General features: G+C 37.8%; 4 protein-coding genes across 5 annotated transcripts in view; 3 read left to right on the forward strand and 1 right to left on the reverse strand.

Annotated features, from left to right (window-relative positions):
* Positions 1-18,533, forward strand: part of LOC106872208 (protein kintoun) — a 39,947-nt gene extending 21,414 nt beyond the window's left edge. Inside the window, exons 3-4 of the mRNA XM_014919116.3 lie at positions 15,030-15,188; positions 16,230-18,533. Coding sequence (XP_014774602.1) covers positions 15,030-15,188; positions 16,230-17,654 — 1,584 coding nt within the window. The 3' untranslated portion in view covers positions 17,655-18,533. The remainder of the gene's footprint in view (positions 1-15,029; positions 15,189-16,229) is intronic.
* A 5,005-nt stretch (positions 18,534-23,538) lies between these two features.
* On the reverse strand, positions 23,539-38,176 carry LOC106872210 (uncharacterized). Of its 2 annotated transcripts, none has more exons than XM_014919118.3 (3): positions 38,086-38,176; positions 34,088-34,862; positions 23,539-25,285 (listed from the first exon to the last, which is right to left on the reverse strand). In XM_014919118.3, exons 2-3 carry the CDS (start codon positions 34,799-34,801, stop codon positions 23,948-23,950), a joined length of 2,052 nt encoding a protein of 683 aa, XP_014774604.1. In that variant the 5' UTR covers positions 34,802-34,862; positions 38,086-38,176; the 3' UTR covers positions 23,539-23,947. The 2 variants fall into 2 exon arrangements, with proteins under 2 accessions (XP_014774604.1, XP_014774605.1); XM_014919119.3 differs by lacking the exon at positions 38,086-38,176 and adding an exon at positions 36,373-37,954.
* On the forward strand, positions 28,279-49,162 carry LOC106872212 (uncharacterized). Its single transcript, XM_014919121.3, has 9 exons — positions 28,279-28,510; positions 39,692-39,841; positions 41,176-41,278; positions 42,581-42,641; positions 43,418-43,533; positions 44,381-44,418; positions 45,164-45,317; positions 45,539-45,648; positions 47,291-49,162. Exons 1-9 carry the CDS (start codon positions 28,427-28,429, stop codon positions 47,549-47,551), a joined length of 1,077 nt encoding a protein of 358 aa, XP_014774607.1. The 5' UTR covers positions 28,279-28,426; the 3' UTR covers positions 47,552-49,162.
* A 7,507-nt stretch (positions 49,163-56,669) lies between these two features.
* Positions 56,670-57,500, forward strand: part of LOC106872213 (neutral alpha-glucosidase AB) — a 60,124-nt gene continuing 59,293 nt past the window's right edge. The window contains exon 1 of the mRNA XM_014919122.3: positions 56,670-56,815. Within this exon, the coding sequence (XP_014774608.1) occupies positions 56,787-56,815 (29 nt within the window). The 5' untranslated portion in view covers positions 56,670-56,786. The remainder of the gene's footprint in view (positions 56,816-57,500) is intronic.

The raw sequence follows: 57,500 nt of genomic DNA on the forward strand, positions 1-57,500 counted from the left end.
ATGTTTTACACAAACAATTTTATTCTGAAATTAAACACAATGCTTCAAAAAAAGTATCAAGCGGACTGCAAGATAAACGTCTGCAGGCTGCATGCGGCCCGCGGGCATCAGGTTGGCCAGCCCTGATCGAGACCCAGATCTATTGTGTTTCAGCTATGACCATGCTGTTATTTTCCGACACTGTGCATGGCTCTATAAGACTCGTTTTTTGTTTTTGTGTAACAAAAATACAAGGAGTGGCTTGAAAAGAAAACGTTTATGCGTGTTTGTAAAAACCAGTCTCTTATTTCTCAATGCCACCCATGGTCAGGTTATCTGAGGTGACGCAAGAAAGCTCTCATTTTATTTGAAATGTCAGCTTAATACATTTGAGTAGGTCACCGCAGTCTTGTCACCATGTTCTAACAAACCCTTTCTACTTTCTGCAGGAATTACTTGGAAAAACTGACTGACTGACTCATCGTAAAGCATTTCACCCTCTCCTACCCTACTGTCGAAATCCCTTAGAAATAGTCAGACATTAAGTTAATGTTAGAGTATTCCGTGAGGGAGCATCAACGTGCTGGTCACATTCCGTGTTGATTTCATCATACTATCTCTCTCATTGTGTTTTCATTGTCGGCCCCGATAAGTGTTTCTAGGACTACATTATCTCATGTGCCCTGCTTTTATTTATTTAAGACAGTAGGAGGTGTATGAGGAAGATTTGGCTCTTATCTCTAGCAAGTGGACCCTCTTAGACAAGATACTGGTGTTTATTTGAGAATTTTTAAATTTAAATTTTTGTTTTTGGTTACTTTAGTTATTTGTTGTTTAGTTCCAGGTCAATCTTGATGATCTTTGATCGAAAGCGTTCTAAACATGACCATCCTGTTTTGTTTGTCAGACATACTGTGTCTGGGACTACGTTTTTTTTTTAAAGAGAGTAGAGTATCTGGTTGCTATTTCTAGCAGGTCGAGCGACTACATTGGCTCGAGTTATTTTCAGATTTGTGACGATCTCATAAATCGTTTTAAAAAAAAAGTAACAACCAGATTTTTAAAAAAATGGATAAATAAATAAATAAATAGGGGGGGGGGGTTACTAGTGATTGGTTGAAAAAGATGGTTGTCTTTGCACCTTGAGCAGTCTGACATGCCGCCTGCGTGGCAATTTTCTTCTGCTGACTTTAAATCTAATTACAAGACCCATTTAGCAGCAGAAACAGTCTTGTAAGTAAAATAGAACTGGCAGTTACTAGAATAGCTGCTTGTCTGCAGCTTCCCTTTGGTACAGCTTACTCCAATGTATATACATACCCCCCCTCTCTCTCTCTCTCTCTCTTTCTCCCTCTCACACACATCACAGAATTTCAAGATGTATGGAATAGAGTAAATAGAAAATGGTAAATAATTTCTCGTGAGTCAAGCTAGCTGTCCGGTTTCAATTCTCGGGTATGACCATGTCGCTAGTGTACCATTGGAAGCGATGCTGGTTAATTTTGTTTGTTGTTGTCTAGTTCCAAATCGATCCCGATCGAGTAGACCTTTGATCAAAAGCATTCCATCCATGAGCATCCTGTCTTTTTATTTATTTTTTTTAGGCAATGGATTACATGACTCATTGTGTGTGTTCTTGTCTTCTTAAAGCAGTAGAGTGTAATATGGAAAAAAAAAAACTTTGTTGTCATTTCTTGCAAGTCGATCGACCATTGAGAGAACCTTTCGTTGTAGTAATTTCGTTTCATTTTCATTGCAGAGCAGTGTTTGTGATGGACCTATGGCTGGTGAACGTAACAGACATTGCTCTTGTCTATCAATTCACATAGCAGTATAGCTAGGTTGGTTAACTACACAGCTAGCTAGCTAGGTTGGCTAAGTAGATGACTAGGCAAGTTTACTGAGTAGGCTAGAAGGGCCATAAAACACTTCTTCAGAAAGTCCCATCCAACTCATGACGACATGAAAAGCTAACATATAAACTGGAGGGGAGGAGTGATGCTATAGATACCTATTGGTATTCACAAGATGGAACAACTAAACATTTTAAAAATTACAGATTTACGTATTCAATTGAAAATTATTGTAGATTTTACAAATATGTTTGCTTGTATATTTCCAGACCTGAGATCAGTGAAACTTGTATTTAAATAGAAGCTAAGTAGTTTTTTTGTTTTTTTTTTCAAGTGGTCCAAGTGTGTGGCCTGTCTTCAACCGTGTGCTGAATGCCCTTTTTTCATTTGTCTACTCACTCTTATATATATATATATATATATATATATATATATAGGGGCCTGAGGAGCTGGCATCGACCACGTTTGGATGGTGCTTTTTACATGCTACCGGCACGGGGCTCACAACTACAATTTCCATTTGATTTGATTTTGATATTGCTGATGTTGATTTACTTGACTCAATAGGTCTCCTCAAGCACATGTGTCTCTCTCTCTCTCTCTCTCTCTCTCTCTCTTTGTCTTCACTACATGTGATAGTTGCTAACAAGCATCACTGTCACATTAATCCATGTCCTTCCTCCATTAAAACATGTCCCAATTTGTCTACTCAACCCACAATCTTACTTAATCCATTGTCTCTTTCCACTTTTTGGCTTTCAGTCATTCCCTTCCACCCCAGCCAATCACCTCTCCCTCTCTATTTACTTTCAACTTCAGTCAGTCATTTTTATCTTTTGTTTTTCGCTCTCTGATATATTTTCAACGACTTTTTCATACATCGTCCTTACCATAGGATCTTTACTCACAACTACTACCTTCACCTTATCTCTATCTACATTTTTATCTCACTATTGCATCTATCACCACTATCATCTTTTTTAATTTTTTATTCCTTTATTGTTAACCGTATCTGTGTGGTAAGAAGCTTGCTTACCAACCACATTATTCCAAGTTCAGTCCCACTGCATGGCATCTTGGGCAGGTGTCTTCTGCTATAGCCTCGGGCCAACCAAAAGCCTTGTGAGTGGATTTGGTAGATGGAAACTGAAAGAAGCTCGTTGTATATATATGTGTGTGTGTTTGTCCCCTCACCATCGCTTGACAATTAATGTTGGTGTGTTTACGTCCTCATAAGCTAGCAGTTCGGTAAAAAGGACCAATAGAATAAGTACCAGGCTTAAAAAGAATAAGTCCTGGAGTCGATTAGTTCGACTAAAGGTAGTGCTCCAGCATGGCCATGGTCAGATGGCTGAAACAAAAAAAAAGATTGTTAGCATTGCCAGACAAAACATTTTGGAGCACTTCTTCTAGATTCATATTCTGCAAATACCACCAAGACTGACTTTATCGTTCTTCCTTTCTGGATATAATAAAATCTGTACCAGGTGAACACTGGGGTTAATTTAATCAACTAGCTCACATTCCCTTTGAATTTCAGGCCTTGTGCCTTTAACTGAAAGAATTATTATTATTATTATTATTATTATTATTATTATTGAGTGAGAGAGCAGTGCATGCCATCAAAGTGACATTGGGGTAAAATATATGGAGCCCATTATACCCATCAGGACTACCAGTCTGATAAGGGTACACCGGACACATGTATCACAACCATATATGCGCAACATGGTGATCCCATATCAAGATAAACAGCGCATGACCTCACAGGTGAGGCCCTGTTAGAATTTTCTTCGGGTTGAGTAGCCCATCCCATCTCAAAAGGTCTCTGAATAAAGTTTGTTATGGATGTTGAACAAAACACCCATGTTTCCAGAGGTGAATTATCCCAACCCCAAAGAATTCCTTTCAAAACATGGCTATGATGCTCCCCCACTACTTCTGCTTGTGACCATAGATGCACATATTGTCAGCCTCCAAGGGACATACTCAACTGGTTATGGTCAAGCAAATCTGTGGTATTGAGCAGAATATTTGCTGCAACCCATCTTTTTATACCAAGACAAAACAATGTACATGATAAAACTTCCAATCAGTTATGGTCAGAAGCCAAAAGAGCCACGGCCTGGTACTGCATCCATACACAATCCCATCCACCTCTTCCATTCAGAAAGACCCTGAATGATGTGCAGCTGTCGTTGACCATGTGTGGGGAATCAGGAGTTAGAAACGACCATAGCCACTTTGGGTTGGAATTATTAAGCTGGAATTTTGTCAGCAGCTGTCGTAGTAACCCTTTGCGTTTGCTTTAATTATTCCATGTTTTGTGCTGTAATCTCTGTTGAGAATGTCAAAACGCCAGCTGCCATCCCTGCAGGTAATAAAGAAATGAGAAAACACAGGAAGTGAAGTTTGTTGGAAAACCTCAACAGCAACATAAATGTGAAGTGTTTGACTGAAGAATTAGGCATTGGCCCACTCACTTGTGCAGTCTTAACAAACAGAAGGAGAAACTATTGAGATTCTGTGATTAACTGAAGCTAATGAAAAATAGAAAAACATGTTGCATAGAGTGAAAAAAAAAATCTTCATCTTGTGTTGATAGAATCAATCAGTCTATTTAGTGGAGGATGAGAATAAGATGCTTTGAATACAGAAGAAGCAATCATGACAGTGAATGCAATTAAAGAGAAAAACTGTTATGACAAAAACCTTTGTCATCTTTACTGACTTATGACTAACATCTCTTTATGATGCATTATTTACATTTGACAGATATTTGTCCTCATCTTGCTTGTTGTTAACACAATGTTTTGGCTGATATGCCCTCCAGCCTTCATCAGGTGTGTTGGAGAAATTTCGAACCTGGGTTCTCATTTCTAAGGTATTCTTTGGTGGTTTGGGTTGGGCAGTTTGATAGGGTCCAACAAGCCATAGGACTGCATCAAGCTGCAATGTTTTTCTTTGACACAGTTTCTATGACTGGATGCCCTTCCTAAAGCCAACCACTTTACAGAATGTATTGGGTGCTTTTTACATGACACCAGCTCAAGTGAGGTCACCCAGTAACTTGCAAGACCAGAAAAGGCCCTTTGCCTGATTGGGAGTGTATTTGAGAGAGAAAAGAAGTGACTTTATGCCGGGTGTTGAAGGGCTAAAATATGATAGGAGTGAGGGACAAGAACAAATAGCTACCCAGTATTATATAAGGGTGGGTGGTAGTAACTGAAAAGAAAATAAAGATGGTGATGATGAAGTTGCTGGAGCACACTTTCAAGGTATAAAAATGCGTGTGTAATGTACACACACACACACAAATATATATATATACATGCACATACATGTGTATTTATCTCACATTTTTGTGTGTATGTTCTACTGTTTGGTATCACAACATTTACAAAGCAATGTTCTTGTATTACACGTAAGTAATTTTAGCTTTTTACCATCTGCAATTCCTAGCTTATGGAATAAATAAAGATGATACAACATAAAGTTGAAACTGAAATCTATAGAACTAATAATCTGTTTGAAATTCCTGGTAGAATTTGTGTTAAAAGAACAAGAAATATACTCTGGAGTGGTGGCGGCGGTGGGGGGTGGGGGCGGTGCTACATTTGAGGTGTATTTTAAAAGTTTCTTTATTCTGTTGGTACATAACATTCTTCTCTTGAACTATAGTATTTGTATAACTTCCTCTATCATAAACCAAGTCAGTTGTCTTTTCAATATATTATTCTATTATTCCATTATTCTAATTTCAGCCTGAGGCTGTAGCTATGCTGGGGCACCAGTATAATGAATGTTTTGTTAATCACTCGGTTAGATTGTCTGGGAGGAGAATAAAGTTAAGCTTTGCAGTACTGAATGAAGGCCACCCTTTTTTTTTTTTCTATTTGAAGCAGGATTGTGCACCATGACATATGCAGACCCTGTGAGACTGGTAAGATTGGTGTGGTTGATGGCCAGCTTAAAATTGAAGTAGGTGAAATACGGATGGGATATCCAGTAGAGATACATTTTCTGCAGTTGATGCAGAGATCTGAGAAAGAAGACACAATAAATAAGAGGAAAGACGAGTGTTGAGTAATCTTGGTAATAAGCAACTGACAAAGCTGTTTTTTTTTTTTGTACAAGATAGCAGAGGTAGAATGAGGAAGTTGCATGTCTGTTCAAGAGGGAGTTGGTGAAAAAGTCCTTGCCAATTACCAAGATGCCTTTCTTTTGGATGTGGTTTATGGTTTTGTGCTATAGTGCAACCTCATATCTGGGAATTGTGTTCCATGGTGGGTCTTTTTAGCAATTGGTTATGAAAAAAATATATCACTGGAGTAAATTGGTCAGAAATATGTAAGGTTAGAGTTAGAATTTGTTAATTCATTGGAAGCATTTCACTGACTTTTGACTATATCTACATCATCATCATCATCATCATCATTTAATTTCTGTCATCCATGCTACAAGAGTTGGACAGTTTGTCAGAATTCATTAAGCTAGAGAGAACAGCATCAAACTCCAATGTCTGCTTTAACATGGTTTCTGCAACTGTTTGTTCTTTCTAATGCGAACTGCTTTACCATGTGTACTGGGTGCATTTTTCATAGCACCAGCACTAGTGAGGTCACCAAGTAACTTGCAACACCTTTAGCCTTTCAACACCTGGCATAAAGCCAAATGTGGAGAGGTTAAAGTATGATAAAGGGACAGGAACAGGTGTCTTGCTGTAGAAGAGATGTGTGGCTACCCCAGCATGGGATCAACAAATGATGGTGGAAATGATGTGTCAGAGCCTATGGTCAAGGTAGAAGGGTGATAAAAAGAGTATTGGGACAAAGAATCAAGGATGGCTGGGTGGGTAGGTTCACAAGAGGATGAAAGGAGTGTGAGTGGTGGTTAGAGATAGAGATGGAGGTGAAAGCAGTGAAATTGGGACATGGATGGCAGATGGCCAAGGATGAGTCTCGATTTGAGGGAGAAAAAAAGTAAAGTCCAAGAGAGGTGGAGGTGGCCAGTACATAAAAGGGGTGGGGTTGAGCAACAATATAATTCTTATCCATCAAAATTACACTTTCTATTATAGACACAAGGCCTGAAATTGGAGGGGGAGGGGGTAGTCGTTTGCTCAGAACATAAAGGCAGAAGAAATTTTCTTTGGTATCCTAATGATACTGCCAGGCAAAATATTTAGCGATATTTCTTTAAGACGTTCTGAATTCAGATTCTGCCGAGATTGACTTTGCTTTTCATCCTTTCGGGGTTGATAAACTAAGTACCAGACCAGTTCCCACCCCCTTATTTTCAGGCCTTGTGCCTATTGTAGAAAGGATTATTATTATTAGTAGTAGTAGTGGCGGTGTAAAAAGAAGTAGGAGCTGTTTTATTCACATTACTCTTTACTCTCTCTTCCACTCTTTTACTTTGTTTCAGTCATTTGACTGTGGCCATGCTGGAGTACCGCCTTTTATAGTCGAGCAAATCAACCCCAGGACTTATTCTTTGTAAGCCTAGTACTTATTCTATCGCTAAGTTACGGGGACGCAAACACACCAGCATCGGTTGCCGAGCAATGCTGGGGGGACAAACAGACACACACATACATACATATATATACATATACGACAGGCTTCTTCCAGTTTCCGTCTACCAAATCCACTCAGAAGGCTTTGGTCAGCCCGAGACTATAATAGAACACACTTGCCCAAGGTGCCATGCAGTGAGACTGAACCCAGGACCATTTGGTTGGTAAGCAAGCTACTTTCCACACAGCCGCTCCTGTGCCTATATTGTTTATCTTATCTTATGATTGATGGCGTTTAACCTTCCCATTATGTTTCCGAGGGTCTGGACTGTTTCCTGCGAGATTCCTTTCTCAACTGAAGATTATATAAAAGTTTTTTTAAATGCATTAAATCTTTCCAATTATATTATTTTACTGAATTTTTTCAGACATAAGAGGACCCTTGGCTCTGTTATACAAAGCTCTTTATAATATTTAACCCTTTCATTACCAACCCAGCTGAAACCTCTTCTGGTTCTGTAGTACAAATGTCTTGCTTCCAAAAGTTTTGAATTAAAATCTTCCACCAAACCTTAGTCACAATTTATGTTCCTAACACTAGCTTAATGATAACTAAGTTATTTTACTAAATTCTTTGTTATATTTAAAATTAATTGAAAGAAACACAGAGCATCTCAAAATAAGTACAGTAACAAAAGGGTTTGCCAGTTTTAACTTCATGCCAGAAACTTTTATTAAAATATTTTATGTGGTAAGAAGCTTGCTTCCCAACCATATGGTTCCGGGTTCAGTCCCACTGCGTAGCACCTTGAGCAAGTGTCTTCTACTTTAGCCTTTGGCCAACCAAAGCCTTGTGAGTAGATTTCCCCAAGACCCCTGAAGAAGGCTGGAGGGTATATCAGCCGAAATGTTGTGTTAACAACAAACAAGATGAGGACAAATATCCATGCATGTAAATAATGTTAAACCCTAATAAACTGGAACCCATCCATGCTGTTACATGTTATTCTGTCTGCCTCATTTTTTTTTGTAGTTTCAAACAGATTAAGTAGTTTGTGAATGACTGAATAATTTATACAGTTTTGATAGCAGCTCACTTGAAGGATATTCCACCAGTGTTTTTGAAGGATCACAGTGGATCTTTGCTCATTTCTCTCTGTTGTATTGCCAAATACTGACTCTCTTACCCACAATACCCAGTCATCTCTTGGTCACCTTTTCCATTCACTACCATCCAAACGTGGCTGATACCAGTGCTGCTTGACTGGCTCCCGTGCCGGTGGCACGTAAAAAGCACCCACTGCACACTTGGAGTGGTTGGCGTTAGGAAGGGCATCCAGCTGTAGAAACTCTGCCAGATCAGATTGGAGCCTGGTGTAGCCTCCTGGCTTCCCAGACCCCAGTTGAACCATCCAACTCTTGCCAGCATGGAAAACAGACCTTAAATGATGATGATGATAATATACTCTACCACTGATAAAATAGGACAAAAATGTTAGATCTGTCCATATTCAATCCCCCTCCCTCTACTACCCACTACACTCTGTAAAGTAATTGGCAAATGAACAGACAACATAAGGTTGAGAGAAGTCTTTAGATCTATGCCGTTGAGGACATGATAACCTTTTGAGTGTTGGTGCTACAGGAAACTGTATCCTGTCAAAGAAATCATATTAGCATAAAATGTAATGAGTAACACATGGTACTTCAACTTGTCTCATCAATGCCAGCATGAAGCAGGCATACAAATGTGTGTGTGTGTACGTACATACATACATGTATGTGTATATATATTAATGTTTGTTTTTATGCTTAGTCATAATTAAAACAATTTTGCATTCATCGGAAGGGTTAATCCATACTAGATTACAAATTTATTATTCTTTAACAACAATACTATTGAGAGACTTCAAAGTTTCGGCTAGCTAAGCCATCATAGGACTATCTGGTGATTGCTTCACTCGCCAAAACTCTGAAGTCACTGTCATCGTCATCATCATCATCATCACCATTGTCGTTTAATGTCCGCTTTCCATGCTGACATGAGTTTTTATGTGTCACCAGCATGAGGGCCAGTCAGGCGGCACTCTCAAAGACTACATTTGAATCATGCCTTTTACGTGCCACCGGCACATGTATATATATATATATATATATATATATATATATATATATTATCTTTTATTCTTTTATTTGTTTCAGTCATTTGACTGCGGCCATGCTGGAGCACCGCCTTTAGTCAAACAAATCAACCACAAAACTTATTCTTTGTAAGCCTAGTATTTATTCTATCGGTCTCTTTTGCCAAACTGCTAAGTTACAGGGACATAAACACACCAGCATCGGTTGTCAGGCAATGGTGAGGGACAAACAAACACACACACACACACACACACACATATGATGGGCTTCTTTCAGTTTCTGTCTACCAAATCCATTCACAAGGCTTTGATCAGCCCAAGACAATAGTAGAAGACACTTGCTCAAGTTACCACGCAGTGGGACTGAATCCGGAACCATATGGTTGAAAAGCAAGCTACTTACCACTCAGCCACTCCTACACCTATATATATATATGTATATGATGGTGATGGTGATGATATATATATATATTTTATTATATATATATTAAAAAAAATATATGTATATGTATATATATATATATATATATATATATATGTATATATATGTATGTATGTATAAAAATATGTATGTGTGTGTGTGTGTATAATATATATATATATATATATATATATATATATATATATATAAAGGAGATAGAAGAGGTAGCCAAGTGCTACAACTCTTTCAAAAGCATTACAAATGTCTTGTGTGGTATACTTTTTTCTTCAGGTACAGACAACTCTTTAGTTAAAAATTGTCTGCCATAATCAATCAGTCGTATGTACCTGATGAGAAATTATACTGGAGAGCTATGAAACAGTTGTAGTGCTTGAATACCTCTACTATCACTTTCATTTATTGATTATTATGTTATAAGCAATTGAGGCGCAATGGCCCAGTGGTTGGGGCAGCGGACTCGCGGTCATAGGATCACGGTTTTGATTCCCAGACCAGGCGTTGTGAGTGTTTATTGAGCGAAAACACCTAAAGCTCCACGAGGCTCCGACAGAGGGTGGTGGTGAACCCTGCTGTACTCTTTCACCACAACTTTCTCTCTTTCTTTCTGTTTCTGTTGTACCTGTATTTCAAAGGGCCAGCCTGGTCACACTGTGTCACGCTGACTATCCCCGAGAACTACGTTAAGGGTATATGTGTCTGTGGAGTGCTCAGCCACTTGCACACAAATTTCACAAGCAAGCTGTTCCATTGATCAGATCAACTGGAATCCTCGTCATCGTAACCAACGGAGTGCCACAATATAAGCAATCTTTGTTGATTTTGAAATGGAATTGTATAACAGCTGTCATCTTATTGGAATTTTCTGTCTAATCTCAATATGAGACAAACTGTATCTGATGCATTGATTAACAAATTTTATCGATTAATTATCGAGTCGTTTTTATTTTCTATTCAAGCCATCTTTATGCTAGAGAGTAAGCAATTGTGTTACTATAACCACTTGACTGATCCTACATTATCATTATTATTATTTAAAGCAGCGAGCTGGCAGATATGTTAGCACGCTGGGCAAAATGCTTAGCGGTATTTCATCTGTCTTTACGTTCTGAGTTCAAATTCCACCAAGGTTGACTTTGCCTTTCATCCTTTCAGGGTCAATGAATTAAGTACCAGTGAAACAGTGGGGTCAATGTAATCAGCTGGTCCCCTCCCCCAAATTTCAGGCCTTGTTCCCATAGCAGAAATAATAATAATTATTATTATTTTTCTACGCACATACAAATATCTGATGACGATAATCATTCAACAGGCTTCTGTGCAGTTTCTGTTTACCAAGTTTCATAGCCAAAAGCCAAAGTAGAAGAAAAGCGCTTGTGCAAGGTGCTGCACAGTGGAATCAAAACCAGAACCACATCTGCAAAGCTGACTTCTTAACTACAGAACCAGACCTGAACTCATAGATATGTTTCTATGTTATTTAGATTTACCTGATTGTGTGTAGAGACCACTGATGGTAAAGAGGGAGAAGAAGCAGGAGCCACAGCAGAATTCTGTCTTTCACTCCTTCATACTTGTTGTTCACACGACTAACTTCAAGAAGGGAAGGCTCTACATGGTTCCTTACTCAACCTGCTAAACAGAGCAGCCAAAACTCCTTCAATATAAATAACACCAAACCCTCTTTTAAAAAAAACCATGCATTAAACAATATAGTCCTATATCATTTATCTTTTACTTGTTTCGTTCATTAGACTGTGGCCATGCTAGGGCACCACCTTGAAGAATTATCAGATGAATAAATCGACCCCAGTACATTTTTCTAAAGCCTGGTGCTTATTCTGTCAGTCTCTATTCCCGAATCGCTAAGTTACGAGGACATAAACATGCTAACACCAGTTGTTAAATAGTGGTGATGGGGGATATGCATGCATAGATATACACAAGATGGGCTTCTTTTCAGTTTCCTCTACAAAATCCTCTCACAAGGCTTTGGTTAGCCTGAGGCTATAGTAGAGGATACTTGTCCAAGGTACCACACAGTGGGACTGAACCCAGAACCATGTGGTTGGGAACCAAACTTCTGTGCCTATATATTTACAAAATCACGGTACTGTCATATTTGCAATAGCTCTAATTTTGGTCTGCTTAACCAGGGTTGGCTTCGGGTTAAACAACACCATTGCTAATTTTGGTCTGCTTAACCAGGGTTGGCTTTGGGTTAAACAGCACCATTGCTAACTCTATCTCGAGTTGAATTTACTCCAGTATTAGTTACTTCAGTGGTGCAGCCCTGCACTTTTTTAGTAATTCATTAAGTGTCAGGTATCAATACAGCTATCCTGGTTTATTGGCTACATTAACCCTTTAGCATTTAAACTGACCATATCCAGCCCAAATACTCTATCTTATGTTCAAACTGGCCGGATCTGGCCTCTTACACTTACCCTACAATGTCATTCTAAAAATATGCTGTTACATCATTGAAATCTCAAAGCTATAAGATAATCCAGATTAATTCAAAACAATGTGAATAAACAAGCATTACATTTAGCAGAATAAGCTGAATGCTAAGGGTTAAACCGGATATATTTGGCCCAAATATTCTATCTGTTTTATGTTCAAACTGGCCAGGTCTGGTTTCTCACACTTACCCTACAATGTCATTCTAAAAATAAACTCCTCATTTGATAGAGCAATTTAAATGCTAAAGGGTTCATCCATTGAGAGAGCTAAACTTTTTCTGAGACTGTATGTTCATTGGTGCAGAGTGGCTTCTTTCATCTCTGCTGACATTTGATGCCATTTATTCTGTTGGAAAGGCTTCTTTCACTTAGATTTCAGTTTGGTTCCTCACAAGTCCCCTCCCCTCATCTCCACTTCCTCTGCTTTTGTATCCACTCGAAACCCACTTAACCGTTTTATTACCAGATTCCTGCTGAAATACACAGATTTTTGTGTCAATTAATTTTAAAATAATGAAAAAATTTAGAAAAATAACTTTGTCGTTAAATTAAGAGTGTGTAGAATATAAATGAACATGGAATTTTGATGGAAAGTTTTAATTTAAATCACTTTAAAGCAGGGAGTTTGATTAATAGCACTAGGGTCTGTCACAGGTGGCTTCACATCAAAAGACTTAAATGAAAGTGTGTGTGTGTGTGTGGTTCTGTATATGTAGAATACAGCATCAAGATTTTCAAGTTCAACATAACTGCCGTTACAAGCACTTCAGCTTCATGTCTTTATTTCAATATATCTGTAGATAATTCTGTGTAAATATCATCATCATCATCATCATCGTTTATCATCCGTTTTCCATGCTGGCATGGGTTGGACGGTTCAACTGTGGTCTGGGAAGCCAGGAGGCTGCATCAGGCCCCAATCTGATCTGGCAGTGTTTCTACGGCTGGATGCCCTTCCTAACACCAACCACTCAAAGAGTGTAGTGGGTGCTTTTCTATGTGCCACCAACACAGGGGCCAGAGGAGCTAAAATTTTTATATTAAGAGGAAGTGAATCCTCTCTCAGTTTTAAGTAAATATTCAAATTATTTCATCATATGAAGTCAGTACTAATTGAAATATTAATTACTATATATTCCGTTCGCATTGATTGTAATCTTTTATTGTAATGCTCAAGCTGGATCAACATGACATGACTACGGGACAAAAATGACCGTCCAACAGGCTTCCACATGTTTTCCATTGACACAGTTTCACTCACAAGGCTGAGGTTGATCTAACGGTATGGTAAAAGAGAAAGGGCCAAGATGCCAATCACTGATATGAACCTGAAATCCCGTCATTGCAAACGGAAATATTTAACCACTCGACCAGGCCTCTACACACATTCTTCCTTAAAAACACCATCACACACACACACACACACACACACACTCATGATTTGACAGGATGAGCTGGACAACTGCAGTGAGCTCCAATGCCTGCTTTGGTATGCTTTACATACAAATTAGTTACAATTTTAAGTATTTATTCATCGTCAACATCATCATCATAATCATTTTATTTGTTTATGTTTAGGGGAACATCTGTGCACTGTTAACGCTGTTGTTGCAACAAGACCTGTCATCTGTTTTGTAATTTATTTTACAGTGACTGCATTGTGAATTATATATTTATTTACTTATCTTAGTATTATACGTCTAGATGTTAAGAGCAGTGTTCCAGCTGAGATGACCTTAACTACAATGAAAGAACAAAACTAAAGGACGATTAAAGATCTCTCACTAAGTGGGTCTAAACGCATGCACACACACACACACTCACACACACACTTCTAAGTATATATATATATATATATATATATATATATATATATATATATATATATATATCTGTGCACAGCAGGCTGTGCAGCCATTTCTTGAATCATAACAATACTTTGCTAAAAATAGGTTAAAAGTTTTATCTTCTTATTCAGTTAATCAGAGATAGTGTGAAGTAGTGTAACCAATAGCTGTGTCTGTGTTGGCTGGTAACACAAGTGTACAGAACTTTTCGACCGAAATTGCTGAAGGAGGTTTTTTTCTTTCTTGTGGCTGCTCAAAATACTAACTTCTGATGCATATAGGTTAAGAACATTCCACTTAGACTTTAAGTAGTGTGTATGTTGTAACTGCTGAAAGACATAGCATTTGAGTTTCTGGAGAATATAATGTGGGAATCATGCTGTAGAACTGAATGTGTGTCATCATCATCATCATCATCATCATTTTATGTCCGTTTTCCATGCTGGCATGGGTTGGACAGTTTCACAGGAGTTGGCAAGCCAAAGGACGGTATAAAGTTCAAATAGCTGGGTCTCTACTGCTGGATGTCCTTCCCAATGCCAACCACTTTAAAGAGTGTAGTGGATGTTTTTTTTTCATCTCAGAAAACTCAGAATTGTATTGTGTAGGATTTGCTTGTGTGCGTGTGTTTGTGTTTGTGTTTTGTTTAATAAAACTAAATGAAAATTGATAATATCTAATTAGATAGTTATGCAAAGTCATGGATTTAGTTTTGTTCTCTCTCCTCTCCGTCTCTCAAATTGCTAAATCTTTTTTTTTTTTTTAATTTTTTTTTTTTTACTTCCAGTACCACAGTTTTGAAAGTAGCAGCCGATTACAATCATCTCTCGAAGAACTTGAGTGCGGTGGAGACAACAGTGCCTGCAACATGCCTCAGCTCCAGGAGATGGATTATCAACTGAATGTGTCCGAACTCAATGAGAAACACATCAAACTCGATATTCAGGTCATTAGAAACTATGACATTATTTGCTTTCCACACAATAAAATGTAGAATTAAGGGAGGACAAACATTTGTCATTTTTTGTTTTGTACACATTAACCAGTAATTTGTTGAGGCAGATTTTCTAAGGCCAGATGCCTTCTCTGTTGCCAACCCTCATCTGTTTCCAAGCAAGGTAATGTTTCCCCATAACCAGACATGTTTTTGCAGAAATGAATGTCACTGCTTGTCTGATAATGCTCCTCGTTTATAACAATCACACAGTGTCAAGAGTGGAGAGTCTAACACACACATGCATATACTTATACACACACACACTCATACATACATAATATATAACATCATCATCACCATTTAATGTCTGTTCTCCATGCTCACATGGGTTGGCAGATCTGGCAGGCCAGAGGGCTACACCAGGTTCCACTTGTCTCTTTTGGCAATGGTTTCTATGTCTGGATCCCCTTCCTAATGCCAACATGTACATATGTTGACATTTTGGTCAGCCTTTGGTAGAAGATACTTGCCCTTGGTGCCATGCAGTGGAACTGAACCTAAAACTGGTCCATTCCAAACAGAAATACCTTGTAGTATTTTGCCCAAGTTAGACAAAACACTGCCTCCCTAACACTAGCTTAATGGTAACTGAGTTATACACAACTTACATCCACCCTGTCTCCCAAATAACAAAATCCTCTCACCGTCTCCACCTCATCACATAGTGTTTCCACTGACTTCGCCAGCCCTCCAGCTCTTTTCTCACATCTTCCACAAACAAACTTTCTTGCCAGTCTTGGGGTCACCTTCTCCATTTTTGTACATCGACCATGAATAATAGCAAAGCCTCATGATAATAGCTGAGGGTAAATATATATATATGCCACAGAAACCAGGAAACTGGCTCTTACGTGTCCATAGGGCTCGGTTTTACTAGTAACGTTTTAGTTGTCCTTGTTCATTCTAATAATGCAATTTTATAGATAATAAAAGAAACTATTTGAGAGTATTTTGCTAATAGATATTCACTTGTCTCTTTCTCTGTTTCAGGTGGGTCGTACAGTTTCTGAGTCTGACACAACAGACACTGAGCCATCGACATATCCGAGTATAGAAGTTGTACATCATAAAAGGCTTCCACATTTACAAGGAATTCTGAAACAGCACTCGAAAACTATGTCTGAATCTAGTGACGAAAACGTTACATTGTCTGCGTCCCCCGATACTTCCTCGGTGGACAGTCCCTTTACGACTGTCAAGAAATCGGTTTCATTTAATGAACGTATCGATCAAGCTATGTTCAAAACTAATTCCACAGTCTCCAGTATGCGTAGTATGTTGAAAAGTAAACGAAAACGAAACCGACAACGTGAAGAACGCAGAAAGAATGGTCGGCGCCGACGACGACAAAGTAGTGCAGAGAGCAGTGAAGGAGAAGAGACTAAGAAGAAAGGTACAGGGGAACATGGCAGTAAATCTCAGTCCAAAACACATGAAGGCAAAAATAATAAAAAGAAATCTACTTCATTTGCCCAAACCAAGCAGGAAGGTGGCGCCAGCAGTAGTACTGTGGATGAAACAGATGAAACGAGTAATACCGAGGCCTCTGATCATGATACCGACTCTGGTTATGATCAGAATGGCCAACCTATGCCTGACCCTTCACAAACTGAGCCTTCCTCTCAGTCTGAGAACAATAACTACAACTTCCGCTCCCGTAAAAATCCAGCCTCCAAATCGAAACGAAACAGTTGCAAGAGATCGAAAAACTGTGCCTCCTTAGAGGTTATGGAAGCTAGCAGTAGCTGCAATAACAGCAAACTTACGGAAGCAGAGAAAAGTCGTTTAGACAATTTAATGACAGCAGCTGTAAGTAATACCCTTCTGCCAGAACTTGATGACTCTGAAATACCAGAATCTCCTGATGTTGACTCTAACGAAGTAGCCACAGCACAAGTTGACCAAACACTGACACAAATGGCTGCTCTTTCTATTACTGATGACACCAATTATAACACTTCAGAGCACCACACTTCAAACGGACAAAGCTCAGGCACAGCCTTGTCTTCTTCCAGTTACACTGAAGAGACAGAAGTTGGTGTGACAGTGCCAGCAACAGTTAGAAGTGAGGGTGAGGGAGATAAGTTCGATTTTGATCAGTCGATATCAAAAGGGAACTCTGACGGGGAGAAATGTAAAGATTTAAAAGTCAACGGTAAAGTTGTTGAAGTTGATGAAAATGTTGCAGATAAAAATTCTTCCAAAGAAAATGGCCATTGTATAGACACTTCCAATCTGAAGGACAATTCCGACAGCAAGAACAAACAGAGTTGTACAGTTAATTCTTCAGATATTTACAAAGTGGATTCAATGCTTAGTTGGGAAAGCACACCAATGTCTAGTTTGCAGAAAAATGAGCATCAAACTTACTGTCCGTTTCAGTTCAGTAATAACATCTTGTTTGAACTGGACTGAGCTCCCATTACATCAACTCTGCTTCATTTTCACATTTTATCTCTCAATAGGGTCACTTCATTGGGTCTTTTTCTACTATTTCTTTTTTCCTTTGTTTTTTATTTGTTTATGGTTCAGTATTAGAGAAGTACCACATTTAGCCCTTTGAAATAATAATAATAATAATAATGATAATCCGTCGTACTCTGTTGGAGACGAAAATGTTGCCTTTATCATCTATTTTCTTCTAAATTGACAAAGAATATTTTAATATTCACAACATTATTCTGATTCTTTGAAAAATATGTTGTTGTGAATAGTTTTTACTGCAGTTTTTCTGGATTTCTTCAAACAGCACACACTCACACACACACTCACACTGATACATACACCCCACCAACATCCTACCGATCATATATTCATTCTCATTCATTAAATTGACCATATCACTGAAACCTGGCTTTAAAGGGCATATACATACATTATATATATATATATATATATATAGACATATATACTTATATAGATATAGATATATATATATAGACATATATATATATATATATATATATATATATATATATATATTTAGACATGTATTTATTTATGTGTGTATATATATATACACGCACACACACACACATGTATGTTTGTATGTATGTTTGACAAAAAAAAATATCATTTTTTTGTTTGACATTTTCCTATTATTTCTTCTTTTCCATTATTCTGTGTGAGTAAAACCATTGTTTTCTTTGGGCCGGCAAGGAGATTAAAGAAATTATCATTTCTTAAAAAAAAAATACGTTTCAAGTGGAAAAAAAGTTTTTTTAAAAATTTTAAAAAAAAGATCTTTGAAAATTCTATAAAATAAAAAGAAAATTATAATTATACTCTGTGAAATCTATTTTGAATGTGTTCTTATATTTGGTAATATTTAATTATTCTTGAAATGTTTATGCCATATCTTTGTGAACAAGGTCGGTTACATGGACCGTTTTTCTATTCTGCATCAGTTTGAAGTTGTAGATTATTTCACTGGATTAGTCAGAAGAAAGGCCTACCACCACGCAAATAATTATCAGTTCCACGTAGAAAGCACTATCCGAACATGATCGATGCCAAGGCCACCTGACTGGCTCCTGTGCCAGTGGCACGTAAAAAGCACTATCCGAACATGATCGATGCCAAGGCCACCTGACTGGCTCGAGTCAATACCACATGTTTCTGTGTTAGAAGTGCTTTTTATATTATTTTGTTAAGGTTATTTCTACAGAAAATATCGCCAGCACTGTTTTTTTGTTACAATGTTTCATATCAAGATGTCAGATGTGAACAAACATTGTTTGTTCACATCTGATGTCTCAATACGAAACATTGTAGCAAAAAATCAGTGCTCTCTTTACTCTTTTACTTGTTTCAGTCATTTGACTGCGACCATGCTGGAGCACCACCTTTAGTCGAACAAATCGACCCCAGGACTTATTCTTTGTAAGCCTAGTACTTATTCTATCGGTCTCTTTTGCTGAACTGCTAAGTTACGGGAATGTAAACACACCAGCATCAGTTGTCAAGCAATGGTGGGGGGACAAACACACATACATATATATATATACCACGGGCTTCTTTCAGTTTCTGTCTACCAAATCCACTCACAAGGCTTTGGTCAGCCCGAGGCTATAGTAGAAGACACTTGCCCAAAGTGCCACGCAGTGGGACTGAACCCGGAACCATGTGGTTGGTAAGCAAGCTACTTACCACACAGCCACTCCTGCGATAATTTCTGTAGAAAAAACCTTAACGAAACCATTGGAATCTGTCAAAGCATTCAGCTCGTGTCAGTATGGAAAATGGACATTAAAAGATGGTGATGGCGAAGAGAAGGAGAGTCTTTTAGCAGAATGAGTATTCACTACAATCCAACATAACCAGGTGTCTGGCTTTAGTTTGTGGTTTATGTTGAGAAATTACGAATGGAACATTTAAGCCACATCTTTTTTTCCTGTTTATTCCTCTTCATTTTGCCTTAATTTGATATTTTATGATGTCTGATATGTTTTTACTACATCAAACATCCCTGCAGTTAATTCATAATTTCTGTCTTGTCAGTATAATTGTATCATCTCTCGATGATATGTATTTATTACCAACAGAGAGGCAGCAAATCTTCACAAACATAGTCGAGGAATGAAAGTCACTTACAGCTTGTAGTGAATGTGTTTGTGTATGTATGTGATCAGTTTAATATGAAATGAGCTGTATACATTCCAGCCATTACAAGCAGAACTAAAGGTTGCATTCAATGCCAAGGTGAATCAACATCGTTGGCAGATTCTAAACATTCCAAGACGGTAAGGTCTCTAGTTCTGACAGCAAAGGTAAACAAAGGAAGTCTAAGAATAGACTGTTCTCTTTTGAAACAACATTGAACCAGCTGCAGAGCTGAACTGGTTTGAACTAGTAACCTGTAAACAATGTCTTTTACTTATTTCAGTCATTAGAGTGTGGCCATGCTGGGGCACCATCTCGAAGAATTTTAGCTGGACAAATCAGCTCTAGTAACTTTGCAGTTCGGCAAAAAAGACCGTGGCCATGCTGGGGCACCATCTCGAAGAATTTTAACTGGACAAATCAGCTCTAGTAACTTTGCAGTTCGGCAAAAAAGACCGTGGCCATGCTGGGGCACCATCTCGAAGAACATTAGCTGGACAAATCAGCTCTAGTAACTTTGCAGTTCGGCAAAAAAGACCGTGGCCATGCTGGGGCACCATCTCGAAGAATTTTAGCTGGACAAATCAGCTCTAGTAATTTTGCAGTTCGGCAAAAAAGACCAATAGAATAAGCATCAGGCTTTAAATAATAAGTACTGGGATCAATTTGTTCAACTAAAATTCTTCAAGACAGTGCCCCAGCATGGCCAGAGTCTAATGAGTGAAACAAGTAAAAGATTTATATAACATTGATGTCATAAGAATTTTATAAACTTTTGAAAGAAGGTTAAATAATTCTGTTTTTGGAATAGTGGTTCTCGAAGCACACACATAAAGCTATAAATAACAGCATTTAAACATTCTTTTCTGCTCTAGGCACAAGGCCTGAATTTTGCGGGGAGAGGGGGCCAGTCAATTAGGTCAACCCCCAGTATGCAACTGGTACTTAATTTATCGACCCCTGAAAGGATGAAAGGCGAAGTCGACCTTGGCGGTACTTGAACTCAGAATGTAAAGACAAATGAAATATGTGCTAATGATTCTGCCAGCTCGCCACCTTAATAGCATTGAAAAAAGTCGAGGCTGTGTGGTAAGATGCTTACTTCCCAACTACATAGTTCTGGGTTCAATGCCACAGCATGGCACTTTTAACAAGTAACTTCTGTAGCCCTAGGTTGATCAAAGCTAGTAAGTGAATTTGGTAGACAGATATAAGCACAGGAGTGGCTGTGTGGTAAGTAGCTTGCTTACCAGCCACATGGCTCCAGGTTCAGTCCCGCTGTGTGGCACCTTGGGCAAGTGTCTCTACTATAGCCTTGGGCCGACTAAAGCCTTATGAGTGGATTTGGTAGACGGAAACTGAAAGAAGCCCATTATATATGTGGAATGCTCAGCCACTTGCACGTTAATTTCACGAGCAGGCTGTTCCGTTGATCTGGAACCCTCGACGTTGTAAGCGACGGAGTGCCAACAACATATATATATATATATATATATATATGTGCCTGTGTGTGTGCCTGTTTGTTCCCCCACCATCGCTTGACAACCAATGGTGTGTTTACATCCCCTTAACTTAGTGGTTTGGCAAAAGAGACCAATAGAATAAGTACTAGGCTTACAAAGAATAAGTTATGGGTGCACAACAGAGTTGGACCTCAGGCTAGCTGAAACTGACTTTGTATGTAAAAGATGCACAGGAGTATTTAGCAATAAAAAGCCCCTATGAAATGAATTTGCCCACAAAGTTTGCTAGAAGTAGTTAACAGTTGATGTTTCCTAATCAACATTCGAAGGTGAGTATTTCAGCTAGCAATAGTAACCAAATTAAAAATCAGAGCGGACTAAGTTCCAGGAGTTATTACCTCAGCAGGTAACAAAGACATTTACTGTTTTAGTGAAAGGTAGGTTGCATGATGAAGGAGGATTTGGATGGAAAAACAGGAGAAAGTTAGAAAGAAATGAGGTGAGAATGTTTCCCCTTAATGTGTAATATTAATGTGAATAAAGAAGAGAGAAGACGCTAATTGATGTGGCTGTGTGATGTACATGGATGTATGTGGACTGTCGGGTAAAGAAGAAAACTGATTGTAAGATAAAAAAACTTATAAAGGAGATAACCAGATGTTTTAGAGAAGGCCTGACCAATCATTACATATATGGTAAAATGAAAGTAAAATGATGATGATGATGATGATATATAAGATGAATCATTTTATACCATAAAAGCAAAGGTATGATCTTAGAATACATAAAACTTCTTAGAGTATAGCTTCTATATTATTCCTTTATATTAGCTCAAATCTGTTTCAGACAATTAACCTCATCTTTGAGATGAAAACTTTTGAAAATTATTTACATCACTCTTAACCCATTAGTGCCCATGGTCCATTTTTTAGGACTAGAAGGATAATCCATCATATTTCTGCAACACCTGTATTTTTCTGAGATACCTTTAGTTAGTCATCAAGACTGGAATGTCTTTCAAATACTGTAATAAATTTTTTTTATTTATATATTTAGTATCAGATAAAGTTGTATAAAAAAAAGATTTTTGGTGATAAATTAAATTTAAAAATTTCATAGTTCAATTCCAGGCTGGTACAATCTACACAAACAGGAATTGTGATATATACTTGGTGATGACTGTGTCTTGAACATATTCCTTCTCTAGGCATCAATACACTAAAGTCTCAGCATCTAGCAACTGACTTGGGAGAAGCACACAAGATTATCCACCATCTTTCCAATAACAGCTTTGGCCACCATTTTGAATTCAACAGCTCTAACACTTTTGCACCAGTTTATAAAATTAACAAAAAACAGCTCAACACCCATGACTTTCAGAGACATTTTTAACATACTCAGAATTAACAAACCATAGAACAAACTACACACATCAGTTGTTAGTTGTCAGGACACTGAATCCTTCAAAGATTCCATGCTTCCTGAAATTCACCAACTTTATTCCTGACACACTTAAGCACCCTTTCCTCTTAATGAATCTTTTAATGTTCCCTGTTCTGTGTACTGTGCAGGTATTTCTAGCTTGCTTTCATTGCTGTCTTTCTTTATTTATGTCTGCTTTCTGTTCTCTCTTTTAACCTTTTCTAATGAGTTGTAGAACACCTGAACAGTGCATACAACAAGCACAATATTATATATATATATATATATATATATATATATATATATATATATGATCAGAGATGAAACCAGTCAATGTATAATGTAAAGATATAAATATCAAAAATATGATTATCTCTGAGGGTGAAGTGGAAAGTTTATAATCTAATCAACAACAATATCTAAGACATTTTAATGGAGATTCAAATTTGTTATCGATGCTCAAATTGTTTGGCACTTCACTAACAATATTACACATATAACAATTTTAAGAATGGTTTAATCTTCTGAATCTGTGCGTGTGCTTTAGTGGGTACGATTGTTTACCATTACCCCTGGAAGACACTAAAGTGAGCAGTGTATAGTTTTGTGTGTATGGCTCACTAATTAGTGCAAGCATCGTTATTTTCAACTGTAAACACAAAACCACGTGACCATCCACATTTGTGTCTTCCAGGAGTATTGAGAGGCAAACGAAATCGCGACCATTAAAATGTACTCGTTGGTTCAAAAATTCATTAAAAAATTGAAAATCACAATCAAAGTCAACAAGAATAAATAACTCAGAGACGTCATTCATATGAGAAACAATAGTTAAGTTGGTGTTAACATATTTAATAGAGGAAATATTAAAAGTTAACTTGAAATAATTATGGTAAAAATTGTTTCGCTGGTGATGTTATAAAAACCAAATCTGTGCAGAGTTGCCTCCCTGTACTTACCAAGCTAATTCAAATATTATTAGTGATTCGTACTAGTTTCCCTTTCACCACAGGATTATTTCTAATTAACTTTCGAATGCTTCCTGCATTAAAAACGTTAACACTAACTTGCTATTTGTAAAAGTATTTAATATGTGCTTCACAGATATTACACGATCTGTCTTTACAAAGGGAAATAATTGAAATTAGTACATTTAAAAACCCCTCTCCACCTCACCAATATGATAAACTAGAGACAGTTTATCACACTGCCATAAAGTTATTATCTGTTTTCAAGATCATCAGCCAAAGATTCTATTTTGACATAAACTGGAGTTGGTAACATCCCATTTGAATTCCCCCCAATATTTTTTGTATCTTTATTATGACATGTCATCTCATCAGCAATAGATCTCTTGTCTTTCTTTCTGCTAGTCTGAGGTATGATTTGGTCAAAAGACATTGAGTTCTCTTGTGTTCTGTACATTGATTTGTACTGTTCTTCTATAGTTCTTTGCAAAGAATTTTTAAATGTATTGTCTTTTTGTAAACACTGCCCTCTGGAATTATTACTTCCATTTACGGAGTTCCTTGTGGTTTCTGTTAAGTCACGGTTACCATTAGCAAGTCCAGTAGAGTCTCTAATAATTACATCTTCAAGGATTTCGTTTTTTATTGTGACTTCTGGGATTCTGTTATTATTGTCTGGAGAATCATCCTCCATTGGTTCCTTCTTCAGAGTCACTACACTTTTATTATTATTTGCTGAGTTTGAAATTCTTAGTTTACCAAGTTTATTGTCCGTTTCTGATTCAGAATAATTCAAGTTTTTAGGAGACAAAGAAGAGTCTTTTAACTTTACAGAAAGACAATTTGAAGCAACATAAGGCTGCAAACACTCAGAATTTTCAAATTTCTGTACATATTTCTTGGTGCCCCAGTAAGCTGGTTTACAGCCAGGATATGATACAAGAACAAAGACATCACAACCCATTTGTGGCAATTTTGAAGCTTCTTCAAACAGTTTCATGTAGTCTATTTGTAATCTGGAATCGGTTTCTGGACAATTTGCCAGACTAGATTGCTTCACTGTATCTGCACAACTATTTTTAGAAGTCTGGCGCTCAGAAGGATTTACACACCTTTTACTGAGATGACCATCTGGGCTGGCATTTAGACCCAAAGACTGTAGGTTTTTGAAAGATAAACTTTCTGCAGCATGTAAAGACCTCGGCAACAAACTTGCAAGAGAATTGTCTACTTTTTGTAGCTGCTGCAGTTTTTTCCTTTGTTGGAATGACATGTTCGACTGGTGTCGGTTATGGAAAATTGTTTGATTTTTAATACGTTCATCCTGGATCCTCATTTGGGGTTTGTCTTTGTTCGGTAAAACAGAAGCCAACAGGGCTGTGTTTGTTCGGGACACTGGTACTACAGAATGGATTTGAGAATGGTTTTGTTTGTTATCCCCTGTCCAGAGTTGAGAAGCTGTTTTAGATTGGTTCACAGGATGATGATGTGCCAGGGCCAAGGTGCCTTGAATGTTATAAGTGTTTCCATCTGTTCGTCTTATTTTTGTTGGTGTCAATAAGTTGTTTTCTACCAATTCAGAGTGATTAGCCTGAAACAATAGCCATGAGAAAGACATTAGAGAAAACAATTATTACTAAGATATCTTTTTAAAATATATTTATTCCCATACTAATTCCATTGAGCTAATCTCACTTGCTCCCCTCACAAGCAAACACAAAACTCCTACATCACTGAATGTATCATCATCATCATCATCATCATCATCATTTAACATCCACTTTCCATGCTAGCATGGGTTGGACGATTTGATTGAGGACTGGTGAACCAGATGGCTACACCAGGCTCCAATCTGATTTGGCAGAGTTTCTACAGCTGGATTCGTTTTAAAATAAAGCTGTAGTTCAAATGCACTTCATTCTTCTTTGATATATCCAGTGTAAGACAGCGAGCTGGCAGAATCGTTAGCACACTGGGCGAAATGCTTAGCAGTATTTCATCTGCTGTTACATTCTGAGTTCAAATTCCACCGAGGTCGACTTTGCCTTTCATCCTTTCGGGATCGATTAAATAAGTACCAGTTATACACTGGGGTCAATGTAATTGACTTAATCCCTTTGTCTGTCCTTGTGTGTCCCCTCTATGTTTAGCCCCCTGTGGGCAATAAAGACATAAATATATCCAGTGTATCTTGGGTATGAGTGTATTTCAATAATATTGATTCGTATGTTAATCTACATTTAGTAGTATAATCCAGTCATAGTATAAGAAATGATGATGATGATGATGATGATAGCAGCAGCATAAGATCAAGTCCTTTGGATAAGACACAAAAGCACAATTGCCATAGAGAACACCATCAGAAAGTGCAGATGCTGTAATAACATGGAATGAGATAGTTGCACGTGGAGTGAACGAGTGTCTGAAATTTATACAAAAATATATAAAAATTGAAATGGAAGCATGATACAGTTGTAGGTGTCCTTCACTGGAAACGTCTTTGCTTACGATTTCTAAGAAGAGTCTTTTTGTTTTTAATGTCAGGATAACAAACACTAGAAAAAGAAGAAAAAAAAAAAGGAAAAAAAACAAGAGGAAACATTTGTAAAACAATTAAATGGAAATATCCTAAAATAATTAATTTATTAAAAAGGAATTTTGACAATGATTAACTCGAACTTTAGGTGAAAAGATTTAAATTAACACCTCCACCAACAGTCAACCACCAAGAATTGGAGAAGATTCCAGAGCAAAAAAAAAAAGGTTCTGGGGAAGAAGGAATTAGCAATGTGATTTGTGTAAGGGTGTGAATATCAAGAGGTAGAGAGAGATGAGTGGGGTAGAGGGGGGATCTGGGTGGAGGGAAAATGAAACCAACCAGCTCCAGATGTTCATGTGCGTGTGTGTGTATGTGAGAGCATCTTTTTATCTTTTATACTTGTTTCAGTCATTTGACAGTGACCAAGCTGGAGCACCGCCTTGAAGAATTGTAATTGAACAAATCAACCCTTGTGCTTATTTTGAACATAAATACCACAATAACCAGAACCTGTTTACACAGAAGATTGCAGTCAGAACAACTCTGCTTGTATGACAGCAGCCTTTATTTTGCAATTAGTGCCCCATGTCCGGACGAGGAGATATAAATACGGCCAGACCGACACACACACACATATTAACAACCTTGGTTCTTTTCCCTATATATATATATATATATATATATATATATATATATATATATACTGTTGTGTCTGGGGAGAGTCATTTTCTTATCGTGCCTTAAAATTTAACACACTCAACAGTTAAAATTTCAGGGAAATAAAAATAAGAAATAAGTGGAAATTTTAACGGTGAGTGTTAAATTTTAAGGCACGATAAGAAAATGACTCTCCCCAGACACAACAGAAGATGCTTCAACACACGAAATCACAGAAAAAATCTTGCAAACCAAATCCAAAAACGAAATATATATACATATATATACACACATATATATATATATATATATATACACACATATATATATATATACACACGCACGCACATACAAATATATATATATATATATATATATATATATATATAGAAGGTGCTTATATGTGTGTGTGTATTATCAGAGGTGGAGTAGGTTCATTAGCAACTGAGTGGTTGGTAGACGACGCTAGGCTTGACATTTCAAACAGCACTAGAAACATGTCACCGTAAAAGCATTTCAAATGATGATGATGATGATGGTGTGTGTGTTCGCTCATCTTGTTGAAGTCATCTGTTTTCAAATTGTTTGATTTCTCATACAAAAACACAAAGTTATGTCACATACTGAACAACATTGAAAGGAAATTAAGCGATAAAGCAACAAAAACAAAATAGCTTGGCTTAAATATAAAAAAAAACTTCCGGAAATACTTAACAAAAATGACATGACGCTACTTTCGGATATGTAAACGTCACCTTTTCTTTTAAATATAAATATTAGTAATATATTTTACTGATTTATTTTCAACCAACAAATAATGTGTAATATCTGAGACAATTACAGATTTCTTCTGTAGAATTAATTGTACAATTTTACAAGACGAGCGGCCAAAAAGACTAAAGCTGTACAAATGCTTTATGTCTATACAAAGATCTACAACTGGAATCGAAATCTGCCGATAAATAAGAATTTATTTTATGTTTTAAATTTATTCTTCTAACTTCATTTTGTCAATATTTTATTTGCGACGATTTCGTTTTATTCCAGGTGTCCAGGTTAAAAACGTACGGTTTCAACAAGATCTCATGCATATTCTCTCCAAACTGATATAGTCGCGCACTAATAAAACAGATGCTTACAAGTAAATAGGAAATAGAGAGTAAACGAAAAAATATATTGAGAATCGATCTAATTCAGTGATTTATAGGAAAGAATATCTGTAATCATTTCAAACTGAAGCAATTTCAAAATTGTCACTGTGACATTTAAATATAGGTGGAGTTATAGAAGCAGTTGTTTTCCCGCCGTTACGCCTAGATAATACAAACTACCAATCAACATTCCGATATGGCAGCACGTGACATAAATTTCGCGGGAGACTGGAACCCACACAGAACGTGTATCTGTATTTACAGCCACACAATTCTCTGACGGAGTCGAAAAGAAGACACTTTTAATTGAAATTCATCAGATTCCTCTGATATATTTTTCTGTTAAAGATTGAATCGGTTTTAGTCTCTTTTCTAAAAAAGAAAAATGTGCAGTGAATACGAAAAACTTCGTCTGAAAAATCTCGCCGACAATCGGAGGGTTTTGGCTGAGCTGGGAATCCGTCATTCTGTAAGTTGTTTTTCGTCCATATTAAGTTATTCTTTTCTTTGTCTCCTCTTCTTAAATTGTCGGTTAAGCAGGGTTAAACCGGCTAAGCCGGTAACACACGTGCTTTTCCACGGAAGTTTTAGTTTTTATCTTTCTCAAAAGCAGAAATATTTCATGTCTTAAAAAGATAGAGAACTTTTTCATCGTAATTTTTTTAGACATTCAATATTTAAAAAAAAAACAACCTCCTAACAAGTGTCATTTCTAAAAAGTAGAGCGAATTGTTTTACACTTGTTTATAAAACATGTAGATTAAAAAAAAAAGTTTTCGGTTATGAAATTATTTTTAAAAGAAGAAAACGTTTCACCGCTCATCTCGTGTTCTTGCAGATTCTATTTCATGCTAAAACATTCAAAATTAATATTTATGGGGAAAGATGTGAAAACAGTAAATGACTAAATAAACGGCCACCTGTTTTTTGTATTGCGGAAATGAAATAGATTGCCATAATACTTTTATCTACTGCCGGCATAATACTTTTACTAAGAACCTCTAGTTAAGTGGTTGTTCTACATGGTAGAAATAGTAGTCAAATCACCCTCAAAGCACACTCCATCATTTTAGAAAATAACGTCATATATTGCTATCCTTGAATCATCAGTTGATAGTGAAAAGACGAGAGGGTCACGGTTGGCATTCTCTTGATCATTGATTTACTGGACTGGGGTTGACCTAGAGCTAAACAACATCGACCAAACTTAGAATTATCTATTTCCTAAGAAAATAGCAGCTTAATCCATGCATATCACAAGTCTATGATTATAGAACACAGTGGATAATGTAATCTTTGATACATTAAAGAAGAAGAAGAAAAAATTACAAGATGGTCGTGGCTGGAACGTTTTTGATAAGAGATCTGTCTTTACTATCGTATTGAGCCACGGTCACCTCGTCCTCATATTTGGAGTCTCTTCCTCCAGACTAGTCACCTAACCACTTCATTGCTGAGTCTTTCCTCTTGGGTGGTCGAATCTTCTTGGAATCGGTCTCTGTCGCCGTGGGCACGCACATAATTAAAGCGAGATATTGCCCATTCAGGGCTGACCATTCAAGTTGCATGGCAACCTCGCTAGGGCCAGTAGCACGAAAAAAAAAAAAAAAAAAGAAAGCACCTGGTACGCGTTGTAAATTGCTTAGTGTTAGGAAACGCTGGATCCTGTGAAACCGTCCAATCCATGTCGGCAATGGATCATGAGCGTTCAATGATGAAACTACGATTTTCATTAGGCTCCAGGCTAGCTATAAATGAGCAGATCGTTTCTATAATGAACCCAACTAAATATGACTTAATAAAGTAACCTTAAAATGTTATTTTATTGTGTTTTTACTACCACCTGATAAGGACCATCTGTAGGCCAACCTTGAATTTCTACTGTTTTATCTCGTTATTTTGATGGCTGCAGCTCATGGAAATTGACATTTGTGATGAATTCGACATGACTACAGGTTTCTGCCGCGACTTTGGATGATAACTTTCAGAAAAATGGATATTTTTTTCATGAAAGTTTCTACGAATATATGTTGTATCACGTAGATTCCGAATATACAAATTTTTTTTGGGGGGGTGGGGGGTGTTTTAGGAGAAAATGAAACAAATAAGGACGACTTGTTCCGAAACACCCCCGGGTGGGGAACAGTTCTTAAAAATATCCCCCAGTTGTTTTCCCCTAAAATTCCTATGTCCTCGGAATCTACATAGTCCGAGGCATATTTGTAGAGAATTTCATTAAAAAATACCAATTTTCTTCAAAGTTAAGACGAGTTGGACTCCGGTGAATTTTCCGAAATTCCCCACACCAACGCCTCCTAAAACACTTTCTCCCTAAACTTTTCTATATTCGGAATCTACCGTTGGAAATTTCATTAAAAATATCCATTTTTCTGAAAGTTATGATCATCCAAAGTCGTTGGGGCAGAAATTTGTAGTTATGCCATAAATAGGGTTAATCTCTTTGATACCAAAACCTGATTGAATCTGCCCTTAGTTTTATTTTATGAAACTTTGCATCAAAAAAATTATTTATTGGATAATCGTATTAATTCCATTGTGAAAACCAAGAATTTTAAAAAATGCAGAAGAGAAGAAAATTGGCTTGAAAATTCGTAAAAATAAGTTATGAAGGCGTAGGAGTGGCTGTGTGGTAAGTAGCTTGCTTACAAACCACATGGTCCCGGGTTCAGTCCCACTGCGTGGCATCTTGGGCAAGTGCCTTCTACTATAGCCTCGGGCCGACCAATGCCTTGTGAGTGGATTTGGTAGACGGAAACTGAAAGAAGCCTGTCGTATATATGTATATATATATATATATATGTATGTGTGTATGTGTTTGTATGTCTGTGTTTGTCCCCCCAACATCGCTTGACAACCGATGCTGGTGTGTTTACGTCCCCGTAACTTAGCGGTTCGGCAAAAGAGACCGAAAGAATAAGTACTAGGCTTCCAAAGAATAAGTCCTGAGGTCGATTTGCTCGACTAAAGGCGGTGCTCCAGCATGGCCACAGTCAAAAGACTGAAACGAGTAAAAGAGGGGTTTGTTTTTAGTACGTGCTTTGATCAGAACACAACCAAATTTTATATTAAGTCTATATTCCAAACACCGGCTAAATAATGACAGATATTTGAAGGACTATTTCATTATTTTCAAAATTGATTTGCAACAAAGTCTATTTCAGCAGAAATCTGGGAACAAAACAGTTTACACGATGGATGTCGTATCTTGACTTGCTGGAAATAGCAGTCAATCTCCTTCATATCATGCTATTGACTCAAACATAATAATGAGCCAGAGGCTGTGGACAATAATAATTACAGGATTTTATGAGGACCCCACCACCCATAAAGACTGACAGTGCTATTGAAGCAAGAAGACCAGGTATGATTGAAGAGAACAAAGGAAAAAAAATAACTATATGATAAAGAAGTACCATTCTGTAGCCATCTAGTTTCACCAGTCCTCAGTCAAATCGTCCAACCCATGCTAGCATGGAAAGCAGATGTTAAATGATGATGATGGGCTTCTTTCAGTTTTCGTCTACTAAATCCACTCACAAGGCTTTGGTCGGCCCGAGGCTATAATAGAAGACACTTGCCCAAGGTGCCACGCAGTAGGACTGAACCCGGAACCATGTGATTGAGAAGCAAGCTTCTTATCACACAACCACGTCTGCACCTATTTATTTTATTAAACTAGAAAGAGTAAAAAACAAAGGTGGCCTCTGTGATAGCTGAATGCAGAACGTAAAACTGCAGAGGAAATGCCGTTGAGCATTTTGCTAAATCTATTAATGATTCTGCTTGTTCAATGCCTTACTAATAATGTTATGGGTACGGGGTACATTGTGACTAAACAAGAGGACAGGGTACCACAGCTGTGGTGCTTTTTCAGACTAAGCCTGATCAGGGGCTAAACATTTACAACCTTGCACGGAAAAGTTAAAATGTAGAACAGCTTAACCCTGTCACGTGATGTTCCTGCTATGGCGGGAATATATTAAACGTCGTCTCTGCTGGATTCTTGATAAACTGGTAATGAACAGCATAGAAAAGAGAAGATGCAGCTGACTCTTTTACTTGTTTCAGTCATTTGACTGCAGCCATACTGGAGCAGCACCTTTAGTCAAACAAATCAATTCTAGGACTTATTCTTTGTAAGCTTTGTATTTATTCTATCAGTCACTTTTGCCAAACCACTCGATTTTAGGGACATAAACACACCAACATCGGTTGTCAAGCGATGGAGGAGGAGGAGGGACAAAGACACACACACACATATATATATATATATATATATATATATACATACACGACAGGCTTCTTTCAGTTTCCTTCTACCAAACCCACTTACAAAGCTTTGGTCAGCCTGAGGTTATAGTAGAAGACGCTTGCCCAAGGTGCCGCACAGTGGGACTGATTCCAGAACCATGTGGTTGGGAAGCAAGCTATTTACCAAACAGCCATTCCTGCATCTGTTTATTTATTTATTTGAGCTGTATTCTTTTACTTGTTTGTCATTTGGCTGTGGCCATGCTGCAGCACCACCTTTAGTCAAACACATTGACCCTAGGACTTATTCTTTGTAAGCCTTGTACTCATTCTATCGGTCTCTTTTGCTAAACCGCTATGTTTTGGGGACACAAACACACCAACATTGGTTGTCAAGCGATCGAGTGGGAAGGACAAACAAAGACACTCACACACATCATCATCGTTTAACATCCGCTTTCCATGCTGGCATGTGTTAGGCAGTTTGGAAAGCGCTGCCAGTCAGGCGGGCCTGGCATCGAACACATTCAGATAGTGGTTTTACATGTCACTGGCACAGGGGCCAGTTGTGGGTCCTGACATCAGCCACGTTTAGATGGTGCCACCAAAATATATGTATATATATATATATATATATACACGACGGGCTTCTTTCAGGTTCCGTCTATCAAATCCACTCACAAGGCTTTGGTCAGCCCGAGGCTATAGTAGAAGACACTTGCCCAAAGTGCCACGCAGTGGGACTGAACCCAGAACCATGTGGTTGGTAAGCAAGCTTTCTATCACACAACCACGCCTGTGCGTGTAAGTGCAACCTTTTTTTCTTTTTTTTTTTTTTTTGTTCAGGAGCCCAGGTGGAGGGTAAAGTTAGACACAAGGGCCCAGGTCTGAGATGGTTAATATTCAAAGCTTAATCAAAACCCAACATTTGGCCATTAGCTTTACTATTATGGAAATAACCATTTTCTCAATGTTTCCAATTCTCATTTTTTAAGCATGTTCTTTGTGGAACGTTTTTCATTTGTTTACATTTCTTCTGCTTTCTGTTCCTATGGTGACCAGCTACATGTAAATTATCATCACTGTCACTCAACATTCATCTTCCATGCTGTGATGGGTTTGTATGGTTTCACAGCATCCAGCAAGCCAGAGGACAGTTGTATGGTTTCTCTTTTTCATGCCAGCCATTTGGCAACACTGACCCTGGTGAGGTCGCCAATTAACTTAGAAGACAATGAGGAAAACAACCTTTAACAGAGTGGAGCTGCAGTAGGCAGGGGTAGGTGGCTTGATGCCAAGTTTTAGCACGACAGAAGGACAGGTGCTTTGCTGTAGAGGAGATATATAGCTACCTTGCATGTTGTATAAAAGTGGGTGGAAAAAACCGAAAGGACAGTGGTGGCGCTGACCGGGTGTTGGTGCCTACTTTCAAGGTACAAGAAGGTGAGTGTAAGAGAAGGAATGCACAAGATTGGGTAGGGTGGGTGGATAAATTCATTAGTTTGAGAGGAGAGCAACAGGTGGTTAGAGATTGGAGTAGGAGTGAATGTAGGGAATGGGGGTGAAGAAAAACGGGGATAATAGCAATAAACCCGTAGATCAGAAAATAGGGATGTGTGGGGGTCAGACAGTGATGGAGGAGAATATAAGCATAAATGCATATCTATTGTAAATTTGAATGAACACAGCACTTCAAATTTTCAGCAAGGCTCTAAAATAACCTTTTTGGTTCTGCTGGAGAACCGAAAAGGTCATTTGAAACAAGAAATCTTACCGATTTGTGTTTTAATTTCTCCAAACAGATTTTCAAATCATCTGAACTGCTGTTGTCTTTTAATGTTTGAATGGTAAAACTTGGTTGCTTCAGGTTATTGATTGGCGACTTTATAATCTTGCCACGGCTTCCAACACCATCAGAGGTTCTCAGTTCATTTTTAGCTGCATTCAAATTTTGTAAGGAGGTGGTCATTGTTGTTGTGTCCAAGTCATTGCTTAGCATTGTTTTTACTTGATGGCTGTTACTCTCATTCTGACTTTTTTTGTGTTTGCTGTTACCATGAGGGATTGTTGTGTGTAGTTTTTCATCTCCAAGATAGTGAACAAGCATTAATGTTCTCCTGTCATCTTTTGCATCCGCCAGGCGGTAGATGTGGCGCCTGAATCCATTAAGGCAATCACTTTTCTTGCTGCCATTTCTATCTTTTAGACTGAAGTATGTCTTCATAATGGCATGGCGCTTTTGACTTTTTGAGTGGAAGTTGTTCCCTCTGTTAACCCACCAGTATTTATCTTTGACTCTTCGGTCATGGGGACCAGATTTGTAAAGGTAAACATCACCACCTTTGGGGAAGAGTGGTGGGGACAGTGTAATTTTTGCTGGGTTTGGGTGTCGAAGAATTGCTTCCACTTCAATGAGAAGGAAATCATCGTGTTTGTTTTCTTGATATGTTAGGTTTCGGTGAGTTTCTTCAAGTAAAACCTGAGGCATTTTGATGGACTTCCTTCTCTTCTTATTTCATTTCACTCCTTGTTACTGCCATTTGATAAATCTGTAAGAAAAATCAATTGTATTAATTTTGAGCAACATCTGACAGGCAGCAGCAAAATGATTATAGCCCCCACCCTTTCTGATCCTCTGTCTCTATTCTCTCTCCTGCCTTTCCAACAGGGGGCAGCCGTGTATCTTCTCTTGAACATGACCCCCTGTTTCTGTCTTTCTCATATTTCAACCTTTTGACACCTGGCATAAAGCTACCTCCCTCAATACTACACTCCCGTATGTCTTGCAAGTTATTTCGTGATCTCACTTGTACTGATGCCACAAGAAAAGGCACACAACGCACTCTGTAAAGCAGTTGGCATAGAAAAGGGCATCCAGCCATAGAAACTATGCCAATACTGATATTGGAGTTTGATACAGTGCTCTCGTTCGTCAGATCCGGTCGAACCATCCAACCCATGCCTCCATGGAAAATGGATGTTAAATGGTGATAAACAAAAAAAATTTTGATTTTGAAAAAGTTTTTTTCATCAAGTCTAAACAAGATAAGCAATATGAAGGTGTAACTTGTACTGCATCAGTCTAGATGTGAACTAATACGAAACCAATTGAGAAAAGAATTCAAAATCTAACAACCAGAATGGCCTGAAGGAAGTATTCAGTGGGGACTAAACAAAGGAATTTCCACTTGAATGTTCAACTGGTTGAGAGTAGCAGTGAAATCTCCCATAAACTATAACTTACTACCTTCGGAAAAATGAAAGACATTAGGTAAAATAAGAGGATCACAACATTTATGCAGTGATTTTTAGGAATTGATTTATGGAAAATAAAGTTTATTGGATTACTTGAAAAATCAACAAAAAATAATTGGAAATGAAAGAAATGGGCAAAATACTTTTAGATGGGTTTTTTTTTTTATGCTTTATTATATGGGTTAGAAAAAAGTGTTGCTAAACCATTGCCTATAACAATCTTCATTTCAACTTAGCAATCAATTCTATTTATCAACACGAAATCTGAAGACAAGATTTTTTTTAAAAATGAGTTTCATTTATCAAGTAGTATATAATTATTAACTTCTTAATCAGGCATCCACGTCTGTGACTGCCATCTCTCAGAGCATATATGTAAATGTAAGGAAAAGAAAAAAAACAAAAGCTCCGTATATAAGGTTAGAATCGAAAATTAAGACAAATGTGTCAATATCGAAAAGATTCCCGGCAATCGGAGAAGTAGCCACTATACTTTATATGTAATGTGTAATAAATCCATACAGCCTGTCCAATGTAAACTTTGGGCAAGATATGAATTGGAAATCACAAGCAGACTGGCAGACGACTTTTAAGAGCACCTATGAAATTGTTTGGGTTGGCAGGTACCGCAAAAGCAGAGTGACCAAAGGGAGAATGTAATGAGAAAAGTTGCCTCTGTTGGGGGATGGCGGTAGGGGTAAAGAGCAAATTGTGTGGCACTTGGTGCGATGTTGCATGGTAATAAAACCTAGGCAATGAATATGGGGGTTGTGCGAAAGGTAAAAAGAAATGCAGCGCACATACCCTAGAGGAAGAGGTGGGTGAGGAATCAGATGTTGCGTACAATAGAGAGGATTTGAGGTGGTAAGGACGTATGCTGCTTTCGGATGATGAGTCGGATAAAGAAGTGACAAGAAATTTGAAGCGGAAAGAACCTGTGGAAGGGTTTAGGCATAGAAAGAAATGATGTAAGTTGATCTTAGGAAGCTGGATCCTACAAATTCAGCAAAGGACTGGAATCTAGTGGCGAAATGTTAAGTTTGGAAAATCAAACGCAAAATGAGGATTTGTTCCCTAGTTTGTTATTGGAGTTCAAAGATTTATTTGCTGACCCGCTAAGTTATGGCACGATGTGACAACATAGAGAGCACCGACTTTTTTTTTTTTTTATATACCGGTGCTTCCACGCTACAGTTTTCTGCATTGTTTCTTCTACTAAACTTCATTCATAACAAGGTATTTACGTGGAACCGAAATGAGAGCAGAAGCCATTTGCCCCACATTCTGGGATCGAACGTGGAATTTTGTGATTATGCAGCGAGCTTTAAATATATATATATATTTTTTTAATCTGAGAACGCGTATACATTAAGTATAGGTAAACTTGGTATGCCTCAGAAAACAAAGACAGTGGATACTCTTGTGTAGGTATGGCTAATTATTGTTATAACGAAGTTAAATTTGTGTCCTTCGACTATTTTTGTTTAATGCTGGGAGATGCCAGCGGAACTTCCCTACGTCCAAAGCATCTTCTTAAAGTTTGGTTGTTTTTGTGGTTGCTTGGGCAGAACAGTTTGTATTCCACTCAGAAAATGGTTCCACGTTGAAAAAAACACTTTCATTGGAACCAGTGTCGGCACAACCCTTTTCTCTTAAAATTCCCACATGGAACTTGTGTTATTAATACATGCTCCATGTGACAACACGTCTGCTAGAAATGGTGGGCAAGTCTTTTAAATTAACTCTCTTCCACAATCATCTTTTTGACAGGCGATCCTTACAGAAACAAAAATGCTTCAAACATGTATGATTCGAGGAAGGTCTGGCTACTCTTTCTAGCAGACCGAGTAACTATGAAAAGATTTCCTCGGTGGCTCGTTTTCCGATTGTTTTAAAGCTGAGAATCTTTAGTGATTCTCATGTACTTCCGCTCTCCTTTTTTACTTCTTAGAATTGAAAAAATATTCCAAAGCCACACGTTCGTTCCCTCCTTCCTTCAGAAAGTTTTCTGTAATGAAAGATGTTAAGCTGTTAGTCCTCGATAATACCACATAATGTTTAGTTAATCTTTCCAGCATGCGTTCCTTTCCGGCTTCAATTTATGGCTTTTCAACTAATATATTTTTTTAATATCCGGATTGTTACCGACTCACAATAATGTATCACTTAAAGGTGTCAGCGATTGATAAATGCTTCTAAAAGACAAACGGGGATTAAAGTGGGCCGAGGAGAAAGATTACACAAAAGAAGACTGGCAGAAGAGACATGAAATAGCGTCTCATGCTGTTACTAAGGGCCATTAACAATACGATATAACATTTAGTTAAAAACAAATCAGGAACAGGAGTCGAGATGCTGCTCTCGGCTCGCTCGGGGCTTTAATTCCATCTTTTCACATACATACATACACACGTATATTTACATGTAGGGCCTCGTTCTTAACTGAGATTAGTTCACTAGCTTAACAGAGGTGGGGAGAGAGAGAGAGAGAGAGACCGATATAATTTCGCCACATACCTGTTTCCTCATCATATATATATATATAACATCCAATTCCGGTGAACACGGTTGCTGGCAGTGTGATAAATAATCCATTGTTTAGAGAGTTATCGTTCCTAGAAAATTAGTAAAATCTGTTTTCCGCCAGGAAGCGCTGGCTATCGTTATGGGGGCCTCCATTTCATTCGTCCCACTTCAAATTTTCTTCCGCGTGTTTTCTAAATTTTTATCTTCTACAGGAGTCGTAATTTTGGAGATCTTTTTAGCTGTTCGAGCGACTACGTGTTGTCGATTCGAAACAGTTGTTTTGCAAGTAAACCATACATATCCAGATGAGAAAGTCGCCAAATATAAAGTAGTAAAGTTAGTGTTGATATTTAATGCAGGGCGGAGCTAACTAGAACAATTCTAGTGTGGTCATTAAATATTTTCTCTCTTGACGATCATGGGAGGTAATTCTATGTTCCGATGCTATTAGACCTCATCAGCTAAATAGAAAATACATCCTTCTTATTTTTAATTCTCTAATGAGAAGTTATTTTTTCCTCTCTCATGAAAATCATGCCTTTGCTTTATATTTAATGAAATAAAATTCCATGTTATATATTGCTTTTTGTCTGCACAAGGATGAGTATTATTTATTTTTTACCGCCTGCTTTGTTAAAAAGCTTCAAAAGTCTAAATAACTTGATAAGCCTGAGTAGTGCTTCAGCTGGCCAGTTCCTGTCAAACCATCCAACGCATGCCAGCATGAAAGTGGACATTAAATTATTATGATGATATTTAGAACCATGCTGGACTTCATTTTTGGTAGGCACTTGTCCACTTTTCACTTTCAACCACAACAGCACACTATTAAAATCTGCAAAATAAGATAGGTTCCCAACTTTTTGCGCAAGAGATTTTCTTAGGATCTTTTATCTTTTACTTGTTTCAGTCATTAGACTGTGGCTATGCTGGGGCACCACCTTGAATTTTTTAAGTCAAATAAATCAACCTCTGTCCTAGGTATTTATTCTATCAGTCTCTTTCACTGAACCACTAGATTAAAGGGATGTAAAGCGAGGGCACACACTCACACATATGACGGGCTTCTTTCAGTTTCCATCTACCTAATCCACTCAAAAAGTTTTGGCTGGCTCGAGGCCATAGTAGGTGCCACGCAGTGGGACTGAACCTGGAACCATGTGGTCGTGATGCAAACTTCTTACCAGACACCTATTCCTGCACTGATGTATAATTTTTAACCTGAAATGACAATAATCATCATCATCATCATCATCGTTTAACGTCCGCTTTCCATGCTGGCATGGGTTGGACGATCTGACTGAGGACTGGTGAAACCGGATGGCAACACCAGGCTCCAGTCTGATTTGGCAGAGTTTCTACAGCTGGATGCCCTTCCTAACGCCAACCACTCAGAGAGTGTAGTGGGTGCTTTTACGTGTCACCCGCACGAAAACGGCCACGCTCGAAATGGTGTCTTTTATGTGCCACCCGCACAAACCAGTCCAGGGGGATGATAATATATATGGTTCAGGCCCCTTTGTAAATGCAGTTCAATGAGGAGCCACTTCAACAAATTTTGTGAATCATCGTCATCATTTCTGTCCTTTCCTTTTAGCTGGAGAAATTTCAAGTGGTCCACAAACCAATTAAACGCAAAGCACAGTGGACACCAAAGGCTTCCAAAAGATCATCTGTGCCCTCTACCACAGATGAAGGTTCAATCAGTGTTGGTGCCGTGAGACGTTCTTGTAGACTGAGAGGAGAGGTAAGAAAATAATTTTTGTTTATTCTTCTGGGAAAAAATGTTGGTCTTGTGTTATCTAAGTCAGTAAAACCTATCAGCTTTCCAAGAATTCGTTTATAGTTCATCCTTCAGTCACAATGTCTTTGTTTTAAGACAAAAAAGGGTTTTAACTTTACAATAAACCTAATTACTAACAAAAAAAAAAGGCCTTCAAAGATTTGCGCAGAGACAACGTCAAATGACCAAGACCTTTGGCATTATGCCGTGCTTGAGAAGAAGGCTCTTCGGACCAAGTAAAATTGTGGCAGATATTGGTGTCACACGAATGGAGTGGTTGGTGTTAGGAAGGGCATCCAGTTGTAGAAACCATGCCAAATCGGACTGGAGTCTGGTGCAGCCTCTCAGCTTACCAGCCCTGGTCAGACTGTCCAACCCATGCCAGCATGGACAATGGACGCTAAATGATGATGATGATGCCAATCTGGTTTTTGAGATCACCTATGGTTCTAGGATACCAACTTCATGGTTTAAGTGATTTTAATTAAAACCTCTTATAAAAATTTCATGTTTATTTATATTCCAAACACCAGTTTAATAATGGCAGTTATTTTAATAAGTTCTTTATTTTTGAAATTAATTGAAACAAAAGCAGTGAATTTTAGCAGAAATATGGTAACTAAAGGGTTGATATGATCTAAATTAAAACGTACATCCAAATTCCATGTTGATTTATGTTCCCGCTCCCAATTTAAAAAATAGTTATTTTACTACTTTCTTTAACCCATTACCTCCCCTAATTCTATTAACTGGAATTTTTTTTATGAAACTTTGATTTCTAGCATAAAACAGCCTTAGAAACATGCTGACATGATCAAAATAACATTTTAAATAGAAATAAGCGAGATATTGGGTGAAAAGTTAGCAAACCTCATTTGAATATCAGAGAAATATACCTAGTAGATATAGCAAAAAGGTTAGATATGTGTAAATATTGACAGATAATTACAAAATTTGTAATTTTTAAGTGATCTCGTATGAGATCACTGGTAGGTAATGGGTTAAAAGTTTCAAAATTAATTGAATTTCAACAGAAATATGGTTAAAAAAGGTGGTGGGGGTTAAAGTGATGATTGTTCATTTAAACTGAAGTGCATTAATTTTGCTATCTGCCAGTCTTGGAGGCTCTGCAAAGGTCATATGCAGAAGTCTGTCCTGATTAAACCATTTAAGGAACCGAAAAGTCAGAAACACAACTCTAAATAACAAGTCTTCAGCAACTTCACTGTGCTAATGGTAACATTTTTTTACAGATTTCCCCCTGCCCCTAATTTTAACAATTTTCTTGTTTTTTCTAGAAACCATCTGAAAACAATTTCATTGAACTCCTTGATGAGGATAAACCGTCTCCAGCTAAAAGAATTCCTCAGTTTCGAGAAAATACATTTGGTTCAATTGAAGGTGAGGTTTCTTATCCTTGCTAATAACAATACTCTGTGTAGCTTCTGTCATTGTCATAGCTTTCCTTAGATGTCTCTGTAGGTTTAAGAAGTTCCATTTCAGAATCAGTGATTCTGGGTTAAATCCCACAGCAAATGACGGTTTGGACAGGTGTCTCTTTATTCATGCACCTGTGTGGCTTGTAGGTGCAAGTATTGCTGTGATTTTGAGGAACTTGCTTCCCAACCATCATACAAGCAGTGTCCTTCGTTGCCAGTCTTCCCTGAAAACATATCTGAGCATGGAGATATATATACCTTCCTTAGGCAGTTCATAACAGGAAGGGAATCTAGTCATAGAAAATCTGCCTCAATGAATTTAATTTGATGGTTGCAAGCATGGAAAAGAGAGCAATAAAACAATGATTTTTTTAATTCCATGTCTGCATAAGTTGGGTAGGTGTTGAAGTATTCCATTCATTTCACACATAGACATGAACAAATTATATTTTATTCTATCCCCATTACTTTCTGTGTATTCTTATTATTCAAAGTTATTGTCTTCCTAGATCAGTGGTTCCCAACCTGGGGTCCGTGGACCTCTGGTCATCCACAGAGGTAGTACTAGGGGTCCGTGAACTAAATTCAAAATTTCACAAACAGCCATGCTACATGGCAGTGAAACATGGGCCATGACTGCTGAGGACATGCATAAGCTTGCAAGGAACGAAGCCAGTATGCTCTGCTGGATGTGTAATGTCAGTGTGCATACTCGACAGAGTGTAAGTACCTTGAGAGAAAAGTTGGACCTAAGAAGCACCAGATGTGGTGTGCAAGGGAGATGACTGTGCTGGTATAGTCATGTGGTACGAATGGATGAGGATAGCTGTGTGAAAAAGTGTCACACCCTAGCAGTAGAGGGAACCTGTGGAAGAGGTAGACCCAGGAAGACCTGGGATGAGGTGGTGAAGCACGACCTTCAAACATTAGGCCTCACCGAGGCAATGACAAGTGACCAAGACCTTTGGAAATATACTGTGCTCGAGAAGACCCGGCAAGCCAAGTGAGACCATATCCTGTGGCCTATGCATCCCTTAATGCCTCGGTCAATTTTACTTTTTCTTGTTACAAAATTATCAAGAAGTAAAATTCTAGAGTCAGTGTAAGTGACCAACACCTTTGATGGTTGTTTCTCAGCATGGTTGCAGTCCAATAAGTGAAATCAGTCAAAGAGTGACATAAATATGTATTCTTTAATAAATAATAGCTTTTATTTATTACCAACCTTGTCAATAAAATTTATCACGTTTCTTGTATCCGACAGGTGTAGAAGTTGGTACCTGGTGGCAGTCTCGAGTGGAGTGTAGCTATGCTGGAATCCACAGGTAAGTTACTTGATTGTCATACTTGGAAGAGTGAGAATTTCAGTTACTAATTCACACATATTTGGGCCAAATATGCTTGTTTAGTGAACTTAGAGAGAATAAGAATGGGACAGTTAAATCAATTGTTTTTGTTTAATGTGGTCACTCAACATGCTAAAGATAGCAACCAGATTTTCCTTGAATCATATCCTCTTTTCTTAAAAACAGCTGGTCACATTGGACAATGTAGTTCTAGATACATTATTAGAATAAAGATAAAATAGTCACTTTTTTAAATTGGCCTTAGTTCTAATTGATTGTGTCTGATTAGAATCTGAATGATATTTTTATATAGAAATACAATTACAATTTTGAAAATTTTACAAGTTACTCTAGATTATTTGGATCTCTTTTGCTGTATATATCTGTTCTTATCCTACTAAAATTAGCGTCTTACCTATTTAAGGGAACATAATGAACGATGGAATTCTTTGGGGTTACTTGGGTTTAGTGTTAATCTCTTGAAATTTCCTGTTGTTAAATGCTTTACTTAGTTTAAAGAATTAATAAAATCCCAGAAATCTGAATGCATTCATGCATCGTAAATGAGGAATACTGTATTTGGACAAGAGGTAGAATGAAGTCCTGTGCGTTATGCTGTCCATTCACACACTATTTTAAATGTTTAAAAATAGTTTGGATTTGTTGCTATTTTGCAGCAACATCTTCCAACTCTGTTACTATTGATGGTTTCTCTTCTTCTTTCTTAATCATACACACACGCACATCTTGTTCAGACCTACAGTTGCTGGTATTCATGGAAGTGAAACAGAAGGAGCATATTCTATTGCTCTGTCAGGTGGCTATGAAGATGATTTAGATTTCGGAGAATGCTTCACATACACAGGAGCAGGTAGGTCTTTCATTCTTCTTTTCTAATTCAGTTAATGTCCATCCATACACCTCATCACCACGCTTTTATCTCTCTTTCCAGCTTCACCCTGATAACTCGCACCTTCTTTTCTAAAATATGTTTAGCCATGTGACTCCTCTACAGCAAGAAACCTGTTCTGTTTTGGCCCCTTCTCTCACATTTTAACCCTCATCTAGCATAACATTACTTCTATTGGAGGTTCACAGTCTTGCATAGTGAACTCACCAGTGCAGCTAGCATGAAAAAAAACAAAGCACCCAGCGTAATCTGTAAAGTAGTTGGTGTTTGGAAAGGCATCCAGCTGCAGAAACTATGCTGAAGCACAGTGCTGTAATATCATTTGACAGGAAACCTGGTATAAAGAATACATAAAACAAGGCTGTAACTTTATATACCTTTAATGTGGCTACACATATATACACCAGCTGAATGATAAATGAAAATGGTTTGATGCTTGGAGGCCATGGTCTTTTGTGTGTTAGCTCCTATCTGCTACTGGCGTGTGGTGTGGGAGAGACAGCTAGGTTACATCTTCATAGTCTCGTGTCTCAATGCAGAAAGAGATAGTCCTAAGGGGTTGTGCCAGAATCTCACACTCTAACACCATCTAGTGTCAGTTTGTTTAAACCCACTGGGGGTGGGGGGTAACTGCGCCTACAAACTGATAGCGCTTGTGTTTTAGACCACTAACCACTAGTCTAGCGATCTAAACAGTCAACCACTGGAATATATTGTGACATTAGTTCTTAGCTTTACTCTACCATTCTACATTTTACCAAGTCATTTGTGTTGCTATCATTGAATCCTTTCTTCTTCGTATTACCAGGAGGTCGAGATCTCAGAGGTACCAAAACAAATCCAAAGGTAAGTTGTATTTCTTCATTGCCAGGGCCACTGACTGGCTCCCTTGCTGATGGCACTTAAAAAGCACCATTCGAGCATGATCATTGCCAGCGTTGCCTTACTGGCACGTAAAAGACATTTGAGCGAGGTCGGTGCCAGTGCTGCCGGGCTGGCTCCTGTGCAGGTGGCACATAAAAAACACCTTTTAAGTGTGGTCGGTGCCAGTACCGCCTGACTGGCCCTCGTGCCCGTGGCACGTAAAAGCACCCATTACACTCTCCGAGTGGTTGGTGTTAGGAAGGGCATCCAGCTGTAGAAACTTTGCCAGATGAGATTGGAGCCTGATGCAGCCTCCTGGCCTACCAGTCCCCAGTAAAACCATCCAACCCATGCCAGCATGGAAAGTGGATGTTAAACGCTGATGATGATGATGATTCTGCAGGTGTGTGAAGAAACAATAAGAATTTCTTACATTGACACAACCCCAAAAATGTATGAATAAAGAGAAAGTTTTGGCCTTATCGCTAACTAAATTCAGTAGTTATTTTATTTTTACTGTTGGTTAGTGTACTACAACTGAAGTGTAGCTGTGTGGTTAAGAAACTTGCTTCCTAACCAGGCAGCCTTGGGTTCAGTCCCACTGTGTGGTTCCCTTGGCAAACGTCTTCCACAATCAACTCTTACAGAATTAACTATTGCTTACTCAGATTGCTATGAATCTTCTCAGATTTTTTAAAAACAGTTTTTTTTTTTTTCACCTTTTCAGAATTTAAGAACAGCACCACAGTCTAAAGACCAAACATTGACTCGAGGAAACTTAGCTCTGAGCCGCAACTGTGAACTAGGAAGGCCTGTTAGAGTGATCCGAGGTTATAAATCCCAGAGTGATTTTGCCCCTGAAGAAGGATATCGTTATGATGGTAAGGATTATTTTATTAAGATGGCTGAACTGGCTTTCTGAGCTTAACACTGGCATGGCTATGTGGTTAAATTAGATTCTCAACCATGTTGCTTAGAGTTTAATCCCATTGCACGGTACCTTGGGCAATCATCTTCTATTATATCCCTGGACATTGCAAAGCCATGTGATTCAAAGTTGTTTTGCATGTATTTTTATATTTTCTTTTTCTTCATGCTATAGGCCTCTACACTGTGGAAAAATATTGGTACACCATTGGTCTTTCTGGTTTTGGTGTGTGGAAATTTGCACTCCGGCGCTGTCCCAACCAAGCTCCTCCTCCATGGACTATGGTAAGCTGATTGTAGATTGCTTATTGTTTAATTATGCTAATGAGTGCTGTAGAATAAAAGCAATGGTATAACTTTTTGATAGAGCCTCTATGTAGTCACTTGGGCTACTAGAAACAGCAGCGTACATACCTCAAGTGCATTTTATAATGTTTTCAGTATTCTACATAACATTGTTTAATGCTAGACTTATGATATGGTGTCTTACATTACGAAGTTCTTCTCTAATTCCATCAAAGTTGGTTTAAATGACTGAAGCCATCCCCTGTGCCTAGTGTAAAGATGTGAGCAGTTTCAATTGGTGTTAAGACCTCAGTAAGCAGTCTGGGTTACAGGTTCAATTCGTGGTTCAACCAGTTGACTTACTAATCATACCTGGCTCAATCTGTAATAGAGACCCAAAGGTGTATAGATCGGAGGGTATGTCAGATAATGAGTGTATAACTGATGCTGTATGTCAGATAATGAGTGTATAACTGATGCTGTATGTCAGATAATGAGTGTATAACTGATGCTGTATGTCAGATAATGAGTGTATAACTGAAGCTGTATGTCAGATAATGAGTGTATAACTGATGCTGTATGTCAGATAATGAGTGTATAACTGATGCTGTATGTCAGATAATGAGTGTATAACTGATGCTGTATGTCAGATAATGAGTGTATAACTGAAGCTGTATGTCAGATAATGAGTGTATCACTGATGCTGTATGTCAGATAATGAGTGTATAACTGATGCTGTATGTCAGATAATGAGTGTATAACTGATGCTGTATGTCAGATAATGAGTGTATAACTGATGCTGTATGTCAGATAATGAGTGTATCACTGAAGCTGTATGTCAGATAATGAGTGTATCACTGATGCTGTATGTCAGATAATGAGTGTATAACTGATGCTGTATGTCAGATAATGAGTGTATAACTGAAGCTGTATGTCAGATAATGAGTGTATAACTGAAGCTGTATGTCAGATAATGAGTGTATAACTGATGCTGTATGTCAGATAATGAGTGTATCACTGAAGCTGTATGTCAGATAATGAGTGTATCACTGAAGCTGTATGTCAGATAATGAGTGTATCACTGATGCTGTATGTCAGATAATGAGTGTATAACTGATGCTGTATGTCAGATAATGAGTGTATAACTGATGCTGTATGTCAGATAATGAGTGTATAACTGAAGCTGTATGTCAGATAATGAGTGTATAACTGAAGCTGTATGTCAGATAATGAGTGTATCACTGATGCTGTATGTCAGATAATGAGTGTATCACTGAAGCTGTATGTCAGATAATGAGTGTTTAACTGAAGCTGTATGTCAGATAATGAGTGTATAACTGATGCTGTATGTCAGATAATGAGTGTATAACTGATGCTGTATGTCAGATAATGAGTGTATAACTGAAGCGGTCTACACTCCAGTGACCATGGTGGTAACTATTGGTGCATAAACACTGATTTCTAATAAAAACTTGATTTCTTAAAAACCCAGATGTCTGAACAGTGTGTCTGTAGCAGAATGTAAATAGATGAGATGACCCAATAAAGCAAGCATTTGATCATTCTTTCTTAAGTTTACTGCATTGAATTATTATTTTGTCTTCGTTTCTCAGGTTTTGATGATCTTTGTTCTATCTTACAGAAAAACCAAGATACTTTTAGTGATAAAGCAAATGAAGAATCGGATGCTGACTCTGGTGTAGATTTGTTAGACTCTGACACAGCAAGTCAACATTCAAACAGCAGCAGTAGTAGTAATAAAGACAATGGATTAGATTTGGTGAAGAAAGACAACTGTGATGGTGATTCTCCTGCTGAAGAAAATGACAGTGATGAGGATGGCGTGGGCAAATGTAATGAAATGACGGATAATGATATCAATGGTGAAGATTCTAGTGTTTAAGAAGAAAATTCAAGGCTAACAAAAAGAAAGCAAATTTTCAGAAATAAATCTGTTTGGGTGGAGGGTAAGCAACAAAAATCTAACAATTTATCAAATTGCTAAATGAACAAATTGTATGATGTTGTCTAAAACTTGCAATATTTTAGAAGAAAGAAGAGACTTTTTCATTGGTTTCTGTCAGTTGGCTGTGGTGTTGCCATTCAATGTTTGAAACAAATACTAGATATGCACACAAAATCTCTTTAGTTTTTGGTTCATATTTTTGCTTTTTTGCTTTTGTTGATTGGAACATTTTTAAAATGGGCCTTTATGGGAAAATGCAAATAAGTTTTTATATCACAAATGATATTCATGCATTGTAGTTTCACATTTTTAATTTCCACTATGGTTTAAAGATTACTGATTAGATTTTCATTGTTGCATGATGAATTGTCTTGTGGTGTTATCTTCGTTTAGCTACTCATTCAGATCAAAATTTATTTCTATATTTAAGGTACTAGTAACTTTTGGTTTTTGAAAATGCAACATGGAACAAATAATATTCTAATATTTAAATGAAACCATTTTACTTCAATTTGTAGAACCAGTTACTTCTTTATGATAAACCTTAATATTTATTTAGCTGTCAATCAGTAAGATATTAGACTAAATCAATTGAAGATCAGACAACAGACTCAGTGGTTGTCAGTTTGTATTCCGTCATCTGTAACTTCAACACAAGAACGTCTCTTTTTCAAGTATGGACCTTATGAAATTTTGCTCATTATACATTGAAGGACGAATCTTTCAATTTATAATTTAACAAACATAATGTAGCATTTAGTACACTGCATATTACTCTAAACAAATCATACAAATATTTTTAAAGAAAATTTCTTTTATAAGAAATATGTGTGTATATTGTTATAAAAATAACTAAGCATTCAATATTTGGTGACATCTGAGAGGTTGCAGCTCATAAATTGTCTTCTATTAATCTTGGTCTTGTTTTACTTCACCACTTCGATTTCAGAAAAAAGCTTACAATCATTTATTTATTAGTATTATCAAATAGTATTATTTTCTCATAAAGGTAGGATTCTTCAAGAATAATAAGTTTTAAAAAAGAAGTGCAATAAAGATTTATCGTAAAATCTTTGTTATAGAAGTTCCTTAGTCTGTGATTCAATTATTTCCATTTACAGTTCCTTTTGTGCCATTTTTCTAACAGAAACTGGGTCTATAAAAGTACTTCAATTGGCTTTTTCAACTTTCGACTGATTTAACCCGGATCGCAGTTCCTTTTATGGATGTCTATTTTCAAGTTTGGTTCATCAATTTCATAATTATGACTGTTTGTTGTTGGTTAATCTGTGTTTTAATTTGTTGCCATTGGAGATCTCATAATGTGCCTTTCTATAAGTTTATTCTTCTTAATGTGACAAAAGTTGCTGAACATTTCTGAGACACATAAGAACTCTGGAACTGGAAAAGAATGGTTTAAGGCAGCAGCATATCCATATTTTTGTAATAAATGTTTTTTTTTATTTGTATTTTTACATTCTTGTTGATCACCAAAGCAAATTGACTTTTAAAATGTGAATAAAACAAACCTGTTTTTGTTTCCACTTTTCTTTGTGTTTCATGTGTTTTTGTAGATATTCTTTTACTTCTTTCAGTCATTTGACTGGAGCACCACCTTTTAGTCGAGCAAATCGACCCCAGGACTTATTCTTTGTAAGCCTATCAGTCTCTTTTTGCCGAACTGTTACGTTACGGCGACGTAAACACACCAGCATCGGATGTCAAGTGATGTTGGGGGGGTGCAAAGAGACATACATACATACATGCAACGGGCTTCTTTCAGTTTCTATCTACTAAATCCTTTCAAGCATTTGGCCTCATAGACGCAATGTGCCGGTGTTGTGTAACTAGTACCAGTGCTGGTAGCACATGTAAAAAGAATCTTTCGAGTGTTGGGTCTCTTGGAGGCAATGACAAATGACTGTGATCTTTGGCAATATGCTGTGCTGGAGAAGACGACTCATCAAGCCAAGTGAAATTGTAGTCATGGTAGATATTGGTGCTATGCCATTGGCACATAAAAGAGTCTGGTGCAGCCCCTCAGCTTATCACTTCTGTCAAGCATGGACAACAGAGGTTAAATGATGGTGGTGGTGGTGGTGGTGAAGTTTAGTTTTGATAGTTTAACACTTTAGCATTTAAACCGGTCATAACCAGTCAAAATATTCTATCTGTTTTATCTTCAAACTGATCATATCTGGCCTTTCATACCTACCCTACAGAGTCATTTTAAAAATAAACAATCACATCATCAAAATCTTGAAGCTCAGAAATAATGTAGGATTAATTAAAAACAATATGGATAAATAAACATTGCTTTTGACAGAATGTACTGAATACCAAAGGGCTGAAGCTCTAACTTATGTTAGGATGTGATTTAATGGAGATTTAGTCACCATTTTAGCAGGTTGAGCAGCTGCACAGAAGTTTCCCTATGCAAAATTTTACATAAACTAAATAAAATATCCAAAGTTTCTGAAGGTCTCGAGGCCTTGGATCTGCACCTGAGCCCTTTATTTTGTTTTTATGAAAGATCAACATTTACCCTCTCATAGAAGTTTTCCCTCTCCACATCACCAGACTCGTCCCTTCACACTCTTCATTGTCTCTATTCTGCAAATTTCCACTTTATATCTGTCTTCCTGTCCTGTCATTCTATCTTTTCTCTCTCTCTCTCTCTCATTCTATCTATCTTTCACAGTGATTTGCCTCTCCCCTGCTGTCTTTCCTCCCACCTTTATCAATCTGTTGCCTACATCCACACACATCTCAGATTAAAACAATCATGTGAATAGAGCTGCATAAATCAATTCATTTGAATGAATGTCATAAAATCAATATAAATTAACATTTGGAAAACATTTTAAGTCTAGCTGTTACTGATTAATACTTGTTAGCTTCAATAACAATCATCATCATCATTTAATGTCTGCCTTCCATCCTGGCATCAGTTGAATGGTTCCACAGAATCCAACAAGACAAAGGACTGTCAAATTCCAGTATCTGCTTTGGCATGGTTTCTATGACTGGATGCCCTTCCTAATACCAACCACTTTACAGTGTGTATTGAGTTCTTTTTTTTTTTTTTTGTGGCACCAACACTAATGGGGTCACCAAATGATTTGCAAGACAAGACCCATCAACTCAGTGTAGTATTGAGGAGAAGCTAAAGTACGAAACGGGTGTTATTTCCAGTATCAAAATCTGGTAACCCTCTGTTTCCAGTTCAGTTCTCATTACAGTGAGTCCAATAATCATCGTCGTCATTTAACCTCCCTTTTCCATGCTGGTATGGGTTGGATGGTTTGACCAGGGCTAGCAAGGTGGTGGTGGTGTGACTATAACTAATGAGTTTGAGAGGTTTGCAGACAATGGGAAAAACACTGTAGGGAACACAGTCAAAATTACAAGTGTTTTTGTAAGCTTGCAGTGATGATTTCAAGTCCTTGAAGACCCTAAGAAAACACATGTAAGTCCAGCCTTGAATCATTATATGATGACTGGGTGTTTGGTTACTACATTACAAACCACTATCATTACCACCACCACTACATTGTTTGGCAATGAGTCGGTGTGAGAACTTTCACATGATTGCTTAATCTACTGGAAAAAGTTGCTGAATCTCCCTCAAATACACACACCTTACTGTCTTAAATAAGAGTAGGTGTAAGCATTTGGAAAAAGTAGTCCTAGATACATTCATACACTTTATCTGAATATAAGACAAGATTGTTATGGTTGGAACATTTTTGCTTGTAAATTTGCATGATCATAACTGATTTGAAGCTAAGCAATAACTCTAAGAATCTACAATATTATTCCATTTATTAAGCTATGTGCTTGTATTTTACACAAAAGCAAAATGTGAAACTCTTTTCATGGGAGAAGACGGAAGTTTTATTTTTTTAATCATCATCATCATCATCATCGTTTAACGTCCGCTTTCCATGCTAGCATGGGTTGGACGATTTGACTGAGGACTGGTGAAACCGGATGGCAACACCAGGCTCCAGTCTGATTTGGCAGAGTTTCTACAGCTGGATGCCCTTCCTAACGCCAACCACTCAGAGAGTGTAGTGGGTGCTTTTACGTGTCACCCGCACGAAAACGGCCACGCTCGAAATGGTGTCTTTTATGTGCCACCCGCACAAGCCAGTCCAGGGGCACTGGCAACGATCTCGCTCGAAAATCCTACAGGAGCCAGTCAGGCGGTACTGGCAACGGCCACGCTCAAAATGGTGCATCTCATGTGCCACCCGCACAAGAACCAGTCCAGGGGCACTGGCAACGATCTTACTTGGCTTGCCGGGTCTTCTCACGCACAGCACATTTCCAAAGGTCTCGGTCCGTAGTCATCGCCTCGGTGAGGCCCAATGTACGAAGGTCTTGCCTCACCACCTCAGCCCAGGTCTTCCTGGGCCTACCTCTTCCACGGGTTCCCTCAACTGTTTGGGTGTGGCACTTTCTCACGCAGCTATTCTCACCACATGTCCATACCAGCGCAATCGTCTCTCTTGCACGCCACAACTGATGCTTCTAATGTTCAGCTTTTCTCTCAAGATACTTACACTCTGACGGGTATTCACATTGACATTACACATCCAACGGAGCATACTGGCTTCATTCCTTGCGAGCTTACGTATGTCCTCAGCAGTTACAGCCCATGTTTCACTGCCATGTAGCATGGTTGTTCGTACGCATGCGTCATACAGTCTGCCTTTTACTCTGAGTGAGAGTCCCTTTGTCGCCAGCAGGGGTAAGAGCTCTCTAAACTTTGCCCAGGCTATTCTTATTCTAGCAGCTACACTTTCAGCGCACCCACCCCCACTACTAACTTGGTCGCCCAGATAGCGGAAGCTATCGACTACCTCTAGTTTTTCACCCTGGAATGAGATAGAAGTTGTTTCCTGTTTGTTTGCAGTCTTTATTGCACCTGAACATCTGCCACAAACAAAAACTAACTTGCTAGTTAACCTGCCTTTGATGTTGCTGCACCTCTTATGTGTCCATAGCTTGCACCGGGTACATCTTATAGAGTTACTACCTACTCCTTTTCTACATACTGAGCAGGGCCATCTACCTGAAGGGGTTTGTGTTTTATCTACCTTCCTACTTATTAGGATTTTGGTTTTAGCTAGGTTGACTCTAAGGCCCTTCAATTCTAGACCTTGCTTCCACACCTGAAACTTCTCCTCTAGTTCTGATAGTGACTCCGCAATTAGGGCAAGGTCATCAGCATAGAGGAGCTCCCAGGGGCAACCTGTCTTGAACTCCTCTGTGATTGCCTGGAGGACTATGGTAAATAATAGGGGGCTGAGGACGGAACCTTGGTGGACCCCTACCTCTACCCGGAATTCATTGCTGTACTCATTTCCAACCCTCACCTTACTGGCAGCATCTCTGTACATGGCTCGCACAGCTCTCACTAACCATTCTTCTATCCCAAGTTTCCTCATTGACCACCAGATAAGGGATCGGGGGACCCTGTCAAAGGCTTTCTCCATGTCAACGAAAGCCAGGTACAGAGGTTTATCCTTAGCTAGGTATTTCTCTTGCAACTGTCTCACTAGAAATAAGGCATCAGTAGTGCTTTTACCTGGCACGAACCCAAACTGCATCTCATCTAAATTGATTCGCTCCCTAATTAGTTGGGCTATGACCCTCTCTGTAACTTTCATAACCTGATCTAACAGCTTGATGCCTCTGTAATTATTTGTATCTAAAGCGTCCCCTTTACCTTTGTAGCAGTTGACTATGATGCTGCTACACCAGTCATAGGGTATGACTCCTTCGTGTATCACCTGGTTCGTAATACGGGTTAAATGGTAAATAGATTTACTATTATTAAATAATTGTTTAAAATCCATCTTAAAGAAAAGCATAATGCCACATAAAACTCAAGATTCCCGTTGAGTTTTAAACCATTACACTCAGGTTCCCCAGCTCAGGACCATTGCCTGCCATATTTCCATAAAAGGCAAGGCCAGTTATGAAACACTGTGTTGTCATAAAAGATTTTGACACTTTTGCAAATATAGCACGGCCAGTCTGGTGTGCAACCAAGTGAACAGGAATCTTCCTGGCAATAGCTTGGTTGAATATTCTAGAAACTCTGTTTGGTGTTATAAAAAATATTGGGATTTCAAACTGCCCAACACAATGACCCGATGTACTATGGGAAGCTATGTCAGTCAGCTTTGAGATATGGCAATCTCATTCTTTCTACTTTATTTGTTCTCATTGATGTAAAGTATCTTCATATTGCTATTTAGCATATTATGCAGAGAAAAGTCAACAGGATTCTGTCAGGGGTTGATGATGTCAGCAAACAATTTAAGTCCCTGGAAGACGCATTAAAAACTTGCTTTTACCAGTAGCTGGTCTGACCAGCAGATGCTCAACCTGTTAGAATTGCAGTTATTGTAAACAATGCATTGAAATATTATTAACAATCTTGTCTGGCATCCTTTCTTTGACAGACCATTAGATATATATAGTACATTTGGCTAGTGGCCATAATGCAGCTAAAGCCAACTTGCTGCAGGAATTTATGCCACTCGCCCAGCTATAAAATTCAATGGCTACTATCACTGCTTCACTTGGTGTAAATATTTTCTATCATTTCTCAGAATGACAGCATTTTTTTGTTAATGATAGAATAAATATTTGTGTATATAGACATCCATCCCAGAGTTTCGTTTTGTCTATCAACCAAAATATTCTTTCATTACAATTAAAACAAAGTAGTTGAGCCAGTTTTGAAGTATGTGGTGGTAGAAGGTACACCCTAGAATTTTTTTTCTACAAATATTTATTCATTGATTTATCACTATTGCAATGGCAACAAAAAATACACCTTACACTACTGCTACTTATGAATGAAAAAAGAAGGAAGAAACCAACTCAAAAAGAGTAACTTTAGAAACTAACTCAGAAGTGTTACAAAGATTTGGTGTTGCATAATGAGCCGTAGATATGGGATGAGCTCTTGGTCTGCAACCAAAAATTGTTTGGAAAATCTGCTGTAACATTAAAAAAACATTTTAAAGTGTAATACCTTTAACTTCTACACAATTAGCTAGGAATAGACCCAGGAAAATGGAATATAGGGATGAAGAAAATGCATTAATGTAACTCACTATACTTGCTACTTGCCAAATGAAAGCATTAATTTTATGGTATGATCTCAAAATATGTGATTCTGGCATTGAAAGTCAAAGCTTTGTGGCAAGCTGTGATTGGTTTGAGTGTCTCAAGAATTGCTCAGAATTGTAAGATAAATAGACCACTGATCAGTGTGGAAGTATTGACAAAAATACAGAAAATTATCATTGACATAGCAGGACATACACTGCAGCAAATATTTTTGAGTAGATGACTCAAACCTGTTTTGGAAACAAATACCAAATCAAATATCTTAAAGAAGGAAAAAACTGCACCAGGGTTCAAGGCTCTCAGAGATCATGTGAGTTTCTTACTTGGTGGCAATGCTTCAAGAGATCTGAAGTTCAAACCACTGGTTCTTTATCCTCTTAAGACAACATTAGATATGAAAGGTTTCTCTAAATCTTATCTTCCTCATATAAGTTTATCAAATAAATGGTGGATCACCAGAATAGTGTTCCAAGATGAGTTTACTTTGTGTTTCTGCTCAGTTGCCGGAGAAGATTGACAGATTAAAAACTTTGAAAAGAAAGCCATGTTTTTATTTTAATTGTTATAAGTCCCCACATGTGTTGTAGTGTCCCCCTCTATGTAATGCCGTTATGGCAATTTAAAAGAAATAAAGTAGCTTGCTAACCAACCACATGGTTCCGGGTTCAGTCCTACTGCATGGCACCTTGGGCAAGTGTCTTCTACTATAACCTCAGGCTGACCAAAACCTTGCGAGTGGATTTGGTAGATGGAAGCTGAAAGAAGCCTATCGTATATATATATATATGTGCGTGTGTGCTTGTGTGTCCGTGTTTGTTCCCCACCATCTCTTGACAACCGATGTTGGTGTGTTAACGTCCCCGTAACTTAGCGGTTCGGCATTAGTGACCGATAGAATAAGTACTAGGCTTACAAAGAATAAGTCCTGGGGTCGATTTGCTCGACTAAAGGCGGTGCTCCAGCATGGCCGCAGTCAAATGACTGAAACAAGTAAAAGAAAAAAAGAAAGAATATATAACATATATATATGGAGAGAGAATCGAGCCTAGAAACTAGAAAGATGGTTCGCCGACCTTCATGTTGGAAAATGAGATTATGTATTACGCTGACGTTTATTTGGAACGATTTTTAAGGATTTAATTCAAACAAGGATTGAGACTGAATCATTGATTCGGTTCACTGGGTGCATACCGCGAGATATGAAGACATCGGTCTAAATGCATTCCTGTAATTGGTTTCGTATTCAAATTGTCTGGATCGATAAAATAAAACCCTTTGTGTGAACATCTAACAAATTATATGCTACCACAGGAAAAAAAGGTTTCGTACTTAATCAAATAACGCACTATTGATTTTGATTACGAAACCAAGAGACTGAACGAGCCAAAACAGAAGCCTCTACATGATTGGTCGATCTGCTAGAAGTAGCAACCAAATTTTCCTCAAGTGAAACCATCTACGAAAAAGCGAACTTTAGCTAATGTAACACTGGATACCATACGAAATAATTACATCATGCCGTTAATCACTTCGGTTAGGACTAAGCATTATCTGAGCTTCTTCAAGGTCTAGTTGTGATTAAAAAATTTTTTAAACTTTGATTTCAACGTGAATCTATCTTTCAAGCATTTAACCAAGTTCCTGCCCGACTTCAGCACGAATGAATGAATGAACGAACGAAGGGGTCGATACATTATTTATTTGTGTTTTTTTAAAAATTCCTTCTTGTTTTAAATCTGCCTTATATTGGCTTAAAACAAGATTCTACATATCAGCTAGCAACAACTGAAAAGAATTTAATAATAAACACAAAAAGGAAATTAAATTAGTTTCTTTTGTTTTAGAGAAAAAGGCGTTCCATTAAGCCGGTAAGAAGATACGAGAACATTCACTTCTGCTCTTCCATAGTTGAAAATAGGTAACTGTGCGCACTCCACGCTTCTTTCTAATAAATCTGTTGTTGGTCCTGTCTCGGCCAATCAGAATCATCCACGTAGAACTACGTAGTATACGAAACATGGCGCTCTCCTGTACATGTCTAATCCGGTAAGTTTGCTCCTGGGTTTTTCTGCATGTTTTATCAGAATTGAACCTATGAATCTTTCAGATTTCTTTCCTTATGGCATTTCGAGCAAGCATTGCTCTTTTTCTTAACGAAATCGCTAGTTTTTAAACCTCTAACTGGTCTTGTTTATGAATATATAACGATGTTTTCCGACAACGTGGCAAAGCAGTTGCGCCGACTCCAATCAATGGTCAGGAATTGAAGGACCAATTTACAAAGCGTCAACCATTCTATTTTAACCCCCCATTTTAGAACCACTCTAATATCTCTGTTGTGTTTTTCCCCCTGCACTTCCGACTACTGTACTTAACTCAGCTCTTTTTATTATTTTCCTTCTTCCTGAAACGTCGTTTTGTTTTTACTCACTAAAAAGAAAGCAACTTGGTTAAGCAACTGATTCATCGGTTCCTTAACCAACTCTTTTTATTTAAACTAGTTTTTTTCTTTCTTTAATGTTTGATAGACTAACGAGTCATACTTCGTATTGTGCTGTATTTATTTCGGTACCTCGCCACACACTTCAGTTATTAACTCCACTGGGATTTTGTCATTTTGTTCTTCCAAGCCTATAATGACATTCTTTAATAATATGCTAATCCTAATTCGCCTACACCTGTCAGCTTTTATTTTATATATAACAAAAATTAAAAAACATTCCCGTCTTTG

This window comes from Octopus bimaculoides, chromosome 6 (assembly GCF_046866305.1).
Source record: "Octopus bimaculoides isolate indiv1 chromosome 6, ASM4686630v1, whole genome shotgun sequence".
NCBI lineage: Eukaryota > Metazoa > Mollusca > Cephalopoda > Octopoda > Octopodidae > Octopus > Octopus bimaculoides.

Excerpts from the sequence above, each read along its gene's own strand:
- LOC106872210 (XM_014919118.3), bottom strand. The coding sequence starts at position 34,801 with ATGCCTCAGGTTTTACTTGAAGAAACTCACCGAAACCTAACATATCAA. Across the intron at positions 25,286-34,087 it reads AGAAATTAAAACACAAATCG|GCTAATCACTCTGAATTGGT; the intron begins GTAAGATTTCTT and ends CTATTGTTTCAG.
- LOC106872212 (XM_014919121.3), top strand. The coding sequence starts at position 28,427 with ATGTGCAGTGAATACGAAAAACTTCGTCTGAAAAATCTCGCCGACAAT. Across the intron at positions 28,511-39,691 it reads AGCTGGGAATCCGTCATTCT|CTGGAGAAATTTCAAGTGGT; the intron begins GTAAGTTGTTTT and ends CTTTCCTTTTAG. Across the intron at positions 39,842-41,175 it reads CTTGTAGACTGAGAGGAGAG|AAACCATCTGAAAACAATTT; the intron begins GTAAGAAAATAA and ends TGTTTTTTCTAG.